The 71,936-nt window shown below is 48.2% G+C and overlaps 2 protein-coding genes across 8 annotated transcripts; both read left to right on the top strand.

Annotated features, from left to right (window-relative positions):
- The first annotated feature begins 37,052 nt into the window (after nt 1-37,052).
- On the top strand, nt 37,053-53,346 carry LOC119952037 (zinc finger protein 135-like). Of its 4 annotated transcripts, none has more exons than XM_038775522.1 (3): nt 37,053-37,457; nt 48,149-48,255; nt 51,784-53,346. In XM_038775522.1, exon 3 carries the CDS (start codon nt 52,144-52,146, stop codon nt 53,344-53,346), a length of 1,203 nt encoding a protein of 400 aa, XP_038631450.1. In that variant the 5' UTR covers nt 37,053-37,457; nt 48,149-48,255; nt 51,784-52,143. The 4 variants fall into 4 exon arrangements, with proteins under 4 accessions (XP_038631450.1, XP_038631451.1, XP_038631452.1 ...); XM_038775523.1 differs by lacking the exon at nt 48,149-48,255 and adding an exon at nt 37,547-37,672; XM_038775524.1 differs by lacking the exon at nt 48,149-48,255.
- A 12,627-nt stretch (nt 53,347-65,973) lies between these two features.
- Nucleotides 65,974-71,087, top strand: LOC119952050 (zinc finger protein 239-like). 4 transcript variants are annotated; one of them, XM_038775543.1, is made up of 3 exons: nt 65,974-66,042; nt 67,074-67,183; nt 69,498-71,087. In XM_038775543.1, the coding sequence occupies exon 3, from the start codon at nt 70,166-70,168 to the stop codon at nt 70,946-70,948; it is 783 nt and encodes a 260-aa protein (XP_038631471.1). In that variant the 5' UTR covers nt 65,974-66,042; nt 67,074-67,183; nt 69,498-70,165; the 3' UTR covers nt 70,949-71,087. The 4 variants fall into 4 exon arrangements, with proteins under 4 accessions (XP_038631471.1, XP_038631475.1, XP_038631473.1 ...); XM_038775545.1 differs by lacking the exon at nt 65,974-66,042 and adding an exon at nt 66,090-66,188; XM_038775547.1 differs by lacking the exon at nt 67,074-67,183 and having other exon boundaries at nt 66,024-66,042.
- Nucleotides 71,088-71,936: the final 849 nt, after the last annotated feature.

Below are 71,936 nucleotides of genomic sequence, written 5' to 3'. Positions count from 1 at the left end.
CACCAGAGTTTTGTACAGCTGCAACATGACCTCATGGCTCCGAAACTCAAACCCTCTACCAATAAAAGCTAACACACCGTACGCCTTTTTAACAACCCTCTCAACCTGGGTGGCAACTTTCAGGGATCTATGTACATGGACACCGAGATCTCTCTGCTCATCCACACTACCAAGAATCTTACCATTAGCCCAGTACTCTGTATTCCTGTTACACCTTCCAAAATTAATCTCACACTTTTCTGCATTAAACTCCATTTGCCACTTCTCAGCCCAGCTCTGCAGCTTATCCATGTCCCTCTTTAACCTGCAACATCCTTCCGCACTGTCCACAACTCCACCGACTTTAGTGTCATCCGCAAATTTATTCACCCATCCTTCTGCACCCTCCTCCAGGTCATTTAGAAAAATAACAAACAGCAGTGACCCCAAAAAAATCCTTGTGGTACACCAATAGTAACTGAACTCCAGGCTGAACATTTCCCATCAAAACAAATCTGATTTATTTAACATTTAACCAGAATATTAAACTTCCAGCCCAGTTACAGGGATTATTTACATCGGCAGACAAAAACGCAAACTGTCAGAATGAACATGGTTCATTCCCAAATGTGATTATCAGCAGCAATAACAGCAGAATCAATCCCTGCAGTCACTTGTGCATTGGCGGGTCAGAGTCAGCTGTCTTGAACACCTCAGAACTGGACTTCAGTAGGGAGTGGATTCTCCGGTTAAACCATGGTTTCCGGTTGGGGAACACGAGTCCTGCCTTCTTTGGCACACAGTCCTCGACACACTTACTGATGAAGTCTGTGACCATAGTGGCATTCTCGTCTAGGTTGGCCGCTGAGTTCCTGAATATGGACCAGTCCGCTGACTCCAAGCAGTCGCGTAGGAGCTCTTCTGTTGCCTTGGACCAATATTACTCAACCTTCTTAACCGGATTCTCCTGCGAAACTTTTTGCTTGTATGTCGGGAGAAGGAGCACCGTCTTGTGCTCCGAATTTCCGAAATGTGGTCGGGCAATGGAGCGGTAGGCGCCCTTGATGGTTGTGTAGCAGTGGTCAAGGATGTCAGGGCCCTTGGTGGGACAGGAGATGTGTTGGTGGAATTTTGGCAGCACACTCTTGAGGTTGGCCTGGTTGAAGTCCCCGACCATGATGAAGAAAGCCTCCGTGTATTCGGTTTCATTTTTATTTACAGCGGTGGACAATTCATCAAGCGCCTTCTTCACTTCTGCCTCGGGTGGGATGTAGACCGCCATGATAATGACTGAAGTGAACTCCTGTGGAAGGTGGTCTGGGCAGCACTTCACAATCAGGTATTCCAGATCCGGGGAGCAGTGGGTCGCCAGGGTTGCCACATCCGAGCACCAGGAGTTGTTGATGAGGAGGCAAACCCCTCCACCCTCCGTTTTGCCCGACGACGCCGTGCGGTCCATCCGTTGAATTGAGAAGCCGTCAGGTTGTATGGCGCAGTCCAGTGAGGCGGGGGTGAGCCATGTCTCTGTGAAACACAGCACACAGCTGTCTCTCACTTCCCTCTGAGAGGTAAGTCTAGTTTTAAGCTCGTCCAGCTTGCTTTCGATATCTTGGATGTTTGCCAGGAATATGCTGGGGAGAGGGGATTTGAAACCGTGTTGTTTTAGTCTCACCTGCAAACCGCCACGTTTCCCCCGTTTCCTCGGCGGCTGGCTGCTTTTCGTTGGTCCAGGGACATCTGACTTTGTGGAGGGGTCCTGGGCTTTGATTTTGGAGTCACCAGGGGGGCATTTCTGCGGTCCTGTCAGGCCCCGGGATTTTCCGAGGGCGGGACTTCCTTTTGGTGTCTTTCGGTTCCCGCGTGGGGACTTCACGGCTTTGGGGATGGTTTGGTTGTGTTCGGGTCGCTGGCGGAGTCTTTCTAGGCCGAGTCGGGCTGGGTCACGTGGTCGGATGTAGTGCCAGCGGTCAGGTCGGATGTTCCTGAGATTGGACCTCGATCGAGGCCTGATCGGGCCTACCCACCCGTCCTCTTCTGCTTCCCAATCAGGTAGATCAGGATACTGGGCGGTCCACGCTGGGTGAGGTCGGAACGGGCCGCGTAGATGGATGCCGGGTCGGGCACTTCGGATGTTGAGTCTTGCTTCAGGCCAGGGCGGGCCTACTCGCCGGGCTTCAGGCCAGGGCGGGCCTACTCGCCGGGCTTCAGGCCAGGGCGGGCCTACTCGCCGGGCTTCAGGCCAGGGCGGGCCTACTCGCCGGGCTTCAGGCCAGGGCGGGCCTACTCGCCGGGCTTCAGGCCAGGGCGGGCCTACTCGCCAGTCCTCGTCTGCTTCCAGGTCAAAGTGGGGTCGCCGATTGAGTCCTACCGGGTCCGGTCCGGCCGGATCACGGCGATCGAAGAATCTCCAGCCCTGTAAGAAAATGCAAAAGAACATGGTCAGTGATTTTTTTTTTGGTTCAAATTTTAACATTTAACACACATAACATTCTAAAACAAAATCCCCCACCTCGCCAAGAACTCGCCCCTTCCCAGCGTCAATGGCAACCAGCTCCCCAAAATGTAATATAAATAAACCCCATTTTATAGAACCTTTCATTTCCCCCTCTTAAAGCAAATTTCACCTTTTTTAAGCACAAGAACTCCATTAAATCCACGGCCAGACCGAGTCACAGGGGTGAGAAGCTGACCTCCACCCCAACAGGATCCAGCTCTGAGCGATCAACGAGGCGAAGGCCAAAACATTTGCCCCCCTCCCGCCTGCAACTCCGACATGCCTGACAAGTCTGAATATGGCCCCTAAAGATCTGGGCTCAGTCCACATACAAAATCGGCAACATGGACTTCCGGTGATGACCATGTGGGAGTAGGTCGCACATTTGGTGGCTCCCGCTCTAGCTAGACATTCGGACCTCTCTTCCCCCCCCCCCGGGACTTTGTTTGCACTTTTAAGCGCTGGATTTGAAGAAACAGTGAACAAGTGTCCAGTGTATACATTGGTTTACGGAACAGAGAGCCCGAAGAGATCGCAAAGGAAGAAACAAAAAGTCAGGGTCGAGTTGGGTGTTGGCTTCAGCAGTGGACAAGATGGCCGCTGTCCAGACCCCTGGGGCTTTGGCCCAACCATCAACGGAGGAACTGATGCAGGTCATCCGGGAAGGCTTCGCCAGACAGAAACGGGAACGCCTGGACCCGATTCAGGAAACGGCAGAGAGGATGGAGCGGAGGCTCGATGCCTAGGATCGGACGATCCAGAAACTGAAGAAGGCGCTAGCTGAGCAGGAGGAACACCAGACGACGGTGGAGATGGAGGTGGGGATGCTGAGGGACCGGCAAAAAAGGCTGCTGGAACAGAGAGAGGATTTGGAGAACAGGTCCCGTAGGCAGAACCTAAGGATTGTTGTCCTCCCGGAGGGGGTGGATCCGCCCATAAAGCCTCCACTCCCAACTCCAGCACCGCACCTTTCCACATTCGCCACCCAATAAGCCTACAACAGATTCGGAAGGGCCAAGACCCCGACTGTCACCCTTTCTGAAGTGCCAACCTCCTAATCTTTGCCACCTCACCTGCCCAAACAAATGACATTAACCTATCCACCCCCATAAAAAACAATTTTGATAAAAAGACCGGCAAGACCTGAAATAAAAATATAAACCGTGGAAAAATCTTAATCTTAACCGCCTGCTCCTGATCTGCCAACAATAGGGGAAGACTGTCCCGCCTCGATAGATCTGCCTTGAACGTACCCACCAGACTCGTAAAGTTCAACCTCCGGAGCCAATCTCCTAAACCAGCCCAATCCCGAGCCACCGACACTCCCAAATACCGGAAGTGGGTTGCTGCCACCCAAAATGGCCACCCTCGCACCCCAACTCCCACCCGTGGAGAGGACACCACAAAACACTCACTTTTGGCAAATTTAACTTTGAGCCAGAAAAAGCTCCAAATCTCCGAAGCAGTCCCATTATATCCCCCGCTGCGCAGCCCGGGTTGGAGATATACAGCAACAGTTCATCAGCATACAGCGTCCTCCTGAGCTCCACCACCCCCACTGTCCCCCTCCATTTATTGAAGCACCTCAGCGTTATAGCCAAGGGGCTGCAACCAGCGCAAACAGAAGGGGTGACACAGGGAATGAGGCAGGGATGCCCTATGCAACCGAACATATGAAGTCATCTAATTTGTGCGCTCATACTCCATCAAATCCTTATCCAGCAATTTCAGGCCACAAACCAAGGCCCAATTCCAAACCTCTCCAACACTGTAAACAAGTAGCTCCACTCCACACGATCAAATGTTTTCTCCACATCCATCACCATCTCCAACCCCCTCCCCACAGCCGGAGAAAGCACCACATTCAACAGGCGCCGCACATTTGACGATAACTGTCTGCCCTTTCGGAACCCCGTCTGATCCTCCCCAATCACCTTCGGGACGCACTCCTCCAACGCAAGCGCAAGCACCTTCTCCAATATCATCCACATTCAACAAAGATATAGGCCCTTACGGCCCACACTCCACCGGGTCCTTATCCTCCTTGAGCAACAATGAAGTGGATGCCTGTCCCATTGTCTCTGGCGGTGTCCCCTTAGCCACCATGTCCTCAAACATCTCCACCAACAGCGGCACCAACTTATCCATAAACTTTTTATAAACCTCTACCGGGAAACTATCCGGCCCCGGTGCCTTACCTGTCTGCATTTCCCTGTCATTACCCGCACTTCTTCAACCCCCATTGGCTTCTCCAACTCTGCCCTCCCCTCCTACTTCGAACACTCCAATCCCCACAAAACCTCCCTCATGTCCGACTCATCCTCCGGAGGCTCTGACTTATACAACGTCTTATAGAACTCCTCAAATGCCTTGTTCACCTGCTCAGGTGGCATCAGCAGCTCCCCTGTCCCATCCCGGACCTGCACAATCACTCTCACTGCCGCCTGCCCTGGCCCGCCAACACGCAGTTGGCCTAATCGCCATACTCATACACAGTCCCCCTAGCCCGCCTCAACCACCAAAACATCTTTCCCATAGACAGAAAGTCAAACCTCGCCTGTGGGTCCTTCATCCTCACAAGATGATCCTCCTCATACCTTCCAAAATCTCCCAGACCAACCACTGCTGCTCCTCTCCATTCACCTGAGCCTTAAACTTGACGACTTCGCCCCCTCAATACTGCTTTCAACGCTTCCGTTATCACTGACAGCGAAACCTCCCCATTCCTATTAAACCCTACGCAACCCTCAATCACCTTTACCATTTTGGTGGAGAAATTTGGGTTTGCCAACAACCCCAGATCCAACCTCCGCGCAGGCCTCTGAGCTGGCCCCTTCTCCAGGACCACATCCACCCAATGTGGAGCACGGCCCGAGATAACAATCGCAGAATATTCTGCCCTCCTCACCCCGGTCAACGGAACCTAACCCACAACAAAAAAAACGACCCTTGAATACACATTGTGTAGCTGCCCCCCCCCCCCCCCCCCCCCCCCAACCAGCAACAACAACCTCCCCTCCCAAGTCACCCATTACTGTTATGTACTTGCCCCCTGGTCCGCCACCACCTTCTATATCTGACACCTCACCTTCAGACCCACCAGAATCGCTATACCCCAGCCCCCCTGGCCCTACCATCAAAGCCCGAGTGGAACACCTGACTCACCAGCCCTTCCGAAGCCTCACCTGGCCCATCACTCTCGGGTGGGTCCCTTGCAGAAGCACCACATCGCCGTTCAAGCTTGTCAAATGCAAGAAAACTCTCGCTTGCTTCACCGGTCCCCCCCAGTTCTCGCACGTTCCACAACATCACCCGGACAAGGGGTGTCTCACTCCTCCATCCCTCCTATCAGCCCTGCCCGTAGTCACCGTCAGCCACCTCCACCCCCCATCCTGAAACCTCCAGCCACTTCCGCACAAAACCACTTCACCCAGTATAGTCGCCATTCCCCCACCATTTACACCTCCCCGGCCCATCAAAACCTGTCCACGCAGGTTCCAATCCCCTTACTTCGCTCCCGTTCACTAGCCAGCTCAGGTTTGCCAGCGAGATGGCCCCTGCCAGAGATCCCTCCCCCGCACAGAAAAAAAACATCAACACCCCCACACCCAAACCTTCCAAACTCCCCACACAGAAATCGCACCTAAAAGGAGCAAATCCCAACCAATCATTACAAAGCCCAAATCTATCCCTTCCCAAATACAACCGAGGGGGGAAAAAACTCCAAAAAAAGAGAAAGGAGAAGATAAAAAAAACATTAACAGGGAAAAGAACACCATCAAACTCATTTCAGTCCCAGTCCTGCACTTTCACGAACGCCGCCGCCTCCTCCTTGGAGTGGTGTGTAACCCTCAGCCTTGCCAGATGGACCACCCCAAGCCTCACTCTGCATTTATACAACACCGCCTTCGCCCAACCAAAGGTTGCCCACCTGCTCGCCAGCTCCACCGTGAGATCCTGGTACGTCCAATACCAACACTTCCCACCTCACCTCTCGATTCAGCTTCACCATCTCAACACCTTCCCATTGTTTGCACTGGAGTGCAGACTGGGCTGCATTAGCGTGCTAAATTGGGAGTTCGGTGACTGAGGGAGTTGGGTGAAGAGGGAGCATTGTGCTCCTTCCATTTCCCATGTTTCCTCAAAGAGCGTACAGGGGGCCGGGAGTTTACAAAGAGTGCAGATAACTGGGAGCAGAGTCGGAGGACTGAGTTCCAGCTGGTTCATAGGGCGGAATCGCAGCTATATTCTGTAAGGTAAGAGCTGTTTTTTCTGTTTGATTTTGTTGTTTTTTTTAAGGGGGCAGCAAACTATATTTGTATCATTCAGCAGAATCACCAATTTTAGAGGGTTCACTTGAGAGAGCAGCAGCAGCATATATATATTTTATTTAAGGGCCTAATGGGTGTTTAATCTTTAATTTTCTTTCTCCTTTTAAATCTCTTTGGGAATTCAGATCAGAGGGGTTGGAGGCTAGGGCAGTTGCATGCTCTTCCCGTCGGATGTGGGTAAGGGACACCACGAGTGTACCCGCTGACTACACCTGCGGGAAGTGTACCCAACTCCAGCTCCTCGGAGTCCGAGTTAGGGAACTGGAGCTGGATGAACTTCGGATAGAGAGGAGTTACAGGGAGGTAGCCACACCCAAGGTTCAGAACAAGAGTGGCTGTGTTACAGTCAGGGGGAGGAAAGGGAACAGGCAGACAGTACAGGGATCCCCGTGGCCGTTTCCCTTCAAAACAAGTATCCCGTTTTGGATGCTGTTTTGGGGGGGGGGGGGGGGGGGGGGGGGAATGACCTACCAGGGGAAGGCCCTAGCAGCCAGGTCTCTGACACTGAGTCCGGCTGGCTCAGAAGGGAAGGGAGAATGAAAAAGTGATAGTGATAGGAGACTCAATGGTTAGGGAAACGGATAGGAGATTCTGTGGTCGCGAACGAGACTCCCAGAAGGTACGTTTCTTCCCGGGTACCAGGGATGTCTCGAATCGAGTCTACAGGATTCTTAAGGGGGTGGGTGAGATACCAGAAGTCGTGGTGCACATAGGCACCAATGACCTAGCTAAGAAAAGGGATGAGGATCTAAAAAGTGATTTTAGGGAGTTAGGCTGGAAACTAAAGAGCAGGACGAGCAGTGTAGTAATCTCAGGATTGCTACCAGTGCCACGCGCAAGTGAGGTAAGGAACAGAGAGCGAGTGCAGCTGAAGACATGACTATAGCGCTGGTGCAGGAGGGACGGCTTCAGATATGTGGATCATTGGGATATCTTCTGGGGAAGGTGGGACCTGTACATGAAGGGCGGGTTGGACCGAAACTGGAGGGGCTCCGATATCCTGGGTGGGAGGTTTGCCAGAGCTCTTCGGGAGGGTTTAAACTTGTTTGGCAGGGGGATGGGAACCCGCCCCTAATTGGCCAGAATCGATTCAGGTGATTAAAATCCTATTGATTCACTGGAACCCAACTGGGACCACCCAAAAGAGCACGGAAGATAAGGTGAACTGCGCAACCAACATTCTGTCTCTTTTGGACTGGCTCTGTCCACCAACTGCAGCACACTTGACCAGACAAGTTCGAGGACCCGCGACCTCCACCTGAAGAGGACACTCAGCCTAGACAATCCAGCTGACCTCCAGCCCCCACACGTGAGGAACCAGATAACGGCTATATCTAACCTGCACCGAGCCGGTCACTTAGAAGTTAAGTAAAGCTCATTTAAACTGCTAGATATAGTCTAATGTGGTAGTAGCGTTTAGTTTATTAAGTATAGAACTAATCTTATGTTCAGTAATAAACTGTGATTATACTAAATACTTGTTGTATGGTCATTTGTCCAATACACGGAACACACTTGCACATTGTGGTTATTAATTGGAATAAAGATAGAAGTCAACACTTACGTCTGTGGTGCACAAAACACTGGAAAGGATTCTGAGAAATAGGATTTATGATTATTTAGAAAAACATAAGTTTGATTAAAGATAGTCCGCATGGCTTTGTGAGGGGCAGGTCATGCCTCCCAAGCCTCATTGAATTCTTTGAGGATGCGACGAGACACAGTGAATGAATGTCGGGCAGTAGATAATGGTGTATATGGATTTCAGTGAGGCATTCGATAAGGTCCCCATGGTAGGCTCATTCAGAAAGTCAAGGGGCATGGGATACAGGGAAATTTGGCTGTCTGGACACAGAATTGGCTGGCCGAAAGAAGACAATAGATAAATGTGAAGTGATTCATTTTGGAAGGTTGAATTTGAATGCTGAATGTAGGGTTAAAGACAGGATTCTTGGAAGTGTGGAGGAACAGAGGGATCTTGGGGTCCACTTACATAGATCCCTCAAAGTTGCCAGGTTGATAGGGTTGTGAAGAAGACATATGAAGTGTTGGCTTTCATTAACAGGGGGATTGAGTTTAAGAGCCGCGAGGTTTTGCTGCAGCTTTATAAAACCCTGGTTGGGCAGCACGGTGGTCTAGTGGTTAGCACAACCGCCTCGCGGCGCTGAGGTCCCAGGTTCGATCCCGGCTCTGGGTCACTGTCCGTGTGGAGTTTGCACATTCTCCCCGTGTCTGCGTGGGTTTCGCCCCCACAACCCAAAAATGTGCAGAGTAGGTGGATTGGACACGCTAAATTGCCCCTTAATTGGAAAAAATAATTGGGTAATCTAAATTTTTTTTTTTTTAATTTAAAAAAATAAAACCCTGGTTAGACCACACGTGGAATATTGTGTCCACTTCTGGTCGCCTCATTATAGGAAGGATGTGGATGCTTTGGAGGGGGTACAGAGGAGATTTACCAGGATGCTGCCTGGACTGGAGGGCATGTCGTATGAAGAAAGTTTGACAGAGCTTGGGCTTTTCTCACTGGAACAAAGAAGGAAGAGAGGTGACTTTATGATAGAGGTACAAGGTGATGAGAGGCATGGATAGAGTGGATAGCCAGAGACTTTTTTCCCAGGGCGGAAATGGCTGTCACGAGGGGACATAATTTTAAGGTGATTAGAGGAAGGTATAGGGGAGATGTCAGAGGTAGGTTCTTTACACAGAGAGTGGTGGGTGTGTGGAATGCACTGCTAGCGGAGGTGGTAGAGTCAGAGTCATTCGGGACATTTAAGCGACTCTTGAGCCAGGCACATGGACTGCAATAAATTGAAGAGATGTAGGTTAGGTTGATCTTAGATTAGGATAAATGGTCGGCACAACATTGTGGGCCAAAAGGCCTGTGCGGTTCAACGTTCACCTGAAAACTGTGGAAGCATACTATCACAGCTCTTGGTTGTTCATTTGGCTTCGGCCAGACAATGGTGAGCCCTGTCCAACTGGTACAGGGAGGGGGTCCTCTACCTCCCCCGTCAACACTGCGAACATCTCCGCAAAATACTCCCGTCGGCCTCCGGCCCTCTAGCCCCTCAGGCAATATCACGATCCTCAGATTTTGCCCTCATGCCCTGTTCTCCAGCTCTTCCACTTTGGCTTCGGCCCTTTGTTACTCTCCACCCCCCTTCCACGGCTCCTTCCCCCATCGAGGTGAAAGGTAGCTGGGCTGTGACGAAGCCTCAATTCCCTTCAACACCTCTCCTTGCTCCCAGAACCTCCGTCGTCGTCTTTGCCAAAATCCTCCCGGGACAAGAATCTCGTCCACCAAATCCTTCAGCGAGGTCATCATCGCTTTGCGATGATTGTCAAAGTGCTTAGAAAGTAGCCGCTCAAACTCCCCCACCATCACTTCAGCCAGCTGATCCAACATAATACGCGCGGCCCCATTCGACAATCCTGCACCCTCCATCTTTCCTACCACTGAACTCCCCGGCGGACTTTCACTTGCCCCCCCTTTTTCCCCTGGTTATTGTTCTGGATTTTCGACATCTTTTGGTTGCCTTAGACTTTCCCACAAATAATCGGACCAGATTCTCCCCAAACACTGGGGGCGAAGGTCCAAAAACTCGAGCAGGAGCCGTCCAACGTGCGACCTCCACCCACATGTCATCACCAAAGTCCCTGGTTAGTGATTTAAAAGGTTAGAATGGTTAGAAAAGATGTAGGAAGAGGGTCTGTAGGAGAGAGCTCGCAGAGAGTCACCCCATTCCAGCGCCATCTTAAAAGGTCCCGATAATTCATTTTAGATCCCTGCCTGTAAATTCTCCTCTTTTAATATCGTGTAAAAGTTTATATAGAATTACGCAGAACATATAGAACATAAACAGGCCACTCACCCCAACTGGTTTCTGCTGGCGTTCATACACCACACGCTTTGCCACCCATCCCATCTACTCAGCTCAGTCTTTCAGTCTCTCTTTCTATTCCTTTCTCTCTTATGGACTCGTCTAGTTTTCTTTTGAAAGTATCTCTGCTTTTTTGCTCCAACCACATCTTGTGGGAGCGAGTTCCACATTCTAACCGCTCTGGGTAAACACGTTTCTCCTTATTTCCCATGGGATTTATCTGTAACTTTCATGTATTTCTGGCCCCTAGTTTTGGATTGCCTCACAAATAGATTAATTCTTTCCACATCTCCGAAGGTCCCACATGGCAAACGGGGCAGAAAATTAAAGGCTCATGATATCCAAGAGAAAGTTAGGAGTTGGATCTAAAATTGCCTCAATGGCAGGAAGTGCTAAATGATGGTTGTTGGGTGTTTTTTGTGACTGGAAGATGGTGACACCGTGGTAATATCACGGGACAAGTAATTCAGAGGCCTTGGCTAGTGTTCTGTGGACACGGATTCAAATCCCACTATGGCAGCTGGAAGAAACAAATTCTATTAATAAATCTGGATTTGAAAGCTAGTCCCTGTGTGAACATTAAATAATTGTTGTTTGCTGTAAAAATCCGCCCCGTTCGCTAATGTCCTCTGGCAAGGAAATCTGCCATCATTACCTGATCTGGCCAAGCTACTGCAATGTGTTTAACTCTGAACTGTCCTCTGAAATTTCCCAGCAAGCCATTCAGTTTAAGGGCAATTAGGAATGGGCAACAAAGCTGGTCTTGACCATGACGTTCACATCCCCATAAAGAACAGAGAAAATCAAAGGGCTGTTTCCAGTGCCAGTTTCGAAGGATTCATTCCACAACGCAAAAACGTGCAAGCTAGGTGGATTGGCCACGCTAAATTGCCCCTTAATTGGAAAAATGATTGGGTACACTAAATTTATAAAAAAAAAGAAAAAAAAAAAACCTTACTTTTTGGGACACTACGGGCAATTTAGCATGGCCAATCCACCTAGTTTGCACATCTTTGTGTTGTGGGGGCGAAACCCACGCAAACACGGGGAGAATGTGCAAACTCCACACGGACAGTGACCCAGAGCCGGGATCGAACCTGGGACCTCGGCGCCGTGAGGCAGCAGTGCTAACCCACTGCGCCACCGTGCTGCCCAAGTATACCAATTTTTAATCAGTATATCAATGTTTTAAGCAATTTTTCAATTTTTACTAAGACCTTTAATCAATGTATTATCAAGTTCAATTATTAAAGTATTAACATTTTACAACATTATCATTTGATTTGTTTTATTCAATTATTAAGTTGTTTGTAACACTTGCAAGACTTTTCCCACTCTGCTGTTGAAGGTGGTTCTCAAACAAGTGAACCATTAAAGGCAATGTGAATGAGTCTCTCTCTACGCCTACCACTGTCCTATTGCATTAATCCTTCTTTGATTCTATTTCATTTTTGATTCATCTTACCTTCTGAATAATCAAAAAAGGGGGGACTGATAGAATCTACCTTCTTAGTAGAAATCTACCTTTTTAGTATATAACAAGTGTAAAGGAATAAATGGCCCAAGATTTAAAATGGCTTCTTGAAATGGTTGGTTAAAAACAACACATTGCAAATAGGACAGTAAGAATGCTGAATCCCGTGAGAAACATCAAGATAATGAACCCAATAGACCAAGGACACATTTTGCTAATTTAACGTTTTTGGGCTACATTCCCAGAAGCTGTTTTCATGACAACGGAAAAGGCTCATAAGAAAGATGTATTTCAATTACCTCCCATTAAAATTTGATGGACAGATATTTTAGTCGAATTGAATGAACTGTGTAATTACTTTAACCCAATCACAGCCAGAAAGTGGACGACATTGGTGATAGCAATAATCTTAAATTGTACATGCCGGTTTGAACAATTTATTCCGGAATCATCTGACTTAACTTCTGAAGCTATTTTTCTGCACTATCAATTTGAGCAGCCATTTTGTTTATTTTCAACTGTTCTGTATCGTGTATTCAATTAGAAGAAATATCAAGAGCTGCAATTTGTATTGAATTCAACTCAGGACTCTGTAGTTGCTTGGACAAAACGAACTTTAAAAAAACTCTGTATCTGCAAGAGAACTGACTTGATAAGAGACATCTGCAAAACTAACTGAATAAAAGACAATTTACTTCACGTAAGAAGCTCAGTTTCAAAGTCTGTCGCGTAATGTATAAAGTGCGGTGACACATAAGATATATTAACCAAAGTGCAGACCTATCACAGATGCAGTTTAACATGGAGAAGTGTGAGGTTATCCATTTTGTGTGAAGAATAGAAAGGCAACTTATTATCTAAACAAAGAGAAACTTCAGTGTTTCAGTACAGAGGGATCTGGGTGCCCCCGTGCATGAATCTCAGAAAACTAGTATGCAGGTACAGGCGGAAACAGCGGGTACAGGGGAAAAAGCGGGTACTGGGCTAATGGAAAAATCTTGGTAGTGTGGATGAGCAGAGAGATCTCGGTGTCCATGTACATAGATCCCTGAAAGTTGCCACCCAGGTTGAGAGGGTTGTTAAAAAGGCCTATGGTGTGTTAGCTTTTATTGGTAGAGGAATTGAGTTTCGGAGCCATGAGGTCATGTTGCAGTTGTACAAAACTCTGGTGCGGCTGCATTTGGAGTATTGTGTGCAATTCTGGTCGCCGCATTATAGGAAGGATGTGGAAGCATTGGAAAGGGTGCAGAGGAGATTTACCAGAATGTTGCCTGGTATGGAGGGAAGATCTTATGAGGAAAGGCTGAGTGACTTGAGGCTGTTCTCTTTAGAGAGGAGACGGTTAAGTGGTGACTTAATAGAGGCATACAAGATGATCAGAGGATTAGATAGGGTGGACAGTGAGAGCCTTTTTCCTTGGATGGTGATGTCTAGCACAAGGGGACATAGCTTTAAATTGAGGGGAGATAGATATAGGACAGATGTCAGAGGTAGGTTTAGAGTGGTTTCACAGGTCGACGCAACATCGAGGGCCGAAGGGCCTGTACTGCGCTGTAATGTTCTATTCTGTATTAATGAAGGAAAATGGAATTTTGGCATTTATTGCAAACGCAATAGAGTATAAAAGTCGGCAAGTGTTGTAGCAACTGTACAAGGCATTAGTGAGACTGCACCTGGAGTACGGTGTACAGTTTCCATCCCATTCACGGAACTAGCAAATTCAAGGAGTGGCATTTCCCGTGACGCCCATGCTAGCCCCTTTGGAGTGGCTGAATATCTTCACCTGTGGCCTGGTTTTTGACGTTGTGAAACTCCACAGTTTTCACGATGGCGTCAACACTCGGACTCCACAATGGAGAATCCAGCCCGAAGGATTTGTTTTATGAAGAGAGATTGAATAGTTTAGGCCGATACTCTCTCCAGTTCAAAATAATGAGAGATCTAATTGGGGTATATAAGATGATAAAAGGCACTGACAAAGTAGACGTAGAGCAAATGCTTCCTCTTGTGTGACAATCTATACTGTCAAAGTTTTCGTATAAAGGGTAGCAGATTTAACAGAGAGTAGGAGAAATTACTTCTCTCAAAGGGTCGTGAATCTGTGGAATTCACTGCCCCAGAGTCCAGTGGATGCCAGGTCACTGAGTAAATTTAAGGAGGTTAGGTGAATTGGCCATGCTAAATTGCCCTTAGGGTCCAAAATGGCCCTTAGTGTTGGGTGGGGTTACTGGATTATGGGGATAAGGTGGAGGCGTGGACGTTGGGTAGGGTGCTCTTTCCAAGAGCCAGTGTAGACTCGATGGGCCGAATGGCCTCCTTCTGCGCTGTAAAATTCTATGAGGAGATAGACCGATTTTTATGAGTAATGGGTAACAAGGTTATGGAGATCGGGCTGGAAAGCGGAGTTGAGGCCGAGATGAGATCAGACCTGACCGTATTCAATAGCAGAGCGGGATCGAGGGGCTGACTTACCTACTCCTGCTCTTAGTTCTGATGTGAAGGTGAGAGAAGGGTGGAAATTGGGAGCAAAATCGATACATTTCTCCAGCTCTGGTTGAGTCATGAAGCTCTCCCACTACAGTCATTGATAAAATGGAAAAAGAGTTGCGGGGTCAAGCCTCAGTAGGGCTGGAATAAGAGTGTTCCACATAATCAACAAAAAGACAGGCACACCTGGAGCCCATGGCCTCACCTTTTATTTGCAAGCGAGTTAAAGGAAAAATTATTGAGCGACCAAATAAGTTCAACCTGGCAGAGGAGAGTGGTGGTGGACCTCTCCTCAAGGGACCATTGACCAGAGACTGAATTGGACTAGCCATATAAGTACTGTGGCTACAAGAACAGGTCAGAGTGAGGAACCCTGCGGTGTGCAAGTCACCTCGTGACTTCCCAAAGCCTGTCCACCATCTATAAGGCACAAGTCAGCGGTGTGATCCAATAGTCCCTATTTTCCTGGATGAGTGAAGCTCCAACAACAATCAAGAAGCTCGACACAATCCAGGACAAAGAAGCCGGTTTTATTGGCACCCCATCCACAAACATTCACCCTCTCCTCCACCGATGCACCATAGCTACCATGTGCAACCATCTACAAGATTCTCTGCAGGAGCTCATTAAGATTCCTTCGGCAGCACCTTCCAAACCCACGACCATTACCATCTAGAAGGACAAACAGATAGTTGGGAACCCCACCAGCTGGAGGTTCGCCTCCAAGTCACTCACGACCCTGACTTGGAAATGTATCGCCGCTCCTTCACTATCAGCAGAAGCATGGATACAAAATGAGCAATGGGATGAAATCAGAGCTGTAGTCAATGGTTGTTTTTCGGAAAGGAGTGAAGGAAACAGTGCACCTCGCTATGGTTAAGTATTAGGATCACTGCTCTTTTTGATTCTATATCACTGACTTCCATAAAATCAATATCCATAGAAAACGTAGAATGCAGAAGGAGTCCATTCAGCCCATTGAGTCTGCACCGATCCTCTGAAGGAGTATCCTACCTAAGCCCTCTTCCCCACCCTATCCCTGTAATCCCACCTAACTTCCATATCTTTGGACATGAAGGAGCAATTTAGCACGGCCAATCCACCTAACCTGCACATTTTTGGACTGTGAGAGGAAATCGGAGCACCCGGAGGAAACCCACACAGACACGGGGAGAAAGTGCAGACTCCGCACAGGCAGTGACCCACGGCCTGAATTGAAGCCGGGTCCCACGCGGTGAGGCAGCAGTGCTAACCACTGTGCCGCCGTGCCACCCTTCCAACTTGGATTAGAGGTCACAGGAACAATATCAACATTTTCAGATGACACAAAAGTTGAAGTGTCGGAAACAGTGAGGAAGAGAGCGAGAGGTTTGAGTAGGACAGAAGCAGAATGGGGGACTGGGTGAGCTCAAGGCAGATGAAATTCAACACAGCAAATTGGGAGATGATCTACTCTGGGTGGATGAATGAGGAGAAATAATCCAAAGAAGGGCAGAATTTTGTTAGAATTTCGAATGCACAGCCCGATCGGGTGGTGGATACAGATTCAATAATCCACAAAAAGCAATTAGTTAAAAACTAAAAGCAGCAACAAACTGTAGGGAAATTGGACTGGTTTTATAAAGAGATAGTACAGAATCGATGGGCTGAATGACCACTTTTTTACTGTACTATGATTCTTACAATTCTGCAATCTTGTCTTTTTATTTGGATCTTGCTGAATGGAGCAAACTTAGAGGCTGAGTTTCTTTTCAGAGAGGCTGCTCTGTGTATCAATGCACTTCCTGAGATTGTTCAACTAGCTGCAGCACCTCAACCAATTTCCTGTCTGTTCAGACATGTCCTGTTTCTTTTTCCAATGGCTTCAGTCAATGCAGTTTTGTTTTTGAACAACACATTACTCTATATCCGTCCTGTGGGATCTGACTTATTTCCTCCTTATCAGTTGTTTTTAAACACTGTTCCTGTTTTTATCCTGAATCAAACTGCACATGCTGTTTCACCAGGGCTTCCTGGATCCTTTCTCTTCTTCTTCACGGTATCATAGTTACAGAGTTTTACAGCAAAAAAAAGAGGCCTTTTTGCCCCATCTTGCCTGTGCCAGTCATCAAGCACCGATTAATTCTCATCCCATTTTCTGGCACTTATCTTGTATGCTGTGGCATATCTAGTGATTGTCTAAATGCTTCTTAACTTGTGAGCGCTCCTGCCTTGAACACACTTCCAGGCAGTGAGTTCCAAATTGATCCCTCTACGAAGGGGAAATGTTTCTTCCTATCTACCCTGTTTATGTTTCATAAATGTGTGCACCTCCATCATTCAGCTTTCTCTGCTCCAAGGAAACAATCCCAGTCTATCCAGTCACTCCTCATAGCTGAACCGCTCCAGCCCAGGCAACATCCTGGTGAATTCCCTCTGAACTCTTCAGAAAAATCAAATGCTGACTCTGACTGGGTTCAGTTCTACATTCACTGGTTCTACTCCAGCCTCTGGCCCAAGTGCTCAATATTACGGAAATGAAATGAAAGCTCAATTCTCCAGTCACTTGACCGTGGGGGTCTGATATCAGCAGCTGGAGATGACCTGACCTGATTCTACACATCATGTAAAGAAAACGAGGTCCTTTTCACCATGACGATTAAAAATTGTGTCTCTGCCTTTAAAACCTGCTCTCACTCCCAAGTTCACATCAAATATGTCCCTTTAAAAACTGCTCTCACTCCCAAGTTACCATCAATCTACGAAATATGTCCCTTTAAGAACTGCTGTCGCTCCCACGTTTCCTTCAATGTTTGAAATGCAAAATGTACTCACCAATGTTAAACTATGTCTCCAATCCAACAAGTTGATTTCTTGAAACAATAGATTGTTGAACTATTTCTGACTTGGGTAAAGACAGATGCGGGGAGAAAGCCTGGGCTCTGATCCACTGAACCCGACCCCACCCACTGACAGCTCACAATGCCCGGGGAATGATTGACGGCAACTCTGGACCAATAGAGGAGTTGGAGGACTAAGTGTGACGGCTGGTCCTCCAACCAATCGGAGGGCACGAGGGGCGGGGCTGAGCCCAGATCTCCCTCATTGGGTGAGACTCTGTATCATTTTGGAAGCTGATTTGTCTCAAACTCCAGGAGAAAACTGAACCTTTCTGTTTGTGGCTTCAAACTGCTCAAACCCTGTGGGTGTGGAGCAAACATTTCAACATGTGTTACTGAGATGGATTCATTCACAACAAACAGTGGGGATTACTAGAGGGTTGGGGGTCAGTCAGCTCAGTTGGCTGGTTCAGGCTGTGGAGCAGGGGTGGGCAAACTACGGCCCGCGGGCCGCATGCGGCCCGCCAAAGGTCTTTATGCGGCCCACCAAGATCAAGTCATAAAAAAAAAAATTAATGGGGCGGGGGGGGGCTGTTGGGTTACTGGTATAGGGTTGATACGTTGACTTGAGTAGGGTGATCATTGCTCGGCACAACATGTGTTTCATGTGAAGTTTCTACTTTAAAATATTAATTAATAAAAATTAATTGCTTTTTTTCTTTAAAAACCTTTTATTTTGGCTATTTTAAATATTAATTATTTTACTTAATATACTATGCGGCCCTTTAAAATTGTGAATTTCTGAATGTGGCCCTTGCACGGAAAAGTTTGCCCACCCCTGCTGTGGAGCCTCACCAACAGCGTAGGTTCAATTCCCGTGCCTGCTGAGGTTATTCATGAAGACCCACATTCTCAACCTTGAGAGCGATAAACATCGGGGATGTGCGAGGTCCAGACTTGAAGGAGCAGAAAGATCTGGGTGGGATGTCGGGCTGGAGGTGGTTACAGAGAGAGGGAGGGTCGAGGTCAGGCAGGGATTTGAAATAAAATCTGAGAATTCTAAAAAATCGATGCATTGTTAGACCGGAAACCAATGTAGTTCAGTGAGTACAGAGGTAATCAGTGAATGGGACTAACAATGAGTTAGGATACAGAGAGATGGAGGGGGTAGCGATAATGTCACTGGACTAGTAATCCAGAGGCCCAGATAAATATTCTGGGGCGTAGGTTTAAATCCAAATATGGAATGGTGGAATTTATATTCCATTAACAAAATCTAACCTCAATAATGGTAAGAAGTCCTACAACACCAGGTTAAAGTCCAACAGGTTTGTTTCAAACACTAGCTTTCGGAGCGCAGCTCCTTAGGTGAATGCAGTGCCCTCGGAGCAGTGCTCTGAAAGCTCGTGTTTGAAACAAACCTGTTGGGCTTTAACCTGGTGTTGTAAGACTTCTTACTGTGCTCACCCCAGTCCAACGCCGGCATCTCCACATCGATAATGGTGACCATGAAATTAACGTGAATTGTCCTAAAATTGTCCTGTTCTGGCCGACATGCGACTTCAGACCTAGAGCTATACGGTCGACTATTAACTGCCCTGAAATGGCTGTAAACTCCAATCAGCCCCCTCTCCCCCGGACTAAAGAAAAGGAAATCCGCACAAAACAAATGTTCCAGTGTTCGGTGTCAGTACAGAGGCCGAAGCCTAACCTGTGATATTGGAGGAAGTGGTGTCTACTCACACTCCTATCCCTGTCTCTGAACATTTTTGATCTGAAACAGCGTGGTTTTTGTGAAGCAAGTCAGGTGACATAGAAAAATATATATAAATCGGACCCCAGGAAGTCCAAAAACCTTGAGAAAATTAAATGCTGTTGAATTTGACTCACTGTTGCAATGCGGAAGACATGAGAGCTCCCACAAACAGCAATGTGCTGATGACCAGTGATGCTGGTGGCCACCCAAGTCAGATGGGAATTCACTGGTGTGTCAGCAGGTTAAGTGACTGAGTGAATCTCTTCCCACACTCAGTACAATAAATGGTTTCTCTCCGATGTGAGTTGGTATTTCATCAGATATTTATCACGTTTAAAACTTTTCACACAGTGCGGACACTTAAAATGTCTCTTTTCAGTGAATAACTTGCTGGGCAGTGAGGCTGGAAACACAAGTGAATCCTTTCCCACACATGGAGCAGATGAACAGCATCTCCCTGGTGTGAACCCATGGGTGTATCTGGAGACTGGATAACTGATTGAATCTTCTCCCAGACACGGAGTCAGTGTTACGGTTTCTCCTCGCTGTGAATGTGCTGGTGTGTCTGGAAGCTGGACGATTCGGTGACTCCCTTCCCACACGCACGGTGTGACAGTGAACGGTCTCTCCCTGGTGTGGTGGTGTCCATACGCTTCCAGCTGTGATGGAGAATTGAATCCCTTCCTACAGTTCGAAAACTTCCATGTTCCTCCCTGTTGTGGCTGTCCTTGTGTCTTTCCAGGATGGATTATCAGTTGCAATCTTGAATGGGATACACAGGATATACAGCAGAGACTGGCCATTTGACCCACCCAGTTTGTACTGGCGTTTGAGTTCTATTTCAGCCTCCTCCCATCTTTGCTTCTCCCATATACACACACACACACACACACGTTTGTCCAGCCTCCCTTTAAATATGTGGATATTATTCACTTCACCCACTCCCTTTGATAGTCATGGAACTTTACAGTATGGAACCCTTCGGCCCGACTTGTCCATGCCGTCCAATTTCCACCCTAAGCGAGTCCCAATTGCCCGCATTTGGCTCATATCCCTCTATACCCATATAACTGTCCGAAAACTTTTTAAAAGACAAAATTGTACCCACCTCTACCACTGCCTCTGGCAGTTCATTCCAAACACTCACCACCCTCTGTGAAATAGTTGTCCCTTTGTATTTCTCCCCTCTCACCTAGGCCCTCTAGTTTTAAACTCCCCTACCTTTGGGAAAAGATGTTGACTTATCTCTGCTCCTCATTATTTTATAGACCTGTATAAGATCACTCCTCAGTCTCCGACGCTCCAGGGAAAAGAGTCCGTCTATTCAGCCTCTCCTTATAACTCAAACCATCAGGTCCCAGCAGCATCCTAGTAAATCTTTTCAGCCCTGTTTCTGCTTAATTAGCGGTTGAATAAACTCGGTTTGTTCTCACTGGAACAACGGAGGTTGAGAGGCGACCTGATAGAGGTCTACAAAATTATGAGGGGCATTAGACAGAGTGGATAGTCAGAGGCTTTTTCCCAGGGTAGAGGGGTCAATTACTAAGTTGCATAGGTTTAAGGTGCGAGGGGCAAGGTTTAGAGATGTACGAGGCAAGGTTTTTGCACAGAGGGTAGTGGGTGCCTGGAACTCACTGCCGGAGGAGGTGGTGGAAACAGGAACAATAGTGATGTTTAAGGGGCACCTTGACAAATACATGAATAGGATGGGAATAGAAGGATACAGACCCAGGAAGTGTAGAATATTTTAGTTTAGACGGGCAGCATGGTCGGCACAGGCTTGGAGGGCCGAAGGGCCTGTTCCTGTGCTGTACTTTTGTTTTGTTCTTTCCATAATAGGGTGACCAGAACTGTACAGTGTTCCAAGGGTATTATTAATGTCTCGTCCAACTTCAGCAAGTTGTCCTAACTTCTGTGTTCAATGTTCTGACCAATGAAGCCAAGCATGCCGAATGCCTTCTTCCTCACCCTGTCCAATTTCCAACTTTGATAGGGGACATTCCCCACCATGGGGAAGGCTTGGTAAAATATCCAACGTTTGTTTACATTCGCTGTTGCTGAGGCTGCGCTAATCCCCAACTCAGCTTCCTGAAGCTGCACCGCGCATGCTCCGAGAAGCGGGCTATGGGAGCTGAGCTTTCCTGCGCAAGTACGTTGAAGATGATGAGCTGGATTCACCATTCATCCCATCCATGTGGCATCGAAAAACAAAATGTTATAAAGTAGTGAACATTATCTAGTCCCACTCCTTACTCATCAAGCACAAAATTAATGCATTAAATGTTACAATTTTAAATGATATTCTTTCAAAATGTAATCACGTTAATCTGATGAATTTCGATTCATGGCCTCATTTTGTCTTACAGAGTGGTTAGCACTATTACTTCACAGCTCCAGGGTCCCCGGTTCAATTCCGGCCTCGGGTGACTGTGTGGAGTTTGCACTTTCTCCCTGTGTTTGCATGGGTTTCCTCGGATGCTCCGCCTTCCTGCCACAGTCCAAATATGTGCAGGTTAGGTGGATTCGCCACACTAAATTGCCCCTTAGTGTCCGAAAGGTTAGAGTGGATTACAGGGATAGAGTGGAGGTGTTTGTGGGCTTAAGTAGGGTGCTCTTTCCGAGGGCTGGCGCAGACCCAATGGGCCGAATGGCCTCCTTCTGCACTGTAAGTTCTATGATTCTATGAAACTCCTGAATTTTATCTGTCAGTGTAACGTTGGTGAGTGGTGATTGACTGTCCTGGAAGCTAACAGGAAGAGAACTCCGAGGTCAAAGGATTAAGGGAGGAGCGAGTTCTGTATTGTGGGGTTGGACGCTGGAAGCTGTGTTCACATGTCAAGCGAGTCATTGAGAATTCAAAACAAGAAATGCTGAAAAATACATCAGGGTCGAACAGAGAGAAACTGAGCTAAAGTTTGGAGTCCCTATTGAATCACAGAATTTATAGTGCAGAAGGAGGCCATTCTGCCAATCGAGTCTGCACCGGCTCTTGGAAAGAGCACCCTACCCAAGCCCACACCCCCACCCTATCCCCATAACCCAGTAACCCCACCCAACACTAAGGGCAATTTTGGACACTATAGGCAATTTATCATGGCCAATCCACCCAACCTGCACATCTTTGGACTGTGGGAGGAAACCGGAGCACCCGGAGGAAACCCACGCAGACATGGAGAGAACGTGCAGACTCCGCACAGACAGTGACCCAAGCCAGAAATCGAACCTGGGACCCTGGAGCTGTGAAGCAATTGTGCTAACCGCTATGCTACCATGCTGCTTCTTCAAAATTGAAGCATTGTGAAACCCTCTTCTCAATTTGTCTTTCAAATTTAAACCTGCTGTTTATGTGAAGTCTGGGACAAATCGTTTTCCACCAATCTACGATTTGACAGCATGTTTCTGGCATCTTCCTGCATTTGTTCTTCCTGGCTCTGAGCGCAGCGGTAAAGGTGTCTTCAGTTCCATGTCTAGGAACTCCAATCGACGGCAGAGAGAGAAGCTGGGACACATTCCTTTTTAAAAAAAATTTAGAGTACCCAATTAATTTTTTCCAATTAAGGGGCAATTTAGCATGGCCAATCCACCTACCCTGCACATCTTTGGGTTGTGGGGGCGAGACCCATACAAACACGGGGAGAACGTGCAAACTCCACACAGACAGAGACCCGGGGCCAGAATCGAACCTGGGACCTCGGCGCCGTGAGGCAGCAGCGCCAAACACTGCGCCACCTTGCTGCCCCGGAACACATTAACCCACAGTGTCAGTGAAGGGAGATGAGAAAGACCAAAGTGCCTGTTTTGCCTCCCTCAGTGTCCCTGAAGGACCGTCCAGGCTAAAACTCTGGTATTGCCGTACGATCCCCCCCCAGATTGTCCTTTCTGAGCTCCAGGCAGTTGATGTTAAACAATCAGGTAGGAAAGACGCAAGGGTCAAAATGATACAATAGAACATTACAGAGCAGTACAGGCCCTTCGGCCCTTGATGTTGCGCCGACCTGTGAAACCAATCTAAAGCCCATCTACACTATTCCCTTATCATCCATATGTCTATCCAATGACTATTTAAATGCCCTTAATGATGGCGAGTCCACTACTGTTGCAGGCAGGGCATTCCAAGCCCTTACTACTCTGAGTAAAGAACCTACCTCTGACATCTGTTCTATATCTATGTCCCCTCAATTTAAAGCTATGTCCCCTCGTGCTGGACATCACCATCCGAGGAAAAAGGCTCTCACTGTCCACCCCATCTAATCCTCTGATCATCTTGTATGCCTCTATTAAGTCACCTCTTAAACCTTCTTCTCTCTAACGAGAACAGCCTCAAGTCCCTCAGCCTTTCCTCATAAGATCTTCCCTCCATACCAGGCAACATCCTTGTAAATCTCCTCTGCACCCTTTCCAATGCTTCCACATCCTTCCTATAATGCGGCGACCAGAACTGCACGCAATACTCCAAATGCAGCCGCACCAGAGTTTTGTACAGCTGCAACATGACCTCATGGCTCCGAAACTCAAACCCTCTACCAATAAAAGCTAACACACCGTACGCCTTTTTAACAACCCTCTCAACCTGGGTGGCAACTTTCAGGGATCTATGTACATGGACACCGAGATCTCTCTGCTCATCCACACTACCAAGAATCTTACCATTAGCCCAGTACTCTGTATTCCTGTTACACCTTCCAAAATTAATCTCACACTTTTCTGCATTAAACTCCATTTGCCACTTCTCAGCCCAGCTCTGCAGCTTATCCATGTCCCTCTTTAACCTGCAACATCCTTCCGCACTGTCCACAACTCCACCGACTTTAGTGTCATCCGCAAATTTACTCACCCATCCTTCTGCACCCTCCTCCAGGTCATTTAGAAAAATAACAAACAGCAGTGACCCCAAAAAAATCCTTGTGGTACACCAATAGTAACTGAACTCCAGGCTGAACATTTCCCATCAAAACAAATCTGATTTATTTAACATTTAACCAGAATATTAAACTTCCAGCCCAGTTACAGGGATTATTTACATCGGCAGACAAAAACGCAAACTGTCAGAATGAACATGGTTCATTCCCAAATGTGATTATCAGCAGCAATAACAGCAGAATCAATCCCTGCAGTCACTTGTGCATTGGCGGGTCAGAGTCAGCTGTCTTGAACACCTCAGAACTGGACTTCAGTAGGGAGTGGATTCTCCGGTTAAACCATGGTTTCCGGTTGGGGAACACGAGTCCTGCCTTCTTTGGCACACAGTCCTCGACACACTTACTGATGAAGTCTGTGACCATAGTGGCATTCTCGTCTAGGTTGGCCGCTGAGTTCCTGAATATGGACCAGTCCGCTGACTCCAAGCAGTCGCGTAGGAGCTCTTCTGTTGCCTTGGACCAATATTACTCAACCTTCTTAACCGGATTCTCCTGCGAAACTTTTTGCTTGTATGTCGGGAGAAGGAGCACCGTCTTGTGCTCCGAATTTCCGAAATGTGGTCGGGCAATGGAGCGGTAGGCGCCCTTGATGGTTGTGTAGCAGTGGTCAAGGATGTCAGGGCCCTTGGTGGGACAGGAGATGTGTTGGTGGAATTTTGGCAGCACACTCTTGAGGTTGGCCTGGTTGAAGTCCCCGACCATGATGAAGAAAGCCTCCGTGTATTCGGTTTCATTTTTATTTACAGCGGTGGACAATTCATCAAGCGCATTCTTCACTTCTGCCTCGGGTGGGATGTAGACCGCCATGATAATGACTGAAGTGAACTCCTGTGGAAGGTGGTCTGGGCAGCACTTCACAATCAGGTATTCCAGATCCGGGGAGCAGTGGGTCGCCAGGGTTGCCACATCCGAGCACCAGGAGTTGTTGATGAGGAGGCAAACCCCTCCACCCTCCGTTTTGCCCGACGACGCCGTGCGGTCCATCCGTTGAATTGAGAAGCCGTCAGGTTGTATGGCGCAGTCCAGTGAGGCGGGGGTGAGCCATGTCTCTGTGAAACACAGCACACAGCTGTCTCTCACTTCCCTCTGAGAGGTAAGTCTAGTTTTAAGCTCGTCCAGCTTGCTTTCGATATCTTGGATGTTTGCCAGGAATATGCTGGGGAGAGGGGATTTGAAACCGTGTTGTTTTAGTCTCACCTGCAAACCGCCACGTTTCCCCCGTTTCCTCGGCGGCTGGCTGCTTTTCGTTGGTCCAGGGACATCTGACTTTGTGGAGGGGTCCTGGGCTTTGATTTTGGAGTCACCAGGGGGGCATTTCTGCGGTCCTGTCAGGCCCCGGGATTTTCCGAGGGCGGGACTTCCTTTTGGTGTCTTTCGGTTCCCGCGTGGAGACTTCACGGCTTTGGGGATGGTTGGGTTGTGTTCGGGTCGCTGGCGGAGTCTTTCTAGGCCGAGTCGGGCTGGGTCACGTGGTCGGATGTAGTGCCAGCGGTCAGGTCGGATGTTCCTGAGATTGGACCTCGATCGAGGCCTGATCGGGCCTACCCACCCGTCCTCTTCTGCTTCCCAATCAGGTAGATCAGGATACTGGGCGGTCCACGCTGGGTGAGGTCGGAACGGGCCACGTAGATGGATGCCGGGTCGGGCACTTCGGATGTTGAGTCTTGCTTCAGGCCAGGGCGGGCCTACTCGCCGGGCTTCAGGCCAGGGCGGGCCTACTCGCCGGGCTTCAGGCCAGGGCGGGCCTACTCGCCGGGCTTCAGGCCAGGGCGGGCCTACTCGCCGGGCTTCAGGCCAGGGCGGGCCTACTCGCCGGGCTTCAGGCCAGGGCGGGCCTACTCGCCAGTCCTCTTCTGCTTCCAGGTCAAAGTGGGGTCGCCGATTGAGTCCTACCGGGTCCGGTCCGGCCGGATCACGGCGATCGAAGAATCTCCAGCCCTGTAAGAAAATGCAAAAGAACATGGTCAGTGATTTTTTTTTTGGTTCAAATTTTAACATTTAACACACATAACATTCTAAAACAAAATCCCCCACCTCGCCGAGAACTCGCCCCTTCCCAGCGTCAATGGCAACCAGCTCCCCAAAATGTAATATAAATAAACCCCATTTTATAGAACTCTTCATTTCCCCCTCTTAAAGCAAATTTCACCTTTTTTAAGCACAAGAACTCCATTAAATCCACGGCCAGACCGAGTCACAGGGGTGAGAAGCTGACCTCCACCCCAACTGGATCCAGCTCTGAGCGATCAACGAGGCGAAGGCCAAAACATTTGCCCCCCTCCCGCCTGCAACTCCGACATGCCTGACAAGTCTGAATATGGCCCCTAGAGATCTGGGCTCAGTCCACATACAAAATCGCCAACATGGACTTCCGGTGACGACCATGTGGGAGTAGGTCGCACATTTGGTGGCTCCCGCTCCAGCTAGACATTCGGACCTCCTCTCCCCCCCCCCCGGACTTTGTTTGCACTTTTAAGCGCTGGATTTGAAGAAACAGTGAACAAGTGTCCAGTGTATACATTGGTTTACGGAACAGAGAGCCCGAAGAGATCGCAAAGGAAGAAACAAAAAGTCAGGGTCGAGCTGGGTGTTGGCTGCAGCAGCGGACAAGATGGCCGCTGTCCAGACCCCTGGGGCTTTGGCCCAACCATCAACGGAGGAGCTGATGCAGGTCATCCGGGAAGGCTTCGCCAGACAGAAACGGGAACGCCTGGACCCGATTCAGGCAACGGCAGAGAGGATGGAGCGGAGGCTCGATGCCTAGGATCGGACGATCCAGAAACTGGAGAAGGCGCTAGCTGAGCAGGAGGAACACCAGACGACGGTGGAGATGGAGGTGGGGATGCTGGGGGACCGGCAAAAAAGGCTGCTGGAACAGAGAGAGGATTTGGAGAACAGGTCCCGTAGGCAGAACCTAAGGATTGTTGGCCTCCCGGAGGGGGTGGATCCGCCCATAAAGCCTCCACTCCCAACTCCAGCACCGCACCTTTCCACATTCGCCACCCAATAAGCCTACAACAGATTCGGAAGGGCCAAGACCCCGACTGTCACCCTTTCTGAAGTGCCAACCTCCTAATCTTTGCCACCTCACCTGCCCAAACAAATGACATTAACCTATCCACCCCCATAAAAAACAATTTTGATAAAAAGACCGGCAAGACCTGAAATAAAAATATAAACCGTGGAAAAATCTTAATCTTAACCGCCTGCTCCTGATCTGCCAACAATAGGGGAAGACTGTTCCGCCTCGATAGATCTGCCTTGACCGTACCCACCAGACTCGTAAAGTTCAACCTCCGGAGCCAATCTCCTAAACCAGCCCAATCCCGAGCCACCGACACTCCCAAATACCGGAAGTGGGTTGCTGCCACCCAAAATGGCCACCCTCGCACCCCAACTCCCACCCGTGGAGAGGACACCACAAAACTCACTTTTGTCAAATTTAACTTTGAGCCAGAAAAAGCTCCAAATCTCCGAAGCAGTCCCATTATATCCTCCGCTGCGCAGCCCGGGTTGGAGATATACAGCAACAGTTCATCAGCATACAGCGTCCTCCTGAGCTCCACCACCCCCACTGTCCCCCTCCATTTATTGAAGCACCTCAGCGCTATAGCCAAGGGGCTGTAACCAGCGCAAACAGAAGGGGTGACAAAGGGAATGAGGCAGGGATGCCCTATGCAACCGAACATATGAATTCATCTCATTTGTGCGCTCATACGCCATCAAATCCTTATACAGCAATTTCAGGCCACAAACCAAGGCCCAATTCCAAACCTCTCCAACACTGTAAACAAGTAGCTCCACTCCACACGATCAAATGTTTTCTCCGCATCCATCACCATCTCCAACCCCCTCCCCACAGCCGGAGAAAGCACCACATTCAACAGGCGCCACACATTTGACGATAACTGTCTGCCCTTTTCGAACCCCGTCTGATCCTCCCCAATCACCTTCGGGACGCACTCCTCCAACGCAAGCGCAAGCACCTTCTCCAATATCATCCACATTCAACAAAGATATAGGCCCTTACGGCCCACACTCCACCGGGTCCTTATCCTTCTTGAGCAACAATGAAATGGATGCCTGTCCCATTGTCTCTGGCGGTGTCCCCTTAGCCACCATGTCCTCAAACATCTCCACCAACAGCGGCACCAACTTATCCATAAACTTTTTATAAACCTCTACCGGGAAACTATCCGGCCCCGGTGCCTTACCTGTCTGCATTTCCCTGTCATTACCCGCACTTCTTCAACCCCCATTGGCTTCTCCAACTCTGCCCTCCCCTCCTACTTCGAACACTCCAATCCCCACAAAACCTCCCTCATGTCCGACTCATCCTCCGGAGGCTCTGACTTATACAACGTCTTATAGAACTCCTCAAATGCCTTGTTCACCTGCTCAGGTGGCATCAGCAGCTCCCCTGTCCCATCCCGGACTTGCACAATCACTCTCACTGCCGCCTGCCCTGGCCCGCCAACACGCAGTTGGCCTAATCGCCATACTCATACACAGTCCCCCTAGCCCGCCTCAACCACCAAAACACCTTTCCCATAGACAGAAAGTCAAACCTCGCCTGTGGGTCCTTCCTCCTCACAAGATGATCCTCCTCATACCTTCCAAAATCTCCCAGACCAACACCACTGCTGCTCCTCTCCATTCACCTGAGCCTTAAACTTGACGACCTCGCCCCCTCAATACTGCTTTCAACGCTTCCGTTATCACTGACAGCGAAACCTCCCCATTCCTATTAAACCCTACGCAACCCTCAATCACCTTTACCATTTTGGTGGAGAAATTTGGGTTTGCCAACAACCCCAGATCCAACCTCAGCGCAGGCCTCTGAGCTGGCCCCTTCTCCAGGACCACATCCACCCAATGTGGAGCACGGCCCGTGATAACAATCGCAGAATATTCTGCCCTCCTCACCCCGGTCAACGGAACCTAACCCACAACAAAAAAACCGACCCTTGAATACACATTGTGTAGCCACCCCCCCCCCCCCCCCCCCCCCCAACCAGCAACAACAACCTCCCCTCCCAAGTCACCCATTACTGTTATGTACTTGCCCCCTGGTCCGCCACCACCTTCTATATCTGACACCTCACCTTCAGACCCACCAGAATCGCTATACCCCAGCCCCCCTCCCCATATCCCCCCCTGGCCCTACCATCAAAGCCCGAGTGGAACACCTGACTCACCAGCCCTTCCGAAGCCTCACCTGGCCCATCACTCTCGGGTGGGTCCCTTGCAGAAGCACCACATCGCCGTTCAAGCTTGTCAAATGCAAGAAAACTCTTGCTTGCTTCACCGGTCCCCCCCAGTTCTCGCACGTTCCACAATATCACCCGGACCAGGGGTGCCCTGCCCGTAGTCACCGTCAGCCACCTCCCCCCCCCCCCCCATCCTGAAACCTCTAGCCACTTCCGCACAAAACCACTTCACCCAGTATAGTCGCCATTCCCCCACCATTCACACCTCCCCGGCCCATCAAAACCTGTCCACGCAGGTTCCAATCCCCTTACTTCGCTCCCGTTCACTAGCCAGCTCAGGTTTGCCAGCGAGATGGCCCCTGCCAGAGATCCCTCCTCCGCACAGAAAAAAAACATCAACACCCCCACACCCAAACCTTCCAAACTCCCCACACAGAAATCGCACCTAAAAGGAGCAAATCCCAACCAATCATTACAAAGCCCAAATCTATCCCTTCCCAAATACAACCGAGGGGGAAAAAAACTCCAAAAAAGAGAGAAAGGAGAAGATAAAAAAAACATTAACAGGGAAAAGACCACCACCAAACCCATTTCAGTCCCAGTCCTGCACTTTCACGAACGCCGCCGCCTCCTCGGAGTGGTGTGTAACCCTCAGCCTTGCCAGATAGACCACCCCAAGCCTCACTCTGCATTTATACAACACCGCCTTCGCCCAACCAAAGGTTGCCCACCTGCTCGCCAGCTCCACCGTGAGATCCTGGTACGTCCAATACCAACACTTCCCACCTCACCTCTCGATTCAGCTTCACCATCTCAACACCTTCCCATTGTTTGCACTGGAGTGCAGACTGGGCTGCATTTGCGTGCTAAATTGGGAGTTCGGTGACTGAGGGAGTTGGGTGAAGAGGGAGCATTGTGCTCCTTCCATTTCCCATGTTTCCTCAAAGAGCGTACGGGGAGCCGGGAGTTTACAAAGAGTGCAGATAACTGGGAGCAGAGTCGGAGGACGGAGTTCCAGCTGGTTCATAGGGCGGAATCGCAGCTATATTCTGTAAGGTAAGAGCTGTTTTTTCTGTTTGATTTTGTTGTTTTTTTTAAAGGGGGCAGCAAACTATATTTGTATCATTCAGCAGAATCACCAATTTTAGAGGGTTCACTTGAGAGAGCAGCAGCAGCATATATATATTTTATTTAAGGGCCTAATGGGTGTTTAATCTTTAATTTTCTTTCTCCTTTTAAATCTCTTTGGGAATTCAGATCAGAGGGGTTGGAGGCTAGGGCAGTTGCATGCTCTTCCCGTCGGATGTGGGTAAGGGACACCACTAGTGTACCCGCTGACTACACCTGCGGGAAGTGTACCCAACTCCAGCTCCTCGGAGTCCGAGTTAGGAAACTGGAGCTGGATGAACTTCGGATAGAGAGGAGCTACAGGGAGGTAGCCACACCCAAGGTTCAGAACAAGAGTGGCTGTGTTACAGTCAGGGGGAGGAAAGGGAACAGGCAGACAGTACAGGGATCCCCGTGGCCGTTTCCCTTCAAAACAAGTATCCCGTTTTGGATGCTGTTGGGGGGGGGGGGGGGGGGGGGGGGGAGAGAATGACCTACCAAGGGAAGGCCCTAGCAGCCAGGTCTCTGACACGGAGTCCGGCTCTGTGGCTCAGAAGGGAAGGGAGAATGAAAAAGTGATAGTGATAGGAGACTCAATGGTTAGGGAAACGGAGAGGAGATTCTGTGGTCGCGAACGAGACTCCCGGAAGGTACGTTTCTTCCCGGGTACCAGGGATGTCTCGAATCGAGTCTACAGGATTCTTAAGGGGGTGGGTAAGCTACCAGAAGTCGTGGTGCACATAGGCACCAATGACATAGCTAAGAAAAGGGATGAGGATCTAAAAAGTGATATTAGGGAGTTAGGCTGGAAGCTAAAGAGCAGGACGAGCAGTGTAGTAATCTCAGGATTGCTACCAGTGCCACGCGCAAGTGAGGTAAGGAACAGAGAGCGAGTGCAGCTGAAGACATGACTATAGCGCTGGTGCAGGAGGGACGGCTTCAGATATGTGGATCATTGGGATATCTTCTGGGGAAGGTGGGACCTGTACATGAAGGGCGGGTTGGACCGAAACTGGAGGGGCTCCGATATCCTGGGTGGGAGGTGTGCCAGAGCTCTTCGGGAGGTTTTAAACTTGTTTGGCAGGGGGATGGGAACCCGCCCCTAATTGGCCAGAATCGATTCAGGTGATTAAAATCCTATTGATTCACTGGATCCCAACTGGGACCACCCAAAAGAGCACGGAAGATAAGGTGAACTGCGCAACCAACATTCTGTCTCTTTTGGACTGGCTCTGTCCACCAACTGCAGCACACCTGACCAGACAAGTTCGAGGACCCGCGACCTCCACCTGAAGAGGACACTCAGCCTAGACAATCCAGCTGACCTCCAGCCCCCACACGTGAGTAACCAGATAACGGCTATATCTAACCTGCACCGAGCCGGTCACTTAGAAGTTAAGTAAAGGTCATTTAAACTGCTAGATATAGTCTAATGTGGTAGTAGCGTTTAGTTTATTAAGTATAGAACTAATCTTATGTTCAGTAATAAACTGTGATTATACTAAATACTTGTTGTATGGTCATTTGTCCAATACACGGAACACACTTGCACATTGTGGTTATTAATTGGAATAAAGATAGAAGTCAACACTTACGTCTGTGGTGCACAAAACACTGGAAAGGATTCTGAGAAATAGGATTTATGATTATTTAGAAAAACATAAGTTTGATTAAAGATAGTCCGCATGGCTTTGTGAGGGGCAGGTCATGCCTCCCAAGCCTCATTGAATTCTTTGAGGATGCGACGAGACACAGTGAATGAATGTCGGGCAGTAGATAATGGTGTATATGGATTTCAGTGAGGCATTCGATAAGGTCCCCATGGTAGGCTCATTCAGAAAGTCAAGGGGCATGGGATACAGGGAAATTTGGCTGTCTGGACACAGAATTGGCTGGCCGAAAGAAGACAATAGATAAATGTGAAGTGATTCATTTTGGAAGGTTGAATTTGAATGCTGAATATAGGGTTAAAGACAGGATTCTTGGAAGTGTGGAGGAACAGAGGGATCTTGGGGTCCACTTACATAGATCCCTCAAAGTTGCCAGGTTGATAGGGTTGTGAAGAAGACATATGAAGTGTTGGCTTTCATTAACAGGGGGATTGAGTTTAAGAGCCGCGAGGTTTTGCTGCAGCTTTGGTTGGGCAGCACGGTGGCCTAGTGATTAGCACAACCGCCTCACGGCGCTGAGGTCCCAGGTTCGATCCCGGCTCTGGGTCACTGTCCGTGTGGAGTTTGCACATTCTCCCCGTGTCTGCGTGGGTTTCGCCCCCACAACCCAAAAATGTGCAGAGTAGGTGGATTGGACACGCTAAATTGCCCCTTAATTGGAAAAAATAATTGGGCAATCTAAATTTTTTTTTTTTAATTTAAAAAAATAAAACCCTGGTTAGACCACACGTGGAATATTGTGTCCAGTTCTGGTCGCCTCTTTATAGGAAGGATGTGGATGCTTTGGAGAGGGTACAGAGGAGATTTACCAGGATGCTGCCTGGACTGGAGGGCATGTCATATGAAGAAAGGTTGACAGAGCTTGGGCTTTTCTCACTGGAACAAATAAGGAAGAGAGGTGACTTTATGATAGAGGTACAAGGTGATGAGAGGCATGGATAGAGTGGATAGCCAGAGACTTTTTTCCCAGGGCGGAAATGGCTGTCACGAGGGGACATAATTTTAAGGTGATTAGAGGAAGGTATAGGGGAGATGTCAGAGGTAGGTTCTTTACACAGAGAGTGGTGGGTGTGTGGAATGCACTGCAAGCGGAGGTGGTAGAGTCAGAGTCATTCGGGACATTTAAGCGACTCTTGAGCCAGGCACATGGACAGCAATAAATTGAAGAGATGTAGGTTAGGTTGATCTTAGATTAGGATAAATGGTCGGCACAACATTGTGGGCCAAAAGGCCTGTGCGGTTCAACGTTCACCTGAAAACTGGAAGCATACTATGACAGCTCTTGGTTGTTCATTTGGCTTCGGCCGGACAATGGTGAGCCCTGTCCAACTGGTACAGGGAGGGGGTCCTCTACCTCCCCCGTCAACACTGCGAACATCTCCGCAAAATACTCCCGTCGGCCTCCGGCCCTCTAGCCCCTCAGGCAATATCACGATCCTCAGATTTTGCCCTCATGCCCTGTTCTCCAGCTCCTCCACTTTTCTTCGGCCCTTTGTTACTCTCCACCCCCCTTCCACGGCTCCTTCCCCCATCGAGGTGAAAGGTAGCTGTGCTGTGATGAAGCCTCAATTCCCTTCAACACCTCTCCTTGCTCCCGGAACCTCCGTCGTCGTCTTTGCCAAAATCCTCCCGGGACAAGAATCCCGTCCACCAAATCCTTCAGCGAGGTCATCATCGCTTTGCGGTGATTGTCAAAGTGCTTAGAAAGTAGCCACTCAAACTCCCCCACCATCACTTCAGCCAGCTGATCCAGCATAATACGCGCGGCCCCATTCGACAATCCTGCACCCTCCATCTTTCCTCCCACTGAACTCCCCGGCGGACTTTCACTCGCCCCCCCTTTTCCCCCTGGTTATTGTTCTGGATTTTCGACATCCTTTGGTTGCCTTAGACTTTCCCACAAATAATCGGACCAGATTCTCCCCAAACACTGGGGGCGAAGGTCCAAAAACTCGAGCAGGAGCCGTCCAACGTGCGACCTCCACCCACATGTCATCACCAAAGTCCCTGGTTAGTGATTTAAAAGGTTAGAATGGTTAGAAAAGATGTAGAAAGAGGGTCTGTAGGGGAGAGCTCGCAGAGAGTCACCCCATTCCAGCGCCATCTTAAAAGGTCCCGATAATTCATTTTAGATCCCTGCCTGTAAATTCTCCTCTTTTAATATCGTGTAAAAGTTTATATAGAATTACGCAGAACATATAGAACATAAACAGGCCACTCACCCCAACTGGTTTCTGCTGGCGTTCATACACCACACGCTTTGCCACCCATCCCATCTACTCAGCTCAGTCTTTCAGTCTCTCTTTCTATTCCTTTCTCTCTTATGGACTCGTCTAGTTTTCTTTTGAAAGTATCTCGGCTTTTTTGCCCCAACCATATCTTGTGGGAGCGAGTTCTACATTCTAACCGCTCTGGGTAAACACGTTTCTCCTTATTTCCCATGGGATTTATCTGTAACTTTCATGTATTTCTGGCCCCTAGTTTTGGATTGTCTCACAAATGGATTAATTCTTTCCACATCTTCCAAGGTCCCACATGGCAAACGGGGCAGAAAATTAAAGGCTCATGATATCCAAGAGAAAGTTAGGAGTTGGATCTAAAATTGCCTCAATGGCAGGAAGTGCTAAATGATGGTTGTTGGGTGTTTTTTGTGACTGGAAGATGGTGACACCGTGGTAATATCACGGGACAAGTAATTCAGAGGCCTTGGCTAGTGTTCTGTGGACACGGATTCAAATCCCACTATGGCAGCTGGAAGAAACAAATTCTATTAATAAATCTGGAATTGAAAGCTAGTCCCTGTGTGAACATTAAATAATTGTTGATTGCTGTAAAAATCCGCCCCGTTCGCTAATGTCCTCTGGCAAGGAAATCTGCCATCATTACCTGATCTGGCCAAGCTACTGCAATGTGTTTAACTCTGAACTGTCCTCTGAAATTTCCCAGCAAGCCATTCAGTTTAAGGGCAATTAGGAATGGGCAACAAAGCTGGTCTTGACCATGACGTTCACATCCCCATAAAGAACAGAGAAAATCAAAGGGCTGTTTCCAGTGCCAGTTTCGAAGGATTCAGTACTGGGTCCTTCATTCCTGGTTTATATCATTGATTTGAAAGTAAGTGCAGAAACGTGAATAAGAAGTTTACCTATGACACAAAAAAATGATTGAACACTTGACAGTGAGGAAGAGAGCTGGAGGGAAAACAAGGCAACGGGTTACATGATAAATGGCAGGACAGGACTGATTAGGCCAGAGCTAGATTAGGAACATCAGTCAGAAATTGACAATGTTTGCTCGGGGAAAAGTTTGGATAAACTGCGATTGTTTTCTTTGGAGCAGAAAAGACTGAGGGGAGACCTAAATGAAATATATAAAATTCTGAGGGATCAAAATAGATTGGAAAGGAATTTTTCATACAATTTTCGGTGCAGGAGGAAGTCATTTGCCCCATCGAGTATGCACTGGACCTTACAAAGAGCACCCTACTCAACCCACATCTCTACCCTGTCCCTGTAACCCAGTAACCCCAGCTTAACCTTTTTGGACACTAAGGGCAATTTAACATCGTCAATCCTCCTGACCCGCACTTCTTTGGACTGTGGGAGGAAACCGGAGCACCGGGGGAAACCCACGCAGACACGGGGAGAACGTGCAGACTCCGCACACAGTGACCCAAGCCGGGAATCAAACCTGGGACCCTGGAGTTGTGAAGCAACTGTGATAACCACTATGCTACCGTGCTGCCCGAAATCCTATTCCCTATGGTTGAGGGATGCCGAACAAGGGGGTAGAGATTTAGGGAAAAAGTCAGAGGTTTAAGAGGGTGCAAGGGTGGTGACAAAATCCCTCATAGCATTTAAAAGTATTTGGATAGGCATTTGAATTGATGTAACCTAAATGTCTGCAGAGCAGAATCTGGAAAATGGGATTAGGCTGCATGCCTATTTGTTGGCCATTGTAGCCATGGTGAGCTGAATGAAATACAACAGGGACAACAAACCTTTTTTTTTAATTTAAAGTGCCCAATTCTATTATTTTACAATAAAGGAACAATTCAGTCCACCTAACCTGCCCGTCTTTGGGTTGTGGGGGTGAGGCCCACGCAGACACGGGGACAATGTGCAAACTCCGCACGGACAGCGAGCCGGGGCCGAACCCGGTTCCTCGGCGCCGTGAGGCCGCAGGGCGACCACTGCGCCACCGTGCCATCCTCGGAACAACAAACTTTAATCAAAACCGTGGATCGTAACACTGACTAAGAGCAAGGTCAGCAGTCTGCACAGTTTAGCTGATGTGGTTATTTTTAAAAATTACCAGCATGCATGAGAGTACAACAGCAAATTATTTAACATGCCCAATGTGATTGGTTTAATTAGTCTCAAATTTAACCCAGAATGGTGATTAAAAGTTTCCCAGTCACTCTAATATCTGAAATCTTTGTGCAGACAGAAAAGACAAACATTTTACCTCCCACATTGAAAGGTGGATGATATTCAGGTCCTGATGAATCGAGTAGCTCTGTCAGAGGATGATGTGATGTTTGGTTTGTTTCCCCTCAGCAAATCCTCCTCTTTCTAAAGGATTTTCCAAGGGAATTTCACTCTCAGTCCAGGAGAGAAATTCACCAGACTCTCTCCCAACACTAGCTCCAGGCTAGCTGCGCATGCGCTCTGCGGCCGCGCAGGCGCCTTGCCGCACATGGCCTGCAAGTAAGATGGCGGCCGCGCAGCGCCCCCAAAATGGCGGCCGGGCAGGGGTCCCGCTGCAACGGCTGCCCAGCAAGATGGCGGCCGCGCAGGCGCCTTGCCGCACATGGCCGACGAGTGAGGTGGCGGCCGCTAAGATGGCGGCCAAACAGGGGCCTCGCTGCAACGGCGGCCGGGCAAGATGGCGAGCACTCAGCGCCCCCAAGATGGCGGACACGCAGGGGCCCCACTGCAACGGCCGCCCAGCAAGCTGGCGGTCAGGCAGCGCCCCAAGATGGCGGCCGCGCAGGCGCTTTGCCACACATGGCCTGCGACTAAGATGGCGGCCGCTCAGCGCCCCCAAGATGGCGGCCGCACAGAGGCCCCGCTGCAACGGTCGCCGAGCAAGATGGCGGCCACGCAGCGCCCCCAAAATGGTTGCCGCGCAGGCGCCCTGCTGGATATTGCCCCTGCACAGAAGACAGTCATTAACTGCGGCCGATCAGAGAGAGAAACGCCGCTCCGGCCGCCCCATTCGGTACAAAGGCTGAACTGCATCAAAAGTCCCGGAAAAGACTGGTGAACCTGAGGAATATTCCGGAATTATGGCGGATTGTGCAACCCCGAATGCAGGATCAGACGGTAGGAGCAGAAGCTGAGCCTGGAGCCAGTCCTTCAGGGTCAGAGGGACAAACAACACTTTGGTCTTTGTCATCTCTCTTCACTGACAGCAATGTCCCCGTGTGGGTTCATCCTAAAGTGTGAGAGTAATGGATCCCAGCTTCCACAGTTCAGAGCTCCTGGACACAGAACAGAAGTTTCCTTTCTAACTGTGTTCAGAGTCAGGAAGAGCAATGGTGAATATTGCAAATGTGCTGTCAGATCAGAGATTGGTGTAAAACTGGGATGTTCCTGATTGAATGTAAAGCAGCTGGTTTAAATTTCCAGGCTGAAAATGCATCAGAATCAGTTTAACATGTTTAACATACTTAGAACATACAGTGCAGATGGAGGCCATTCAGCCCATTGAGTCTGCATCGACCCACTTAAGCCCTCACTTCCTATCCCTGACACGCCTAATCATGTCAGCCGCACATGCACGGTTGCCGTCTTCCCCTCCGCTGACCCGCAAGACGTGGCGGCTTGATCTTGCGGGGCGGCGGTGGGAAAAGATTGCGTCCCTTGGAGACGCCGGACCGACGATCGGTGGGCACCGATCGCGGGCCAGTCCCCTCCTGAGCACGGCCGTGGTGCTCAATCCCTTCTCCGCCCCCCCCACCCCCCCCCCCCCCCCAAGCCACAAACGAGCCTTTGGCGCCATGTTCACGACGGCAGTGACCAGGTGTGGTTGCCGCCGGCGTGAACAGGTCAGGAACGTCAGGCCGCTCGGCCATCTGGGCCGGAGAATCGGCAGTCGCCGTGAAAAACGCCGAGCGGCGATTCTCCGAGCCGGGGGGGGGAGAATTGTGGGGGGTGCCAGGGCGGCGTGTCGTGATTCGCCCGGCCCTCCCGCAATTCTTCCACTCGGCGTGGGGAGCGGAGAATCGCGCCCACTGTGTTAGTTAGTGTCCAAGTGAGTGAATCCTTCACTGTTTATCCTCTGGGTCCCATCTCCACTATTATTCTCTGAAACCCTGTGGTTTTATAGGGTTTAACAACTGTAATATGATGAGGACAGATAATTATAATTTTTTCTTTTAATTTCGTGAGCGATGACCTGCTGCGTTTATCTACATGCAGCAGGATTAGATCCTGCACCTGCCATTTATTCTAGCGTGATGCATGGTATGACAACCAACAAAAAGGAAGGATGGTAGAAAGAGGGAAAATCGAAGGAAATAAGGGAGTGTGTCAAATTGAAGGAAAAAACATACAAAGTGGCAAAGATTAGTGGGAGACTGGAGGACTGGGAAATCTTTAGGGGGCAACAGAAAGATACTAAAAAGCTATAAAAGAAGAGTAAGATAGATTATCAGAGTAAACTTGCTCAGAATATAAAACAGATAGTAAAAGATTCTACAAATATATAAAAGAAAAAAGAGTGGCTAAGGTAAATATTGGTCCTTTAGAGGATGAGTAGGGAGATTTAATAATGGGAGATGAGGAAATGGCTGAGGAACTGAACAGGTTTTTTGGGTCGGTCTTCACAGTGGAAGACACAAATAACATGCCAGTGACTGATAGAAATGAGGCTATGACAGGTGAGGACCTTGAGAGGATTGTTATCACTAAGGAGGTAGTGATGGGCAAGCTAATGGGGCTAAAGGTAGACAAGTCTCCTGGCCCTGATGGAATGCATTCCAGAGTGCTAAAAGAGATGGCTAGGGAAATTGCAGATGCACTAGTGATAATTTATCAAAATTCACGAGACTCTGTGGTCCCGGCGGATTGGAAATTAGCAAACGTGACACCACTGTTTAAAAAAGGAGGTAGGCAGAAAGCGGGTAATTATAGGCCAGTGAGCTTAACTTCGGTAAGACCATAAGACATAGGAGTGGAAGTAAGGCCATTTGGCCCATCGAGTCCACTCCGCCATTCAATCATGGCTGATGGGCATTTCAACTCCACCTACCAGCATTCTCCCCGTAGCCCTTAATTCCTCGCGACATCAAGAATTTATCTATCTCTGCCTTGAAGCCATTTAGCGTCCCGGCCTCCACTGCACTCCGCGGCAATGAATTCCACAGGCCCACCACTCTCTGGCTGAAAAGTGGGGAAGATGCTGGAATCTATCATCAAGGAAGAAATAGTGAGGCATCTGGATGGAAATTGTCCCATTGGGCAGACGCAGCATGGGTTTATAAAGGGCAGGTCGTGCCTAACTAATTTAGCGGAATTTTTTGAGGACATTACCAGTGCGGTAGATAATGGGGAGCCAATGGATATGGTATATTTGGATTTCCAGAAAGCTTTTGACAAGGTGCCACACAAAAGGTTGCTGCATAAGATAAAAATGCATGGCATTAAGGGTAAAGTAGTAGCATAGATAGAGCATTGGTTAAATAATAGAAAGCAAAGAGTGGGGATTAATGGATGTTTCTCTGGTTGGCAATCAGTAGCTAGTGGTGTCCCTCAGGGATCAGTGTTGGGCCCACAATTGTTCACAATTTACATAGATGATTAGGAGTTGGGGACCAAGTGCAATGTGTCCAAGTTTTCAGATGACATTAAGACACATGGGCCTGGTTTAGCACAGGGCTAAATTGCTGGCTTTGAAAGCAGACCAAGGCAAGCCAGCAGCACGGTTCAATTCCTGTACCAGCCTCCCCGAACAGGCGCCGGATGTGGCGTTAGGGGCTTTTCACAGTAACTTCATTGAAGCCTACTCGTGACAATAAACGATTTTCATTTCATTTTCATTTCAAGATGAGATGTAAAGCAAAATGTGCAGAGGATACCGGAAGTCTGCAGAGGGATTTGGATAGGTTAAGTGAATGGGCTAGGGTCTGGCAGATGGAATACAATATTGACAAATGGTTATCCATTTTGGTTGGAATAACAGCAAAAGGGATTATTATTTAAATGATAAAATATTAAAACATGCCGCTGTGCAGAGAGACCTGGGTGTGCTGGTGCATGAATCACAAAAAGTTGGTTTACAGGTGCAACAGGTGATTAAGAAGACAAATGAATTTTGTCCTTCATTGCTAGAGGGATGGAGTTTAAGACAAGGGAGGTTATGCTGCAATTGTATAAGGTGTTAGTGAGACCACACCTGGAGCATTGTGTTCAGTTTTGGTCTCCTTACTTGAGAAAGGACGTACTGGCACTGGAGGGTGTGCAGAGGGGATTCACTAGGTTACCACCTCTTTGTCTGCCCAGCAGCCGGCCCCTGACAAACCGGGGAGGATGGGGGGGGGGGGGGGGGGGGGGGGGCTGAAGGGGTTGGATTACGAGGAGAGGTTGAGTAGACTGGGACTGTACTCATTGGAATTTAGAAGGATGAGGGGGGATCTTATAGAAACATATAAAATTATGAAGGGAATAGATAGGATAGATGCGGGCAGGTTGTTTCCACTGGCGGGTGAAAGCAGAACTAGGGGGCATAGCCTCAAAATAAGGGGAAGTAGATTTAGGACTGAGTTTAGGAGGAACTTCTTCACCCAAAGGGTTGTGAATCTATGGAATTCCTTGCCCAGTGAAGCAGTTGAGACTCCTTCATTGCATGTTTTTAAGGTAAAGATAGATAGTTTTTTGAAGAATAAAGGGATTAAGGGTTATGGTGTTCGGGCCGGAAAGTGGAGCTGAGTCCACAAAAGATCAGCCATGATCTAATTGAATGGCGGAGCAGGCTCGAGGGGCCAGGTGGCCGACTCCTGCTCCTAGTTCTTATATTCCTATGTTCTTAAAAGAACAAAAATGAACTGAGGGACAAAAACAAAAAAAGGGGGGGCTCCAAAAAGAAAGTAACCGGAGCACAGCCCAAAAGGAATCAGAAAGGAAACGGAAACTTAACAAAACCCATCAAATCAAAGTGCGGAAATCCGGATCTATAAGGCAGTCCAGCCCCTGCGGCACCCACTGAGCATGGAAGGGCTCGAGTGGGCCCATGGACCCCGCATGCTCCCACTCCAGGGACACCCGGCCGCAAACGAGACTACGGAAGAGTGACAGACATTCAGGTCGGACGACCCCCTTGATCGCCCGCAGCCTGGACCTATTAATGGCAGGTTTGGCCAGGCCCAGGAGCACGTTCACGAGAAGGTCCTCTGCCTCCCCCGCCTCCCTCCGCATCGGATATCCATAGATCAGGAATGTGAAGTGCAAAGAAAACATCAACAACAGCGTTGTCAAGAAACCAAAGAGGGAGTGCAACCTTGGACAGAAAACATACACGTGCTCCACGGTCTAAACCAGGCCGCAAAAGGCAGGTCTCTGGGGAGGCCGTGTAGTGGCTTAACCTACGGGTTCACGGCACTGCCTTGTGCAGCACCCTCCACCCCAGGGGGGGGTTCTGGGGCTTGGGACCAATGTGGAATTCCGTCCGAGCAGGGGTCCGCCCAGACGCGATGCCACCGCACAACTGCGTCGTCTTGAGTCCAAGTGTGCCCACAGGGCCGAGCACGACCGTTTTGAGGCCTCGGATGGCTTTGGCCGCACGCTGGACGGCCACCGCCCTCAGCGAGCTCGGAGGGCATCATCCAGCCCACTCCTCTGACACCCAGCACGTCCCCAATCCTGGTCACCCAGTATCCACAGCCCTCCGCTCCACCAACCACCGGAATGGATAGTGGCAGAGGTGCAGATTCCTGAGCAGTAGCTCCATTACGATAGCCACTACTCCTAATGGGGGAGAGCTGCGACGCGTGGCGACCATGTTCCAGACTTTGTTACGGTACTGGTACAAGATGGGCAGCGCCAACGAAGAACTCCGACCTTACTCTGGTTGGGCACGGGGTCAGTAGTTGTGACAGGGTCAGGGTTTGGATGTACCCAGTCCGACTGCAGTGCCGTCTTCCGTCTTGCCTTTTTTGTCTCTGGTCCAGTGGAGGCTCCCCCGCCCCCCCCCCCCCATCCTCCCCGGTTTGTCAGGGGCCGGCTGCTGGGCAGACAAAGAGGTGGTAGATGAGAGGGGGGCAGTGCCAGCGGTGGCCGCCCTGGAGGTGGTAGTGGTGGCCGTCAGGGTGGGGCAGTTTCAGAGAATGTGCCCCAGCCCTCTGCATGCATGGCACCGCATGCCATCCACAGACCCGAACACTTTCAAATCCTCTCCCTAGTGGGAGACCACAAAACCTCCTTCTGTGAAGTCCTCCCGGGTCAGGAGGACAAAAACCTGATGCCGGAAGGAATATACATGGCGGAGGGAGGAGGTCCCGCAGGCTGAGTGTCAGCGGCGCCACCCCGGACCTGACCTCCCCCAGTAGGTTGAGATGGGGGAGGAGGAGCTCGGTGGGGAGTCAGGGCGGGACGTTGGAAAGAACGACGTGTTCGGTGGTGGCCTCCAGCGGGTCCACTACCACGTGTGTCCCGCCCACCGTGAGCCCCCTTTCCAGGACACGGTGGACCGCCTGCTCATCCAGCAGGAAAAACACGGCCTTGCCATACATACGCGAGGTGGCTACGATGGCCGAGGGGCCGCGACCCCGGCCATCACACGAGTGCACGCCTCGATGGTCATGGTGGGGTGGGCACAGCACTTAACCCCAAGTTGCCGCGTCAATAGGTGGAAGGGAGAAGGGGAGGGCGGAGGGTTGAGAAGCTGCCGCCCCCGCATAGGTAGTTCTTGGCCGTCCTGCCTCCGGCAGAGTGAAGGATAGAACATAGAACATTCCAGCGCAGTACGGGCCCTTCGGCCCTTGATGTTGCGCCGACTGTGAAACCATCTGAAGCCTATCTGACCTACACTATTCCATTTTCATCCATATGTCTATCCAGTGACCACTTAAATGCCCTTAAAGTTGGCGAGTCTACTACTGTTGCAGGCAGGGCGTTCCACACCCCTACTACTCTCTGAGTAAAGAAACTGCCTCTGACATCTGTCCTATATCTACCACCCCTCAATTTAAAGCTATGTCCCCTTGTGTTGGTCATCACCATCCGAGGAAAAAGACTCTCACTGTCCACCCTATCTAACCCTCTGACTATCTTATATGTCTCTATTAAGTCACCTCTCAGCCTTCTCCTCTCTAACGAAAACAACCTCAAGTCCCTGAGCCTTTCCTCGTAAGACCTTCCCTCCATACCAGGCAACATCCTAGTAAATCTCCTCTGAACCCTTTCCAAAGCTTCCACATCCTTCCTATAATGTGGTGACCAGAACTGCACGCAGTACTCCAGGAGCGGCCGCACCAGAGTTATGTACAGCTGCAGCATGACCTTGTGGCTCCGAAACTCAATCCCCCTACTGATAAAGGCTAGCACACCATATGCCTTCTTAACAGCCCTATTAACCTGGGTGGCAACTTTCAGGGAATTATGTACCTGGATGCCGAGATCTCTCTGTTCATCTACACTACCAAGAATCTTGCCATTAGCCCAGTACTCTGCATTCCTGTTACTCCTTCCAAAGTGAACCACCTCACACTTCTCCGCATTAAACTCTATCTGCCACGTCTCAGCCCAGCTCTGCAGCTTATCTATGTCCCTCAGTATCCTATAACATCCTTCAGCACTATCCACAACTCCACCGACCTTTGTGTCATCTGCAAATTTACATACCCATCTCTCTACACCCTCTTCCAGGTCATTTATAAAAATGACAAACAGCAGTGGCCCCAAAACAGATCCTTGCGGTACATCACTAGAACTGAACTCCAGGATGAACATTTGCCATCAACCACCACCCTCTGTCTTCTTTCAGCTAGCCAATTACTGATCCAAACCGCTAAATCACCTTCAATCCCATACTTCCTTATTTTCTGCAATAGCCTCCCGTGGGGAACCTTATCAAAAGCCTTACTGAAATCCATATACACCACATCAACAGCTTTACCCTCATCCACCTGTTTGGTCACCTTCTCAAAAAACTCAATAAGGTTTTTGAGGCATGATCTACCCTTCACAAAACCGTGTTGACTATCGCTAATCAACTTGTTCTTTTCAAGATGATTATAAACCCTATCTCTTATAACCTTTTCCAACATTTTACCCACAACCGAAGTAAGGCTCACAGGTCTATAATTACCAGGGTTGTTTCTACTCCCCTTCTTGAACAAGGGGACAACATTTGCTATCCTCCAGTCTTCCGGCACTATTCCTGTCGACAAAGACGACATAAAGATCAAGGACAAAGGCTCTGCAATCTCCTCCCTGGCTTCCCAGAGAATCCTAGGATAAATCCCATCTGGCCCAGGGGACTTATCTATTTTTACACTTTCCAAAATTGCTAACACCTCCTCCTTGTGAACCTCAATCCCATCTAGCCTGGTCGACTGAACCTGAGTGTTCTCCTCGACAACATTGTCTTTCTCCAGTGTAAACACTGACGAAAAATATCCATTTAATGCTTCCCCTATCTCCTCTGATTCCACACACAACTTTCCACTACTATCCTTGATTGGCCCTAATCTTACTCTAGTCATTCTTTTGTTCCTGATATACCTATAGAAAGCCTTAGGGTTTTCCTTGATCCTATCCGCCAACGACTTTTCGTGTCCTCTCCTCACTCTTCTTAACTCTCCCTTTAGGTCCTTCCTGACTAACTTGTAACTCTCAAGTGCCCTAACTGAGCCTTCATGTCTCATCCTAACATAAGCCTTCTTCTTCCTCTTGACAAGTGCTTCAACTTCCTTAGTAAACCACGGCTCCCTTGCGCGACAACTTCCTCCCTGCCTGACAGGTACATACTTATCAAGGATACGCAGTAGCTGTTCCTTGAAAAAGCTCCACATTTCGATTGTACCCATCCCCTGTAGTTTCCTTCCCCATCCTATACATCCTAAATCTTGCCGAATAGCATCATAATTGCCTTTCCCCCAGCTATAATTCTTGCCTTGCGGTATATACCTATCCCTGCCCATTGCTAAAGTAAACATAACCGAGTTGTGATCACTATCACCAGAGTGCTCACCTACATCTAAATCTAACACCTGGCCGGGTTCATTACCCAGTACCAAATCCAATATGGCATCGCCACTTGTTGGCCTGTCTACATACTGTGTCAGAAAACCCTCCTGCACACACTGCACAAAAACTGACCCATCTATAGTACTCGAACATCTATAGCGCCCCAAGGATGCCCCTGGGGTCCTGGCCATGTCCACACCTGGGACGACCCGGCCGTGTATCCGGTAGTAGGGAAAGGGGGGTGGGGGAAAGGGAGGGGGTGGACGTGGCACCGCAACAGCTGGTGCCACAAGGGAAGGTGCTGCAGGGCAACAGCAGGTGGTGACTGTGAGCGGGTCAGCATTCTTCAGCCCTGGAGGGGCCCAAAGCAATGACCCAGGCTGCCCCACAGGCGGTGAAAAGGTGGGCGGACGGCACTCTTCAGCCCTGTGGGAGCCAAAACAGAATCCTTTGTCTTCACAGCAGTCCCAGGTGGTCCCACGCCCACTTCAGCACTTCGCTTTACCGCAAGCCCACGGCTAACCTCACGATGCTCCACTTCTCCATCTTCCACCTTAAACACATTAAAGACGCCGTCCCCTATGGTCAAGCCCTCTGTATACACAGGATCTGCTCAGACGAGGAGGAGCGTAACAGACATCTACAGACGCTGAAAGATGCTCTCGTACGAACGGGATATGGCGCTCGACTGATCGATCAACAGTTCCAACGGGCCACAGCAAAAAACCGCACCAACCTCCTCAGAAGACAAACACGGGACGCAACCGACAGAGTACCCTTCGTCGTCCAGGACTTTCCCGGAGCGGAGAAACTACGACATCTTCTTCGCAGCCTTCAACACATCATCGATGAAGACGAACATCCTGCCAAGGTCATCCCCACACCCCCACTACTTGCCTTCAAACAACCGCGCAACCTCAAACAAACCATTGTTTGAAGCAAACTACCCAGCCTTCAGAACAGAGACCACGATACCACACAACCCTGCCATGGCAATCTCTGCACGACGTGCCAGATCATCGACGTGGGTACCACCATTACACGTGAGAACACCACCCACCAGGTACGCGGCGCATCCTCGTGCAACTCGACCAATGTAGTCTACCTCATACGCTGCAGGAAAGGATGCCCCGAGGGGTGGTACATTGGTGAGACCATGCAGACACTGCGACAATGAATGAACGGGCATCGCGCGACAATCACCAGGCAGGAATGTTCCCTTCCAGTCGGGGAACACTTCAGCAGTCAAGGGCATTCAGCCTCTGATCTCCGGGTAAGCGTTCTCCAAGGCGGCCTTCAGGACGCGCGACAACGCAGAATCGCCGAGCAGAAACTTATAACCACCCTCAACCAGGACCTGGGGTTCATGTCACATTACATTCATCTCCCACCACCTGGCCTGGGCTTGTAAATCCTACCAACTGTCCTGGCTTGAGACAATTCACACCTCTTTAACCTGGGCTTACCCCTATCTCTGGATCTGTGACGATTTAATTACCTGCAAATGCTCGTATTCCAAGCATTGTCTTGCATTTTTGAATTTGTCTATATATATATGTTTCTGGAACATATATATCTCTTCATTCAACAGCTGGGGCTGTTTAGCATAGGGCTAAATAACTGGCTTTGAAAGCAGACCAAGGCAGGCCAGCAGCACGGTTCGATTCCCGTACCAGCCTCCCCGAACAGGCGGCGGAATGTGGCGACTAGGGGCTTTTCACAGTAACTTCATTTTAAGCCTACTTGTGACAATAAGCGATTTTTCATTTCATTTCATTCATTCATTTCTTCATTCGCCTGAGGAAGGAGCTGCGCTCCAAAAGCTAGTGTTTCAAACAAACCTGTTGGACTTTAACCTGGTGTTGTAAGACTTCTTATTGTGCTCACCCCAGTCCAACGTCGGCATCTCCACATCATGCCCACCTCAGGCAGAGGGGTGGGAGGACAGAGGGCAGCTGGACTGGGGTTTGGAGAGGGGGAGGGGCAGAGACGGGGACAATCAGCGAGTCAGCCTGAGCCAATGGCCGCTTTCACCATCTGTAACCGTCACAATGCCCGGGTGATTGACGGCAGCTCCTGACCAATAGGAAGAGGAGGGGCAGGACTGGAGGACCGACCGGGAGCAGCTGACCCTCCAACCAATCGGAGTGAATGAAGGGCGGGGCCCGTTGTGATTGAGGCATGCGCAGTGTGGGTAATGGCTGTATTGAAGAGCGGCTTCTTCAGATCCAAAATTGGTATGAGGCAAGTAACAATATGGAGGGAGCGAGAGATCGCGGGAGTGGGCGGAAATGTTGTGTTAAGCTGTTATAAGCTGCAAACCTCGGAAAAGAGCTTCCGGGACCCAGTTTGTGCCGAGTGGAGCTGCAGCTCCTCGTGTTCGGCTCGGGTTAACGCCGCCATCTTTATTGGATGTGCATCAGGGCAGAGATGCAAAGCAAAGGAAGCAAATCCTGCTCTCCGCATTTCACTGTCTTATTAGACATTCTGCCCGGTGTGTCCAAAGCTCTGCGGCTCTGTTCGGCCACATGAAGATACAGGGCAGAAACTCACAACCTTGGGCAGCACCCTCAAATCGAGGGACTGCTGACGACAAGAGGGTCAGTGTGCAGCGGGGGTGTGAGCGGTCATCCTGGACCCGGGAGCAGGAGGGGAGAATGCTATGAATGTCTAACCTGGACTGACAGTGATTAATTTTGGAAACTCCTTTTACAGAGGATTAGAAGCAGAGGATTTACACACAGCAAATTTAAACCGGGAGAAATATTTATCTTTCCTGATTTTCATTTCTGGACTGACAGTGATGCCTTTGTAAACTTCTTTCACAGGGACTTAGAAAGGGATTCGCAGACAGGAAATTCACAACCAATCCTCACATCAAATTCTGACAGCACCGTTCGAGTTACCAGGACCTGGAGATTCTCGACCTTTGTGTGTAAGCATTGAGTTCAGATCATTATCACTCACTGTGTAAAATGTCTACCTCCTATCTCCCCTGTAGATCTTGTTCACAATCTTAAATCTGTGTCCCGTAATCCTTTTACAATCTACTGATGGGAACAGTTGTTGTTTCTGGTGCCTGGGTCGATGCCGGGTGGTCCGTTTGGTTTCATTCCTTTTTCGTGTTTTTGTAGAGGTTGAATCAGCTTGGACCAGTCCATTTAGGATCCAGAACACAATTGAAGTCTCCTCCCAGAATCAATTGATTTGTATCCAGATCTGGGATGGATCCTAACAATTGTTTTACAAATGCCACATAATAATAATCTTTATCATTGTCACTTTCTTTATTATTAACACTGCAATGAAGTTACTGCGAAAATCACCCGAGCCGCCACACTACGGCGCCTGTTCGGGTTTGCTGAGGGAGAATTCAGAATGTCCAATTCACTTAACAGCCCATCTTTCGGGACTTGTGGGAGGAAACCGGAGCACCCGGAGGAAACCCACACAGACACGGGGAGAACGTGCAGACTCCACACAGACAGTGACCCGAGCCGGGAATCTAACCCGGGACCCTGGCGCTGGGCTATCGTGCCGCCCATCGTCCCAGTTAGGGGCATAAACATTCACCAGCACCACCAGTGTACCTGTCAATGACCCACTGACCACCACGTATCTCCCATTAGTGCCCGCAACGATCCTCGTGACCGAAAGAGGGATCTCTTTATTCATTAGAATTGCAGCACCTCGAGCCCTTCGTCAAAGCCCGAGTGAAACACTTGGCTCATCCCTCCGCAGTCTGGTCTGATCTCTATTTTTTTTTCTATAAATTTAGGGTACCCAATTATATATTTTTCCAATTTAGGGGCAATTTCACGTGGCCAATCCACCTAATCGGCACATTTTTGGGTTGTGGGGGCGAAGCCTATGCAGACACTGGGAGAATGTGCAATATCCACACGGACAGTGACGCTGGGCCAGGATCGAACCTGGGATCTCTGTGCCATGAGGTAGCAGTGCTAACCACTGCGCCATGCCACCCTGGTCTGATCTCTAACCCACAAGTGAGTCTTCTGCAAGAACATCACACTAGCATTTAGATTCTTTCGGTGAGCAAAAGCTATCAACCTATTCACTGGTCCACCCAATCCTCAACATTCCAGGTGACCAGCCAAATCCGGGGTCTCCCACCCCCCCTTTCCCATCATGGACTCAGCCATTTTCACCGTGAGGGACGATGGAGTAAATCTTCAAAAAGTACAGGCCGAGGGTCCACCCAAGATGGCCGCCACACACACACACACACACCCTGAGAGGGCAGCACGGTGGCATTGTGGATAGCACAATTGCTTCACAGCTCCAGGGTCCCAGGTTCGATTCCGGCTTGGGTCACTGTCTCTGTGGAGTCTGCACATCCTCCCCATGTGTGCGTGGGTTTCCTCCGGGTGCTCCGGTTTCCTCCCACAGTCCAAAGATGTGCAGGTTAGGTGGATTGGCCATGATAAATTGCCCTTAGTGTCACAAATTGCCCTTAGTGTTGGGTGGGGTTACTGGGTTATGGGGTTGGGTGGAGGTGTTGACCTTGGGTACGGTGCTCTTTCCAAGAGCCGGTGCAGACTCAATGGGCCGAATGGCCTCCTTCTGCACTGTAAATTCTATGAAAAAACTGTTCTATAGTCATCACCAGCAAGCTAACACCACTCTCCCACTCCCTCCCCCATTTCCTGCTAACGTCCCACCCAGACACACAAATTGAAACAACCCCCTCCCCCAGGCTCCAACCCAGACAAAACCAGCCAAAACTGGTTCAACTGCTGCAGCCCTATCTCGCACCCATTGACCAATTTTTTTCAGACTGTGTAACTGGTTAAAGCTCTTTCCGCAGTCAGTTCACTGGAACACTCTGACCCGACTCGAGTGAATGTTTTTTTCAGTCACACGGATCTTGTAAATCTTTTCCTACGGACAGAACAGACAAACATTTCTTCTTCCACATTCACAGGCCAATGATATTCAGGTCCTGATGAATGGAGTGACTCTGTTAAATCTTGTTGTTAAGTTTTATTTGAGTTTCCATCTGTAAATCCTCCCCTTGTAATATCCTGTAAAAGGAGTCACTCAGTGGTTAGCCGAGGTCCCAGGTTCGATCCCGGCCCCGGGTCACTGTCTGTGTGGAGTTTGCACATTCTCCCCGTGTCTGCGTGGGTCTCACCCCCCCCCCCCCCCCCCCCCCCCCCCCCCCCACCTGCCAGGGTTTCCTTCCTTGCCAGAGATCAGAGTCCTCATTGATGATTTGAGCCCAACCTGGAATCAGGCTAAATTGGCCCTTAATTGGGAAAATAAAATCATTAAGGTTCGCAGCTCCACAAAGTGTTTCCAACTCCTCCCACCCATCTCCTTAACAGGTTGCTGCATTTACTTGTCTGACGAAAAGAATGGTCTCTGGTGGCACCGTGGTTAGCACTGCTGCCTCACAACACCGAGGGCCCAGGTTTAATCCTGGGTCACTGTCTATGTGGAGTTAGCACATTTTCCCATGCCTGCGTGGGTCTCACCTCCACAATCCAAAGATGTGCAGGGTAGGTGCAGGGTAAATTGCATATTAATTGAGAAAAAATAATTGGTTGCTCTAAATTTATTTCAAAAAAGAATTGTCTCTTTCCTAATGTTCACAATTGAAGATGTGGATTCCCCAGGAGATGGCTGACATTTCGGGGGACATTAAATTAATAATGGACAGAGATACGTCTCGTGTTACATGGTACAGATTCAATATATTATTTACGGTTCTGTAATAAAGTAAATGTGTTATTATTTCTTCTCTTGTAATATAAAACTAGCTACGTTATAGATTTCCAGTCATCTTTCCCTCAGAGGGTTGTTAGTCTTTGGATTTCTCTTCCTCAGGGACCAGTTGTATCCGGGGGGTCATTGAATATATTGAAACACGAGTTCAACAGATATGCTACTGACAATGGAGTTTAGGGTTATGGGGAACAGGTCGGAAAATAGAGAGAAAGCGGAGATGAGGAGGGATCTCTTCACTCGAGGATGTAGTGAAGCTTTGGAATTCTCTACCCCAGAGGAATGTGGAGCCTCAGTCATCAGGTATGTTCAAGACAAATATTGACAGGTTTCTAGATATTGAAGATATCGAGGGATCTGGGGACCGTGTGGGAAAATGGTGCTGAGGTAGATCGACCAAGGACCTCGTTGAATGGTTGAGCAGACCCAGTGGGCCGAATGGCGTACTCTTGCTCCGATTATAATCTCTGTGCCCTGGTCAGGAAGCAGTGAGCTGAGCTTGGATCTGTCAATCAACATGAATCAGCCCTTCAGGAAAATTGGGAGGGTGAATATTAGATACAGCAGAGTGAGAATGGAGGGAGATTGTGTGGGATGGAGATTTACAGCTTTTGGAGAACGAGAGAGGAAATAATGTTCCAGAGGAACTAGAATTGTCTGTTCTGAATTTCCATCCTGTACTAACAATGATGCCTTTTGTAAATTGTTTTTAAAGGATATTGGAAGAGGAGAAATTATAGACAGAAATCTCAAACATCACGTCTCGATGTGACAAACTCACTCGATTCCTTCTGACCTGAATATCATCGGGCTCTGAATATCATCGGCGAGAAGGAGAAATGTTTGTCCAAGCTGTCGGCTTCCAAAAGATTTTAAATGTGAGTGTGACTGGATAAGCACCGAGACCCACACAACACACACCCGAGTGAGATAGTTCCAGTAAACTGACTGTGCAAAGAGCTTTAACCAAAAACATCACACCATTCACAGTGAGGACAGACAGTCGACATGTTCTGTGTGTAGACGAGGCTTCCACTAATTGTCCAATCTGGAGAGACACGAGGAGACCCAAAACATGGAGAAACCGTGGAAATGTGGGGACTGTGGGAAGGGATACAGAGTCCCATCAAAGCTGGAGGTTCATCGACGCAGTCACACTGGGGAGAGACCATTCACCTGCTCTCAGTGTGGGAAGGGATTCACTCAGTTATCCAGCCTGCAGTCACACCAGCGAGTTCACACTGGGGAGAAGCCATTCGCCTGCTCTCAGTGTGGGCAGGGATTCGCTCAGTTATCCAGCCTGCAGTCACACCAGCAAGTTCACACTGGGGAGAAGCCATACACCTGCTCTCAATGTGGGAAAGGATTCCGTGATTTATTCACCCTGCGGAGACATCAACGAGTTCACACTGGGGAGAGACCATTCACCTGCTCTCAATGTGGGAAAGGATTCAGTTATTCATCCACTCTGCAGACACACCAGCGAGTTCACACTGGGGAGAGGCCGTTCATCTGCTCTCAGTGTGGAAATGGATTCACTCAGTTATCCAGTCTGCAGTCACACCAACGAGTTCACACTGGGGAGAAGCCATTCACCTGCTCTCAGTGTGGGCAGAGATTCCGTGCTTTATTCACCCTGCGGAGACATCAACGAGTTCACACTGGGGAGAGACCATTCACCTGCTCTCAATGTGGGAAAGGATTCAGTCATTCATCCACTCTGCAGACACACCAGCGAGTTCACACTGGGGAGAGGCCGTTCACCTGCTCTCAGTGTGGGCAGAGATTCACCCAGTTATCTCACCTGCAATCACACCAGCGAGTTCACACTGGGGAGAAGCCGTTCTCCTGCTCTCAGTGTGGGCAGAGATTCCGTGCTTTATTCACCCTGCAGACACACCAGCGAGTTCACACTGGGGAGAAGCCGTTCACCTGCTCTCAGTGTGGGAAGGGATTCCGTGCTTTATTCACCCTGCGGAAACACCAGCGAGTTCACACTGGGGAGAGGCCATTCACCTGCTCTCAATGTGGGAAAGGATTCAGTGATTCATCCACCCTGCAGAGACACCAACGAGTTCACACTGGGGAGAGGTCATTCATCTGCTCTCAATGTGGGAAGGGATTCAGTGATTTTTCCATTCTGGAGAGACACCAGCGAATTCACACTGGGGAGAGACCATTCACCTGTTCTCAGTGTGGGAAGGGATTTATTGATTCATCCACACTGCGGAAACATGAGCGAGTTCACACTGGGGAGAAGCCATTCACCTGCTCTTAGTGTGAGAAGGTATTACAGAAAAACATAGAAAATAGGAGCAGAAAGAGACAATGTGGCCCTTTGTGCCTGCTCTGCCATTCATTATGATCATGGCTTATCATCCAACTCAATAGCTTAATCCCGCTTTCCCCTCCATATCCTTTGATCCCCTTCGCCCTAAGTGCTGTATCTAACTGCTTCTTGAAAACATACAATGTATTGGCCTCAACTATTTCCCGTGGTAACAAATTCCACAGGCTCACCACTCTCTGATTGAAGAAATTTCTCCTTATTTCTCTCCTAAATGGTCTACCCCGTATACTCAGACTGCGACCTCTGGTTCTGTACACTCCCACCATCTGGAAAATCTTTCCTGTGTCTACCCTGTCAAATCCTGTTAGAATGTTTTACGTTTCTATGAGATCCCCTCTTCATTCTTCTCAATTCCAGCGAGTACAATCCTAACTGATTCAATCTATTGTACGTCAGTGACTGGTGTACGAGGTTACCTAGCTCTTGTTGCTCATTCAAACTCTCCTATTTTATGGCCATTCAGCTAATAGTCTGACTTCTTGTTTTTGCTACCAAAATGGATAATCTTGCATTTCTCCAAATTATACTGCATCTGCCATTCATTTGCCCACTCGCTCAACTTGTTCAAGTCACACTGAAGGATCTCTGCATCCTCCTCACGGCTCACCCTCCCACGCAACTTGGTGTCATCTGCAAATTTGGCGATGTTGCATTTTGTTCCCTCATCTAAATCATTAATATATATCGGGCGGTGCAGTGGTTAGCACTGCTGTATCATGGCGCTGAGGACCAGTGTTCAATCCTGGCCTTGGGTGAATCTCTGTGTAGAGACAGGTTCTCCCTATGTCTGCCTGGGTCTCACCCTCATGACCAAAGATGTGCAGGGTAGGTGAATTGGCCACGCTCAATTGGAAAAAAAGAATTGGGTACTTTAAACCCCTTTATAAATGGTGGAGTTACATTAGCCACCCTCCAAACTGCAGGAACTGTTCCAGAGTCTATAGAATCATGGAAGATGACCACCAATGCATCCACTATTTCCAGAGCCACTTCCTTAAAGTACTTTGGGATACAGATTATCAGACCCTAGGGATTTATCAGCCTTCAATCCCATCAATTTCCCCAACATAATTTCTCTACTAATATCGATCTCCTCCAGTTCCTCCCTCTCACTAAATCCTGTGTTCCCCAACATTTCTGGTATCTGATTTGTGCCCTCATTTGTGATGACAGAAATTTTGTTCATTCTGTTAGTCAATGGGGATGGTCAGAGGGTTTCTTTCTGCTGGACTGGCTGGTCTCACGGCTTCGTCTCCAGTGGGCTGATTCTCTCTGAGCCTTCTTCCGAATATCTGGTTGCACATTTCACAAGGAGTGAAAGGGGGTTTGGAGGTTAGAAGATGTTTCATTACAATTTCTGTTTGGAAACACCCAAAATCATGCCACATTGCCATGAAGATGGGTTATTGTGGTTACATTGTTCTTTTGTTTAATTTATCTTGGTGCTTCTCACAGAAGAAAACTATCAGGGTATGAGGGGCAAGTTGTCTGAGGTGCATTGGGAAACTACATTAAATAGTATGGTGGGAGACAGGAAATCGCTAACATTTAAGGAATTATTACAGATTTACACTGGGATCGGTTAGCCCAGTTGGCTGGATGGCTGGTTCGTGCTGAGTGACACCAACAGCACAGGTTAAATTCCCATACCGGCTGAGGTTAGCCATGTTCTGTGTCAGTATTAATGCTCTACATGATCCTCCACCCACCCCTCTCCATATCCCCTATCAGCATCTCCTTCTGTTCTTTTCTCCCTCATGTATGTATCTAGCTTTATGTTCAATGTATTCATGCTGTTCACCTCAACCACTCACTGGTAGTGAGTCCCACATTCTCACCACTCGCTGGGTAAAGAGGTTTCTATTAAAATTCCCGTTGGATTACTGAATCCCTTCATAATCTTAAAGACTTTCATCAGGTCACCCATCAGTCTTCACTTTTCCAGAGAAAAGCAGCCCCAGCCTTTCCTGAATGTTAAATGCTCTCAGTTCTGTATATTATGAATCTTTGTTGCACCTTATCCTGTGTCTCTATTTCCTTTTACTAAATGGAGATCACCAATGTTGACAGAGCTCCCAGTGTAGTCTAACCCTGGTTCTAAACAAGTTGAACATTTCTTCCCTGCTTTTCAATTCTATCCCTCTAAAAGGGAACCCTATATATGGGTCCCACACTTTAGGAAAGATGTGAAGTTCATGGGAGATGGTGTCGAGAACATTTGCAAGAATGACACCAGAGATGGGAGTCGCAGGCTGTGCCGACATTTATTGTCCCCCTTGAGGAGGGAATGGCACCAGAGATGAGGGACTCCTGTTGGTTGAAATGACTGGAGCAGCTGAATTTCTCTCCTGAGATCACAGCATGTAGAAGTGGGGAATGGGGACAATAAGCCCTTTGAGACCATGTTGGCTCTCTGTGGAGGAAGCCAGTCTGTCCATTGCCCTGTTCTATCCCCGAATTCCTGTAGGTTTATTTCTTTCAGTGCCCAACAATTTCCGATTGACGTCCTTCCGTCATCTCTGCATCTCCTACCCTCGTAGGCAGCGGGTTCCAGGTCGTTAGCACTCACTTTAAATGTACACAAGGCTCCTGGAGCACAGAGGAGTCTATTTGGCCCATTTTCCCCGTGCCAGCACGGAGGAAATGTTCAACTATTTTGTTTTCTTTTTCAGAATGTACCAAATTCCCTTTTGGAAGTTACAGTCCAATGAGATTCCAGCACCATTTATAGACAGTGCATTGCAAATCACAACAACTCGCTGTGTTTTACAACTGTGCATATGGTGTGTCTGGAGTTTCACAGAGTATTCAAAATGGTGTCAATGACGTGGTTATTACACCAAATTAAGATTCAATCTGTATCTATGATTCTGGTGAGGACACCGAGTGTAATATATCCTAGTTTGCAGACAATTAGAACAAATGTACATTTCTATAAAACCTTTCCCGACCACTGAACCTGCTAAAGTGTTTTAAAGCCAATGGAGTACTTTTGAAACATATTCACTGTTGTAATTTAGGAAGCTGTAAGTATGCATGTGTAATCATATTTAGTTTTTAAATTGCTATTTTCATCATGTATTCACTGTCGTTAGTAACAAGGTCAAGGAAGCCCTTTTATACCTCGAACATGTGGCTTCCTGCAGCCATTTCACCTTCTGTACCTTTTCTATATTAACTATGTATTGATTTCATAGCAAAAACAATCATTAAATTAATGATTATTCAGTGGTGAACGTTGATTATCATTAGCGAATTGGTGTATTAGGTAATTATATTGTAAAGACTAGATCCTTATTTTAACCAAAATGTTTCCAGAAACTGCAGAGCTATCAGAATTGAAATATAAATTACTTTATAATTTTGAGAAGTTACTAGACGTGGTGATAAGCCTGTATATAATTTTACATGTACTCAGCAGTGTGACCTCCCACCAGGTAGCGTCAGAAATCAATCGGGCTACCAGCAGAAGGTTGTAAGGTGGACATAGGCCAGTCGCACATCAGGGTAGTTCCAAGAGAGTAATGTTACTTTGTGATTACTTGATCTGCAATACATTATCACGTGTATATTAATAAATATTGCTCTGGCTAAGTCACAAGTAGTTCTGTAGAATCATTGCAAGACAAGATTACAGAACACAATGCGAGACATCATATTCTGCCAAGACTGTGTGGGCTAGGCAGTGGTATAATGGTATTGTTACTGGACTAGTAATCCAGAGACCCAGGTTAATGCTCTGGGGATCTGGGATCGAATCTGCCTTTGACAGATGGGGAAATTGAATAAAAGTCTTGAATTAAAAGTCTAATGATAACACTGTTGATTGTTGTAAAAACCCATCTGGTTCATTAATGTCCTTTAGGAAATCTGCTCTCCTTACGTGGCCTGGCCTACATGTGACTCCAGATCCACAGCAATGTTGTGGTTGACTTCAATGTGCCCCTGAAATAGCCTCACAAGACACGCAGTTCAAGGGCAATTGGAATGAGCAGTAAATGCTGGTCCAGCCAGTGACGCCCACCTCCCATGAATGAATACTTTTTAAGACGGCTCATTGTTCAATCTGAAGACGAGTAAGAAACTGTCTCTTTGATTGGATTTGATTTATTGTCACGTGTACCGAGGTACAATGAAAAGTATTGTTCTGCGTACAGTCCAGACAGATCGTTCCATACATGAAAAAACAAAGTGCGGATCTTGGCAGTTTGCTCAGTTCACAAAAGAATTTAATGGCTTTGTAGACGTAGATTAATATTTTAATCACCATCCGAAACATATCTAATGGTAATGTGTGCTCATCTCGACAGACACAAACGATACTGTAACTGAATTAGAGGAAATGACAGAGATTTAACTGAACCACATTTTTGAAAGATTCGGCCATAATGATGGAGAAACAGGAAAAGCCACTCGGAGATGAGGAAATCCAGGCTCAGTGCGGATTTGCTGTCACCCCTCCTTTCTTATACATGAACGGTATTTAGGCTGCAGAATGTTTCACACCAAAACACAGAGGGGTCAAATATAAGCAACACAATTCTCAATTCACTTCCATTTAACTATATTTGACTTTGTTTAAAAGCTATCTATAGTCAATCTCAACAAAGCACCATGGGATTTGTATTACCCAGTGAAATGCTTTCTTTTCTTGGTCAGTCATGTTTGCAATTCAATGGTGTATATTTCAGAGTTATTCAATTCAAAATGAAGTCAAATATAATAAAATAAAAATAAATAAAGTTTATTGTCACAAGTCAGCAAAGCTCCTAGACGCCATATTCTGGCGCCTGTTAGGGATTGTCAGCTGGTACGGGAATTGAACATGTGCTGCTGGCCTTGTTCTGTGTCACAAACCAGCTGTCTAGCCCACTGCGCTAACCAGCATAAGTACATATACTGATAAGCATTGAATAATGAAACAAATATTGAGTAAAATTGGTGGAAATTTTCTGCAGGAAGAAAAGAATGATGCATTAATGATTGAACAGCAAACATTGTCACAGTGGATATTTCCTCCTTCAATATGAGCTTATCGCCTTATAAAGTGAGACATCTGTTTTAAAGAAACAGCTGTCTTATTGTAATAAGTGACATTTTCATGTGGCAATGAGCAGAAAAAGATTTTCCTATTTTGATATGGTTTGGATATTGGCAGTTAGTTCATCCACAACAGAATTTAATGGGTTTACAGATGGAGATGACCATATTTAATCACCAGCACAAACACCAGATCGCAAGAAACTGCAGAGTGTGGTGAACTCAGCCCAACGCATCACACAAGCTTGCCACCCCCACATTGATTCTGTCAACACCTCCCACTGCCTTAGGAAGGCAGACAATATTGTCAGAGATCACTCACACCTTGGCTTTGCCCTCTTCCAGACCCTTCCATTAGGCAGAAGTCTGAAGACCCGCACATCCAGACATAGGAACAGCTTCTTCCCCACAGCTACCAGACTCCTCAACAACTCACCCTCGGACTGATTTGTTCCCTGTAAGAACACTATTGGTGACGCCCTATGCTGCTCTTGTTTGGCCCTTGTTCCGCACTGTAACCAATCACTATTTGTTGATGTACCATTTGTCAATGTACTCTGTTGATTATTCTTTTGTCTACTATGCATGTACTGTGTACGTTCCCTTGGCCGCAGAAAAATATGTTTCACTGTACTAAGGCACATGTGACAATAAATATCAATCAATCAAAGTTTCAGATAAAAGCAACTTACGGCGGATGCTTCAATCTGAAACAAAAACAGAAAATACTGGACAATCTCAGCAGCTCTGACAGCCTCTGTGGAGAGAGATGCAGCTGACGTTTTGAGTCTGGATTCTCTTTGTCAAAGCTGGAGAACTGGATAGAGGGGCAGATTTATAATACTGTGGGTGTGCTGGAGGCGTGAAGCATTGAGGCTGGATCGAGGGCCAGCGATAGGTGGAGAATGACAAAAAATACTTGAACAGAAAGAAAAAGTGAATGTAAATGGAGATAATCAAGGCGAAGAAAGGTGCTGATGGCACGTTAAGAGATTAGAATGTGTTAATGGCTGAACAAAAGTAAGCAGTGTGTCAGAGGACAATTAGGAACAGAGCAGAATGCCTAAGTGGGTTGGGGGGAGGGTGTCAGTGATGAGGGTAAAACAGATTAATGGAAGAAATGACAATAAATTGATAGAAATGAACATGTGGTGAAGGTGGAGGATAGAGTTCACAATCTGAAGTTGTTCAACTCAAAGTTAAGTCCAAAGGCTGTATTATGCTTAATCGGAGGATGAGGTGCTGTTCTTTTGCTTTGTGCTGGGATTCAGGGGAACATTGCAGCAGGCCAAGGTCGGACATGAGAGCAGGACGAAGAGTTGAAACAGCAAGCAACAGGAGGGTCTGGCTTCAGTTTGTGGATGGACCGACGATATTCTGCAAAGCTGACACCCAGTTGCCATTTAGTCTCTCCAATGTAGATTTACAGTAAGATGTCTTACAACACCAGGTTAAAGACCAACAAGTGGTTGTTTTGAATCACTAGCTTTTCGGAGCACAGCTCCTTCATCAGGTGAGTCATTCACCTGATGAAACAGCTGCGCTCCGTAAGGTAATGATTTGAAACAAACCTGTTGGACTTTAACCTGGTGTTGTTGTAAGACTTCTTACTGTGCCCACCCTAGGCCAATGCTGGCATCTCCACATCACATTAGAACACATTGGGAGCAGCAAATGCAACAGGCCAGATTGAAGGATGTCTAATAGCAATGTGTACACATAATGACAGACACAAGCGATACTGCAACTGAATCGAGGAAATGCCAGAGAATTAACTGAAGCACCTTTTTGAAAAAATGTGTCTGCATACTGGAGAAACAGGCAAAGCCATTCCGGGGGATGTGGAAATCCAGGCTGTGTGCAGATTTGCTTTCACCCCTCCTTTCATACACATTAACGGTATTTCGGATCCAGACTATGTCGCAGCAAAAACAAACAGGGATGAAATATAATCAACACATCATTCTCAATTCTCTTCCATTATAATGACATTTGACTTTATTTAAAAGCAGACTGTGGTCAATCTCAACAAAGCACCCTGGGATATTTATTATCCAATGACTCTTTTGTTGGTCAGTCATGTTTGCAATTCAATGGTGTATATTTCAGAGTTATTCAATTCAAAATGAAGACAGATACAATAAATAAATATACTGATGTTAAGCATTGAATAACAAAACAAATATTGAGTAATGTTGGTTGAATTTCACTGGAGGAAGATAAGAATGATGCATTCATGATTGAAGAGAAAGCATTGCTCCATTAGATATTTGCTGAACAAATGCTTAAGTTGAACATAAGTACTATTTCTTATCGTCTTATAAGTTGAGACATCTGTTTTAAAGGAACAGTTGTCTTCTTGTTAGCAGTGACATGGCCTCTTGGCCGAACCATTAGAAGCTGAAGGAAGACAGTTCAGTTGAATGTGGCACAGGTGCATTGGTTGCCGCATTGCCAGCTGTTTCTGTAATGTAAGATGTGGGTTGGCCTTAGGGTAGGTGGGGTGATGTCGATTTGTCTTTTCTGTATGGGTTTTTCTGTAGGGGTCTGGTGGACGGGTTCGGGCAGGGGGGAAAACGGGGAGTTCGGGGAGCTGGTGCAGGGGAATGACAATGGGAGTTTCCCTAGAGGAGGCGGGGCCGGGCAGGGCGAAAGCGCGGGCTTTCTGCGGGTTTCCCACGCTGGGAGATGGTGGGGGCGGGGTCGGGGCTGAGAAGCGTGGGTCGTTGCTGGCTGTTTTCCCGCGCAAGAGCGGGGGGGGGGAGGAGGACCCATTGACGGGCACGATGGAGGAGGGGTAGTCCCCCGTGGGGAGGAGTTGGAGGTAGGGCGGGAGTCGCCGGGGTCAGCAGAAGTTAGCTGGCTCATGGGAGTACTATGGAGGGAAGGGCGCGGCTAGGAGGGGTCCTAGCCGGGGGGGGGGTACCGGGTTGCTGCTGAAACGGTCAGGAAGGAGCTGGAGGACGCAGGGGATGCTGGAGGGGGGAGTTGCCGCCATGGGAAACTGGCAGAGCGGGGGACGCTGGCCGGGGGTGGGCAAGGGATGGGGTATGGCTAATCGGCAGGGGAGGGGGGCAGGGAGCCCTCTGATCCATCTGATAACCTGGAATGTGAGGGGGCTGAATGGGCCGGTCAAACGGGCCCAGGTATTTGCGCACCTGAAGGGGCTGAAGGCGGATGTGGCCATGCTCCAGGAGACACACCTGAGAGTGGTGGACCAGGTTCGGCTGAGGAAGGGATGGGTGGGCCAAGTATTTCACTCAGGGCTGGATGAGAAGAGTAGGGGGGTGGCGATCCTGGTGGGGAAGAAGGTGTCGTTTGAGGCATTAAATGTGGTGGCTGACAGTGGCGGGAGATATGTGATGGTGAGTGGTAAGCTGCAGGGGGAGCGGGTGGTGTTGGTGAATGTTTACGCCCCAAATTGGGACAATGCGGGGTTTATGCGGCGTATGTTGGGCCGCATTCCGGACCTGGAGGTGGGGGGCCTGATCATGGGGGGGGACTTCAACACGGTACTGGATCCCCCATTGGATTGATCCAAGTCCCGGACGGGTAGGAGGCCGGCGGCGGCTAAGGTGTTGAGGGGATTTATGGACCAGATGGGGGGGGGGGTCCCTGGAGGCTTGCGAGGCCAAGGGCCAGGGAGTACTCGTTTTTCTCCCACGTACATAAGGCCTACTCGAGGATTGATTTTTTTGTCCTGAGCAGGGGGTTGGTTTCGAGGGTGGAGGATGTGGAATACTCCGCCATTGCCATTTCAGATCATGCCCCACACTGGGTGGACCTCGGGCTGGGGGAAGAGAGGGACCAACGTCCGCTCTGGCGCTTGGAGGTGGGGCTGCTGGCAGATGAGGAGATGACCGGGAGGGTTCGGGGGTGTATTGAGAGGTACCTTGAGGCCAATGACAACGGGGAGGTCCAAGTGGGGACGGTCTAGGAGGCATTGAAGGCGGTAATGAAGGGGGAATTGATCTCCATCCGAACCCATAGGGAGAGGGAGGAGCAGAGGGAGAGGGAGAGAGTGATAGGGGAGATGGTGCGGGTGGATAGGAGATATGCGGAGGCTCCAGAGGAGGGATTGCTGGGGGAGAGGCGTAGCCTTCAGGCCAGATTCGACCTATTGACTCCGCATGAACAGTGACCCAAGTGGGAATCAAATCCGGGACATTGATCCTGTGAAGCAACAGTGCTAACCACCTTGTCCAAATCATTAATATATGAAATGAAATGAAATGAAAATCGCTTATTGTCACGAGTAGGCTTCAATGAAGTTACTGTGAAAAGCCCCTAGTCGCCACATTCCGGCGCCTGTTCGGGGAGGCTGGTACGGGAATCGAACCGTGTTGCTGGCCTGCTTGGTCTGCTTTAAAAGCCAGCGATTTAGCCCAGTGAGCATAATGTGAACAGTTGGGGTCCTAACACACTAGTCACTGCCTGCCAATTGGAAAAATGCCCATTTATTTCAACACTTTGCTTCTTGTCTGCTAACCAGATTTCTATCCATTCCAAGATACTACCCGCAATACAATGCACTTTAACTTTACAAAAGGAATCTGCTTTGTGAGACCTTGACGAAAACCTTCTGAAAGTCAAAATAAACCATATCCACCAGTTCTTCTTGGTCAACTCTACCAGTTGCATCTTCAAAGAATTCTTGGAGATTTGCTAAACATGATTTTCCTTTTGTAAACCAATGCTAACTTTTTTTTGATTATACCACTGCTTTCCAAATGCTGTGCTATGAAATCCTTGATAATGACTCCAGCAACTTCGCTAGTACCAAGTTAGTTAGACTCACTGGTCTATAGCCCCAGTGTTCTTTCTATCTCACTTATATTAGCTTCCCTCCAATCTGTAGGAACCATTCCTGTGTCCAAACAATTTTGGAAAATGATCACCGATGGATCTACTATTTCTAGGGCCACTTCCTTAAGTACTCTGGCATGAAGATTATCTGGCCCTGGATATTTATCCACCTTCAATCCCGTTAATTTCCCCAAAACTATTTTTTCTACTCATATTAAGTAATATCCTCATATCTGCTCTGAGTGTGGGAAGGGATACACTCGGGCATCCTACGTGCTGATACACAAGCGACTTCACACTGGGGAGAGACCCTTCATTTCCTCTGAGGGAAGATTTTGACTAATTCATCTGAACTTCTGGCACACCAGAAAGCTCACACTGGGGAGAGGCCAATCAGTTGTAAGAAATTCATTCGGTCATCACTCCTCACTGCGCACCAACTTGTTCAAACTAATAATAGACCTTTTCAATGTTCTGACTGTGAAAAGAGCTTTAAAAGCAGATGTGAAATGCTGAATCCAAATGTCCACATATTGGGGAGAGGCCATTCACCGGCTCTGACTGTGGGAAGGGAGTTACCCATTCATTAACTTTCTAAGTCATCAGCGAGTTCTCACTGGGGGGGGTGATTGCTTACCTCATGTGAGAGTGGGAAGGGATTTGTTCAGTCAACAACTTGGTTAGACATCAGTGAGTTTCCAAGTTGCTGCAGTTTTGCTGTTATTGCTGCTGTTAATCACATCCATGTGAATTCTGACAGTTGCTGTTTGTTTCTGCTGATATTAATAATGGAAGTAAAGTTTAACATTCAGTTTCTATCTCAAATAATCAGCTTTCTTTTCAACCCATTTTGGTAGATTTTTGTCTTTCCCACCAGAACTCAGAAAGGACAATCTGGAGAGGATCATACATCAGGAACAGAACTTCAGGGTAGCACGGTGGTGTAGTGGTGAGCAACGCTGCCTCACAGTGCTGAGGACTCGGGTTCAATCCTGGCCCTGGGACATTGTCTGTGTGGACTTTACACATTCTCCCTGTACTTGCGTGGGTCTCACCTCCACAACCCAAAGATATGTCTGGTAGGTGAATTAGCAATGCTAAATTTCCCCTTAATTAGGAAAAATAGTTGGATACTTTAAATTTCTAAAAAAAGGAATGGAACTTGTGATGAATGGGTAATGTGCCTTTAAGATCATGCATGTAATGTCCCCTTAAGACCGGGTTTGGAACCTTGGGGCACTCCGCCTCTGGCTCCACCTCCCAGGGTTCCTGATAAAAGGTGATGTCCTGTGGGTGGCACTCAGTGAGCACTCATCTATCTGGCTGGTGAAGTTCTCTGTTTATTAAAGTCTTTGTTTTACGAGTACACTCTCTCGTGTCATAATTGAGGGTACATCAGAACTTCAGCCTGGACACAGTCCAGGAGCATGATGACCACCCACATATTGTCCCTGTTGGATAAAATCAAATACAGCATTTATTCTTCATCTAGTCATTGGACCTTTTCATTTTGTACTGTAATAATCTTTATTAGTGTCACAAGGCTTACATTAACACTGCAATGAAGTTACTGTGAAAATCCCCTAATCGCCACACTCCGGCACTTGTTCAGGTATACAGAGGGAGAATTCAGAACAACAAGCAGTCTTTCAGGACTTGTGGAAGGAAAAGGAGCACCCGGAGAAAACCCACGCAGACACGGGGAGAACGTGCAGACTCCGTACAGGCAGTGACCCAAGCTGGGAATCAAACCTGGGTCCCTGGTGCTGTGAAGCAACAGTGTTAACCACTGTGCTACCGTGCCATCCATGTTTATGCAGGTCCACATGGTAATACAGATATTGTGTTAACTTCTTCATTTCCACATGGTCAATTTAATATTTATTTCCTCCAACTAATCCAGAATATCACATGGAAATTCCCAATGAGCCTCTGGCTCCTACCTTTTTCAACAATGTTTTTAACATTACTCCATCTCCCATTGAGGAGTTTGAGTAACGGGTTCTCCCTGAAGGTGTTGTGGGCATCACCAATCTTCTCTACTTCCTGTAGCAGGGAGGATATTGAGATTTGTGGGAGGTTCTGGAGAAATCATGTCACTGGAGTATCCTAGTGTGCAGAACAATTGAATTAAGCTCTACCAGCTACTCCGTGTGCTTAGCTAAGCAGTGAATCCTTAATATCTGCTTAATACACTAGGCAATCGATCCTTCACCAGGGATGAGTGTCTGAGAAGGACCAAGTGGAAAACCGTCACGTTTCATCTCCACATCGCTTAGACATTGTTCTGACAGTACCACCTGTGCAATTGAGTTGAGAGAAATCCCAAAAAGCCAGCACAGACATGAATGGCCGAGTGACCAGCATATATAACGGGATGAATAATCTGCATCAGTGAATAGGGAGAAAACGAAAGAGAAGCCGATGATTCTGCAATTGAACCCAGAGTACTGTCAGGGGGATAGAAGCGTGGGAGAGTCGGAAAATTTGTAAAACCTCTGCTTATTTGCAGAGGAGAGCAAGTGTTTCAATCACTTTGAGGAATAACAGGGCGCCCATTCACAAAAAAGTGTGTTTTTTGGGGGGGAAAATTAGCAGATCTCAATTGCCTAACAAATTGGTTCAATGGCAAAGACCCAGCATTCCCCGCGGCTGTGAATGTGCCCGAGTCACAGCACAGAAGCCCAGTGCGCAGCCGCAGTGCGGGGCAGTATCTGGAGCATGCGCAGTGTCACTTTGCTCGGAGCCCTGCGACAGCGGGAGGGGCTTGTGCGGCCGGTGAGGCGGAGGGAGGAATGGAGCCGGGAGTCGGGGTGGGGAGGGAGCCGAGGCTTCATCAACACCCGGTGTAGGTCCCCGGGCCGGAACAAGAGTCTCCGGGTCCGGGGTTGTCGCACCGAGTCTCCTCGTAGGAACAGACCCAGGTTGTCAGCCGCCATCTTTGTCCATTGTGGAGCAAAGCGCATGCGCGGCTGTGAGGCGCCCCAGTTAGTGGGCGTGGCCTCAGGGTACCGGTGACCAGGAGAGAAAATCATTAATTTCATTCTCACTGCGCTTAAAATATGGTGATCAGCCCTGGGTTAGCAACCCCCATTGGCTGAAGGACGCATGTCTGGCAGCAGGATGAACATCAGAATTAGGTTCAGGAGGGGGCAATTCAGTAGCATCATAGCTGATCTTCACGCTACTTTCCTGCCATGTTCAATAAATCAGCTGCCCAACCCCTTGCCCCAGAACCCTTGTCTCCCGTCGAGATTAAAACTCTGTTTAAATCAGTCTTGTGTATATTCAGGGACACAGCCTCCAGTGCTCACTGGGAAAGATAATTCCAAACACTGACGGTCCTTAAGGAGAAGGAATTTTTCCTTAGTGTTAAATGGAAGGGCCCTTTTTCAAACTATGTTACCCAGTTCTGGATTCTTCCATTTGGGAAACGTCCTCCCAGCATCTATCCTGTCAAGTGCCCTCAGAATCCTTTTGTTTCAATCAGATTAGCTCTAAACTCCAGTGAGTACAGATCAAATCTGCTCAGCCTTCCCTCATGATACAAATCCCTTCATCCCAGGAGTCTGCTTAGGTAGTATCCTCTGATCTACTTCTGATGCATATATGTTCCTGTTTAGGTAATCCTGGGAGCAGGAGAGAATATTGTGAATTTCTATGCTGGACTGACAATGGTGGATGTTGTGGTCTCCTTTTTCAAGGGGTTAGAAGGCGAGAGTTTGCACACAGCAAACTCAAACCAAGAGAATGTCTCGTCTGAAATGCCAACCTTAACTGACACGACTTTTGTTAATTTATTTTTTCAGCAAGTGAGAAGATTTGAGGACCGCCAAACCTTTCTCTGATTCCAGTTCTTCTGATATATTTCCAGTTGCAGGCTCCAGGGGGAGATTTTAAATGTGAAAATTTATTGAAGGTGGCAGTATTATTGAACATTCATCTATAATTTAGAGTTTACTGTTGTGCTCTGCTTCCATGTCTCTGGGGCTGGTGTGGCTCCTTTACTGTGGCTCACAATCCATGTCCATCCATTGCTCTGTTTCAACTCTTCCCTCTCCAATCATCACTGTCATTATCTGACTTCCTCAGCCTCTAATAATGGGAGAATTGCGGCTGTTTTAAGTATTTTATTGTTATTTCTGTCACTGTGTTTAAATGAGGCTTTCATTGCTGCCCATCCCCCGGCTATTCACTGCTAATTTACCAGCTTTATCTTCCCAGGATTGTTTTTCTTGTGCTAATGTCGGTTTCGCTTCCACTGCAGAGCCTTTATTGACCATCAAATTCTGCTCCATTTTCCATTCTCCATTCATGTAATTAATTCTGCGCATCCAGAAATGTTAACTCTTTTTTTCCACAGTTCGTACCAGACCACTGAGTATTTCCAGTTCTTGCTCATTTCAGTTCCAATTTGCAGCAACAACAGTATTTGGTTTTAGTTTATTGCAGGCATTGCTCACAGCACAAATCTTGAAACAGAGATGGACCATTTAAGAACTGATTTATGTTGATTGCTGTTGGTGGGAAAGGTGCTCCCATTGCACATCCTCCTTTGGGGGTCGGCTTGGAGTGTGTTAGCAAATGCACTCCAAACCGATGGATAACAATGGAATGGATGAGAGTTTCAGGAGCAGATGAGCTGAGATGAGGGTGGATTCGGAGTTACTGGAGTGGAAATAGATTGTATGAGAGATGACATAAAATCGTAGTAACCATTCGGCCCATCGAGGAAGCACCGACCCTCCAAATGAGCACCCTCCCTTGGCCCATTCAGCTCTATACCCCATAACCTAATATCCAAATCCCTGGACACCAAAAGGCAATTTAACATGGCCATTCCACCTAACCTGCACATCTTTGCCTGTCAGAGGAAACCCATGCAGATATAGGGTGAACGTGCAAACTCCACACAGACCATAAGACATAGGAGCAGAATTAGTCAATTTGGCCCATTGAGTCTGCTCCCCCATTCAATCATGGCTGGCAGTTACCCAAGACCGGAATCGAAGCTGAGTTCCTGCCGCTTTGAGGCAGCAGTACTACTCCCTGTGCCACTGTGTTATGTGGTTGGGGTGAAACACAACATTGAGATTGTGAACAATCTGGTTATTCTTTAGAGAGTTGCTTAGGAGAGGAATGCAGTTAGTGGCTGGAGAGTGGAGTTTGTGGAGCTTTTTTTTGGACTACTTTCCCCAATATTTCAATGGGGAAATTTCTCTTCATCCAGTATTGGGTGTCAGACAAATCAGGATGTTGTGTTGCTGGGAGAGGATCCTGGAGTTGACAGTATTCACATACACATGATACTCAGGCCCTTCCAGGTAATCTGAGGATTTGGGATACTCTGTCAGAGTTCTGGTTATGATATTGTTATGGGCCAGGGTTTAGAAAATTCCAGATTATATCATGGAGTTCACCTGAACTGCAACTGTTTATTCATTTTGGTTATGATGAGCACAGGGGCTGCCTTTCAAGTGTTAGCACTTTTAATCAAAAACAAAGTTTATTCTACGAATTCAGTTAACATTTCTATAAACACACACAGCATTTTATCAACTGCAAACATAAATACCCCACACAGCTACAGTCCTCTCTATATATAACTCATAATAACTTCCCTTTCAACTGTTTCTATTTGATAACATCCAATAAAACCAGAAAACCCCTTTTTACCAAAACAGTAGGTTTTGAATTCTTCACAGAAAACAGCGACCACTTTTAAATTATCAAGTGACCTTTTAACACGCAGAGAGAGAGACCAAAGAAAAGTTATTTGTCTGAATCCAGCTTCCAACAGTGTAAACCGAAAGTAAAACCACAGCCAGCTTCCAGCTCAAAACGAATGTAAAAACCAGAGCCACAGCCCAGCTCCACCCACACAATGACATCACTGAAGCCATTTGATAATACACCCATTTCTTAAAGTGACATTACCATGAAGGGACACAACCATGAAAATATAGATATGAAAAATTACTCCCCCTTGCACCTACCTCTTTCTCTCTCCCATAGAGGGCAGAGTCTTGTGTCGGCCCAGCCGGGTGACAGGTTCTCTGCCCTGAAGGACATTAGTGAACCAGTTGCGTTTTTTTGACAATCCAGCAGTTTACATGGTCACTTTCTTTTATTGCCGGCCCTTCAAATTCGTTCAGCTCAATTTCACAACCTGTCTTTGTGTTTTTGTGGGTTCTCTCTCACTCCCTTTTTCTGTTTTTAAATCCATTTCACAGGGTATTAGAAGGGGAGGATTCTGAAACCAAACATTCACATCAGGATCTGATGGAGCTGCTCAGTTAACAAGAACTTCATTATCATTTTGATTTTGAAAGACTGTTGAAGGAAAAAGGGTTGTTCACAGTGGATGAAACCGTTCTCTGTGTGGACGAGGCTTCAGCTGATCATCTGGCTTCACGACCTACCAAAGTAGATACACTGAGGAGGAACCGTGGAAATCAGGAGACTGTGAGGAGCGATTCAGTTATTCATCTGAGCTGGAAACTCATCGATGCAGTCGCACCGGAGAGAGGCCGTTCACCTGCTCTGTGTGTTCAACAGGATTCAGTCCATCATCCAATCTGACAAATTCACACTGGGAAGATTGTTGAAATATTGCTCCGTAGTGGTACGGGTTTCATCCGGTCATCCCACCGTCTGATATATAAATAAATCCACACTCAGGAGTTATTATTTTACTTGTCCAGACTACAGGAAGAGCTATAAAGGTTCCAGGGAAGTGATATACATCCACGTGTTAACACTTACGAAAGACCGTTCACGTGCTCTCACTGTGGGGCTGGGTTCAGCCGATTATCTGATCTTAATGTTCTCCCCAGCGAGTTCACACTGAGGAGAAAGTTGTTCAGAGTCTTGGGAGAGACTAACTCAGACATCCCATCTCATGGAACACCAGCGAGTTCAGACTGAGGAGAGACCATTCATCTGCTCCGAGTGTGGGAAAGGATTCACTCAGTCATCCAACCTGCTGCAACACCAGCGAGTTCACACTGACAACAGACCTTTTAAATGTCCAGACTGTAGGAAATGCTTTAAACGTTCCGAGGCATTGATGTCCCATCAAAGTGTTCACACGGAGGAGAGACCATTCAGGTGCTCTCACTGTGATATGGGATTCAGACGATCATCTGAACTCCTGGTACACCAGAGAGTTCACACGGGGGAGAGACCGTACAGCTGCTCAGAGTGTGGGAAGAGATTCATTCAGTCTTCCCAATTCAAGGCACACAGGCTAGTTCACACTGGGGAGAGGCCATTCACCTGTACCGAGTGTGGGAAGGGATTCACTCGGTCATCCAACCTGCTGACACACCAGCAAGTTCACTCTGACGAGAGACCGTACAAATGCCCAGACTGCTCGAACTGCTATAAAAGTACCAGGGAACTGATGCGCCATCAGCATATTCACACTGACGAGAGACCGTTCAGATGCTCTCAATGTGGGACTGGGTTCAGGCGATCATCTCACCTCACTGTACACCAGCGAGTTCACACGGGAGAGAAGCCGTTCACCTGCACTAAATGTGGGAAGGGATTCACTCAGTCATCCAACCTGCTGACACACCTGAGAGTTCACAGTGGGGAGAGGCCGTTCACCTGCTCCAAGTGTGGGAAAGGATTCTCTCAGTCATCGATCCTTCTGCGACACCGGCGAGTTCATCAGTGATTGCAGGAGTTGGATTTTGTTGTTAATCACATCCAGGACTGAAGTATATTCATTGATAATAAACCCCAGTCCAGTTATAAGTGTTAATATTCTGCACTGAAGTCAAATAAAAAAGCGTTGACGCTTTGTGTTAAACACAGTGAATTTTGTGTTTTTAATATCCCTCAAACAAGCTCCTTCCTTTTGTTCCCCATTTCAATCAGCTGCTTTCCTCACTGCCGCTAACTGCCTCTAATGTTTCTCCTTGTTTGCGCCCTGAACTCGCATCATCCTCCAGTCGCTCTCCTATCTCCCATCAGTCGGTCACTGAGCTTGTCTTCTACATGAGGCCCACCTCCTATTCCCAATAAACCGCTGACCATTTAACTTCTCTATGTTAGCCCAGTTGAGATGGACCCACTCCTTTGCTGCGTCGTGATGGCTGGAGGACCAGCTACCAGCCAGGTCCTCCCAGCTCCAACCTCCATTTCCAATTGGCTGGAACTCCTGTCAATCACGGCCGGGCTTGGCTCTAACTTGCTCTGGTCTCCCGCTCTGCCCTTAATGTCGTGATGAACGGAATCAGTGAGGTCTGACTCTGGTGATGTCCATTAGGACTGGGCGGCTTTGAAATATTCAATTATATTGATCTTTTCCTGATTTCCTCAATGGCCACCCACCAGCGCCCCCCCCCCCCCCCCCCCCCCCCCCCAGATCTACTACCACTTTAGATGATGTCTTTCCCCAATTAAGGGCCAATTTAGTGTGGCCAATCCAACTACTTTACACATCTTTGGGTTGTGAGGGTGAAACCCACGTGGACACAGGGAGAATGTGCAAACTCCACACCGACAGTGACCCAGGGCCAGGATCGAACCCAGGTCCTCGGCACCGTGAGGCAGCAGTGCTAACCAATGTGGCACCATTTGAAATTGTGCTGAATGAATCTGATCATTTATGGGGCTGGCAGTGGGAAAAAGTGACCATGAAAACTGCTGGATTGTCACAA

The sequence above is a fragment of the Scyliorhinus canicula genome, chromosome 17, assembly GCF_902713615.1.
Source record: "Scyliorhinus canicula chromosome 17, sScyCan1.1, whole genome shotgun sequence".
Lineage (NCBI taxonomy): Eukaryota > Metazoa > Chordata > Chondrichthyes > Carcharhiniformes > Scyliorhinidae > Scyliorhinus > Scyliorhinus canicula.
This window is presented reverse-complemented; position numbering and strand designations above follow the sequence as displayed.

What these genes read in the sequence shown, in the direction of transcription:
- LOC119952050 (XM_038775543.1), top strand. Translation starts at nt 70,166, where the DNA reads ATGGAACACCAGCGAGTTCAGACTGAGGAGAGACCATTCATCTGCTCC.
- LOC119952037 (XM_038775524.1), top strand. Translation starts at nt 52,144, where the DNA reads ATGGAGAAACCGTGGAAATGTGGGGACTGTGGGAAGGGATACAGAGTC.